Source organism: Embiotoca jacksoni, unplaced genomic scaffold (assembly GCF_022577435.1).
Source record: "Embiotoca jacksoni isolate LCO1_2020_lvr unplaced genomic scaffold, fEmbJac1.0.p SCAF_3, whole genome shotgun sequence".
NCBI classification, from domain to species: Eukaryota; Metazoa; Chordata; class Actinopteri; family Embiotocidae; genus Embiotoca; species Embiotoca jacksoni.
The window spans coordinates 17,025,355-17,079,223 of record NW_027185381.1 but is presented as its reverse complement, the minus strand read 5'-3'; the positions used below and the strand labels follow the sequence as shown (position 1 = coordinate 17,079,223).

The 53,869-nt window shown below is 40.8% G+C and overlaps 7 protein-coding genes across 14 annotated transcripts in view; 2 read left to right on the top strand and 5 right to left on the bottom strand.

Moving 5' to 3' along the window:
• shank3a (SH3 and multiple ankyrin repeat domains 3a) overlaps positions 1–17,462 on the top strand; it is a 149,663-nt gene extending 132,201 nt beyond the window's left edge. For 3 of the 8 annotated variants that reach the window (XM_069162857.1, XM_069162860.1, XM_069162862.1), the window contains 7 exons: positions 2,541–2,621; positions 2,797–2,820; positions 3,208–3,335; positions 3,579–3,684; positions 4,378–4,904; positions 5,018–7,125; positions 12,256–17,462. In XM_069162857.1, the coding sequence (XP_069018958.1) occupies positions 2,541–2,621; positions 2,797–2,820; positions 3,208–3,335; positions 3,579–3,684; positions 4,378–4,904; positions 5,018–7,125; positions 12,256–12,826 (3,545 nt within the window). In that variant the 3' untranslated portion in view covers positions 12,827–17,462. Of the gene's footprint in view, positions 1–2,540; positions 2,622–2,796; positions 2,821–3,207; positions 3,336–3,578; positions 3,685–4,377; positions 4,905–5,017; positions 7,126–7,680; positions 10,833–12,255 lie in introns of all 8 variants that reach the window. The other 5 variants (XR_011178932.1, XR_011178933.1, XR_011178931.1 and 2 more) reach the window with 5 other exon arrangements.
• Positions 17,463–17,770: 308 nt separating this feature from the next.
• On the bottom strand, positions 17,771–22,347 carry rabl2 (RAB, member of RAS oncogene family-like 2). Its single transcript, XM_069162863.1, has 8 exons — positions 21,730–22,347; positions 21,161–21,190; positions 20,363–20,442; positions 20,148–20,227; positions 19,303–19,414; positions 19,047–19,144; positions 18,794–18,877; positions 17,771–18,492 (listed from the first exon to the last, which is right to left on the bottom strand). The coding sequence occupies exons 1-8, from the start codon at positions 21,834–21,836 to the stop codon at positions 18,412–18,414; spliced, it is 672 nt and encodes a 223-aa protein (XP_069018964.1). The 5' UTR covers positions 21,837–22,347; the 3' UTR covers positions 17,771–18,411.
• Positions 22,348–23,597: 1,250 nt separating this feature from the next.
• Positions 23,598–25,924, bottom strand: cimap1b (ciliary microtubule associated protein 1B). The gene is made up of 7 exons (XM_069162708.1): positions 25,877–25,924; positions 24,758–24,872; positions 24,434–24,637; positions 24,260–24,361; positions 24,048–24,169; positions 23,822–23,962; positions 23,598–23,733 (listed from the first exon to the last, which is right to left on the bottom strand). The coding sequence occupies exons 1-7, from the start codon at positions 25,877–25,879 to the stop codon at positions 23,641–23,643; spliced, it is 780 nt and encodes a 259-aa protein (XP_069018809.1). The 5' UTR covers positions 25,880–25,924; the 3' UTR covers positions 23,598–23,640.
• A 729-nt stretch (positions 25,925–26,653) lies between these two features.
• On the bottom strand, positions 26,654–30,706 carry LOC138205969 (protein tyrosine phosphatase domain-containing protein 1). The gene is made up of 12 exons (XM_069162368.1): positions 30,519–30,706; positions 30,348–30,428; positions 29,877–29,995; positions 29,525–29,662; positions 29,166–29,437; positions 28,786–29,079; positions 28,422–28,667; positions 28,216–28,332; positions 28,006–28,107; positions 27,815–27,895; positions 27,593–27,703; positions 26,654–27,501 (listed from the first exon to the last, which is right to left on the bottom strand). Exons 1-12 carry the CDS (start codon positions 30,704–30,706, stop codon positions 27,409–27,411), a joined length of 1,842 nt encoding a protein of 613 aa, XP_069018469.1. The 3' UTR covers positions 26,654–27,408.
• A 1,330-nt stretch (positions 30,707–32,036) lies between these two features.
• Positions 32,037–37,610, bottom strand: LOC138206160 (ADP-ribosylation factor 4-like). Its single transcript, XM_069162690.1, has 6 exons — positions 37,396–37,610; positions 36,119–36,199; positions 35,887–35,996; positions 35,394–35,465; positions 33,531–33,656; positions 32,037–33,407 (listed from the first exon to the last, which is right to left on the bottom strand). Exons 1-6 carry the CDS (start codon positions 37,460–37,462, stop codon positions 33,321–33,323), a joined length of 543 nt encoding a protein of 180 aa, XP_069018791.1. The 5' UTR covers positions 37,463–37,610; the 3' UTR covers positions 32,037–33,320.
• An 834-nt stretch (positions 37,611–38,444) lies between these two features.
• On the top strand, positions 38,445–44,491 carry LOC138206262 (transmembrane protein 116). The gene is made up of 12 exons (XM_069162844.1): positions 38,445–38,527; positions 38,647–38,690; positions 39,502–39,565; positions 39,767–39,898; positions 41,154–41,258; positions 41,353–41,396; positions 41,516–41,641; positions 41,747–41,792; positions 42,011–42,082; positions 42,229–42,382; positions 42,503–42,585; positions 42,677–44,491. Exons 1-12 carry the CDS (start codon positions 38,495–38,497, stop codon positions 42,827–42,829), a joined length of 1,056 nt encoding a protein of 351 aa, XP_069018945.1. The 5' UTR covers positions 38,445–38,494; the 3' UTR covers positions 42,830–44,491.
• Positions 44,492–45,136: 645 nt separating this feature from the next.
• Positions 45,137–53,140, bottom strand: neto2b (neuropilin (NRP) and tolloid (TLL)-like 2b). Its single transcript, XM_069163471.1, has 12 exons — positions 52,887–53,140; positions 51,326–51,382; positions 51,005–51,163; positions 49,943–50,191; positions 49,718–49,765; positions 49,420–49,547; positions 48,681–48,782; positions 48,380–48,506; positions 47,877–47,990; positions 47,192–47,253; positions 47,014–47,106; positions 45,137–46,921 (listed from the first exon to the last, which is right to left on the bottom strand). Exons 1-12 carry the CDS (start codon positions 52,894–52,896, stop codon positions 46,484–46,486), a joined length of 1,587 nt encoding a protein of 528 aa, XP_069019572.1. The 5' UTR covers positions 52,897–53,140; the 3' UTR covers positions 45,137–46,483.
• Between the last annotated feature and the right edge of the window lie 729 nt (positions 53,141–53,869).

Below are 53,869 nucleotides of genomic sequence, written 5' to 3'. Positions count from 1 at the left end.
TTCCCTGCTGTAAATTCATGTAGTTTCCATGTCAACCACAGCTCACCATTACTCAGCTCCCACACAGTCCTGGCACAATGACCTCAGGACTGTGTACACTGCAGTGGTGCGTGTGTGTGTGTGTGTGTGTGTGTGTGTGTGTGTGTGTGTGTGTGTGTGTGTGTGTGTGTGTGTGTGTGTGTGTGTGTGTGTGTGTATGTGTTTTTATGCGTGGTAGAGTACCGTGTTCACCTCCTTTGTGATAATTGAGATAGAGAGACAGTGATAAATGAGTTTGACCTTGTTTCATTGGGACAGTACTGTATCAACTAAATCCTGCTACTCAGGGCTTTATGGTCTCTGTTAATCTCTCTTTTTGTCCTTCTGTCTCTCATTCATGTTGTCTTTGCATTATTCCCTAATGCGTGTTGCCTTTAAATAAACCCATTCCCTTGGTAAACCATTAGACATTATTAGTCTACTGCATGTAAAAAAAAAAAAGGGGAAAAAAAAGTTTTAAGTATACGAGTATACATAATGACTCGTATATACTTAAGTATATTTAGTATATATACGTTTTTTTTATATAGCTTCAGCCTTTTTTGACCTTTGAAAATTGATGTAAAGATGCTATTCCATTTCATGGTGGGGAATGAGTTGAAAAGGTCAATACTTCTCTCATGTCTGTCCATTTAATAAGAGGTTACAGCCAGTAGCTGGTTAGCTGTTTGCCACCGTGTTTCTAGTCTTTAGCACAAACACCGTAGACAGGGCAAACAGCTCCTGTCCAAAGGTTACAAAAATCACATATCTCTACCTCCAAAGCTTGCTAATTAACACATTATTCATACTTATTTAACCCATAAAAAAAAATAAAAAATAAAAAAAAATCAAGGAGGGCAGACAAATTGAAGTGCCGAGACACAGACAGTACGAACAGCCGAAGACTCGAAGGAGCGCGGCTTCTGTTTTAGAGCTCAGAGGGAATTAAATCCTTCGCTCGTGTTTCAAACTTCTCCGTGTCTTCTTTTGCACCCCCCCGATCTGTGTGGAACACCCTCTCCTATCGCTCGGCTCTTCTGGTGGGACTCGCTGCATATTGCGCACCTTTGCACAAAAGCACGGACACATGCTGACACACGCAGACTCGCGAGCAAACACGCGCGCACACACACACACACACATACTCTGCACCATGCGTGGCCTCACTACTGCCACCGTTACCATGGCGACTACACTGCATGTTTGAATTAAGCATTACATTACAGCAACTCTCTCTCCCTCTGAGCCTGTCTCTGTTCCTCTCTCTTTCTCCATCCTCCTCCGTCTCCTCGGCTCGCTGCTCCTGTACCAGAATGTGCAGGCTGGTGAGGAAATGAAGATGTTTGATACGGACGATACCCGGGATGGCTTATGTGCAGTAGATCTGCAGCTGCTGACGACAGCATGATAGTTCTGCTCTAGTAAGGCTCTAGGGTATCTGTGGGTTTTGGAGAGCCGTCGCTCTACAGTGGCGCATTGAGTGTTTGCTAGTCGATCTCACGTAGAGTGAGCTGATCTGGGTCCATTGTGGGGTATTGTCAGGAAACTTGGCGAGGTCGTAGCGTGTAGAGACTGCTGCTGTGTGTGGTTTTATGATCACTGTCCGACTGCATGGCATCACGTTGTTACTGCAGCTTGTACATGACTGCATTATTTTTATTTTTTTTAGTTTAGTTGATTGCAGCGTTTATTGAATGCCTTTTTTTTTTTTTTTTTTTTTTTTTTTTAAACCTGTGACTCTGGAGTTTATTTTTGAAGCTAAGATTTCATAGATATGATTTACTGCTGTGACTCGGACGGTAGCAGCCCAGTTGCCATGTGTGTATAGTAGGATTGGGAGGGTCCCCTGAGCTTCGGGGTATAAAGTCTGCAGCGCATCATTTTCCTTAGCTGTTATATTTGCTGCCATCTCTTCGTCTGGCAGCCCACATGTCATTGTGTCCTCCCCCGTGGAGTTTTCTCTGTGGGAGGATATGCATGTGTGTAAGCCGGAGGGTTCTTGAGTTTCTGTCTGATGCACATCTGCTGAATTCCAGACAGGCAGCATATTAAAAGTAAGATGGATGACTTTCTCCCTCTCCTTTCCACACACGTTTTACATATTGTGCCTATTGTGGCGTACACATTCTGTAGTTCAGTGTTTAATGGGAGGATTCAGAAAGATAGGGATGTTACTTAGAGGGATGCCCTGTACGTTTACTGCCAACGGACTCCTCAACAGAGAGGAATTCTTGCAGCACAGAGACTAAAAAAGTGAAAGTCCCGAAGACAGAAAGACACAATTGGAAGCCATCAGACCAACAGACAACAAACCATGAAGAAGCTGGGCTCCAACCGTAGCCTGAACAAGGTCCTTGCTAAGTGTGAGAGATCCAACTCAACTGAATTTGACCAAATCAAAGCAGCCAAGACAGGATGGGCTGGTCGTCTGGGGGAGGCCAGGAGAGCACTGAGCCGCAAAGCCAAAGGATTTTCAACCCCCTCAACTTCAGCCTCAACACCGTGCCTTTTCTCCACAGCTCCCCCACCACCCAAGAGAGCTCCAAGCACCACCCTGACACTGCGCTCTAAGTCCATGACTGCTGAGCTGGAGGAACTTGGTGAGTGCCAAAGAATTGGCGTACAAACCCAACACTAGCGTCTTCTTTTCTGTCGTATTTCTGCTTTCGCTTAGTCATTCAAACTTGGTGACTCCTAACTTTTAGAATAGTCACTTCTGTTGCCTTGTTCTTGTCATTTCCCCTCCTCTCCTGACGCTATCTTTTTCCCACCAAGCTTCTGCTCGGAGGAGAAGAGGAGGTGAGTCTGAGGCAAGAAATTGACAGCTCTCTGAACGTCATGAAGATGATTTATCACTAATTTAAGCAGTGTCGATTAGAACAGAAGAGAAAACGCGAATAATGCTTGAAACACATTGACTCCTTTTCTCCACTTTGTCTTTTTTCTCTCTTTGTCTCTTAAGTCTTAGCGCTCACTCAAGGAAACACAATGAAATTGTTTCGAGACAGTGTTGTGATTTAGTACAATACCCAGAGCATGACCCCCTCCCCCACACTGCAGCGTATAGCTACCTCTTAGAGATGCCTTTGCATTCTCTTCTATTACCTAAAAGTCAGAAATGATGACAGAACATTTCCATGGTCTTATGTCCCAGTATTTAGTTATGCCTCATTTCCTTTTCAACAGAGAGACTAGATGAGATGTTGGCATCCCAAGAGTCTATGTTGCGTTCTCAGCCCTCGGAGGCAGATTACAGAGCAGCCACTGTCAAACAACGGCCTACCAGCAGGAGAATAACACCAGCAGAGATCAGTGTGAGCGCACCTACACACAGCTCATTGGCAGACAGCATATGCCACTATGCTGGCGTACATACAAACACACTCAAAAACACCTGGCCTACACGACATGCAACACTGCACACATTTATGCATGCACTGCTCTGTGCTCCTTTATTCTTGGTATTCTCAATGCAAATTCAATTTTATTTTAGCGTCAAAGACGTTTACAGTGTCTTTAATGACAGAGTACATTTTTATTTTTATTTTTTTCTGTAGTCACTGTTTGAGAGACAAGGGATGACTCTACATGGAGGTCTTCACCCAGGGATTGAGAGAGGTCACATACCGCTGCCAAAGGGCATGTCCAGGACCAAGTCTTTTGGTAAAACAATCACCCATCCTGTGCATATTCATGTGAATTGAATGAACCGTGTAATCATACAGTATAGCATATAAGAGGAGGAAGCTTCAATCTCTTTTCATATACTGCATTACTACGCCCACAAATAACAGCATACAGACATCAGTGTGCAACAAATTGGAAATAGGAAACAAATAGGTTGAAGATGCATCCTCATCAAATTTAGACTTCCCATTGACGAGACATCCTTACCCAAGTCCAACCTTGACAGATTAACAAATGTTAACAGTTGACAGAGTTACCAATTCATGCTTACATAGCATTAAATGTTCCGAATGTGCAAATGTGAATGTGGATATTCTCAAAAACAGATTTAGAGAGCAGATATTCAAATCCAGAGCTTGTTTCAAAAGTAGATATACGCATGCATTATTAATACTCAACTGCATTATTAACATTTTTCCTTTTTTTTCAAGCACACTTATTAAATGAATGTTGAATTCATTGTTAAATAAATCTGAAATAATTAGAGGTAAATGTTTTATTGAAATATTGTATAGCAATTATTACCTGTGTGAGTAAACAGATTTACAGATTAATGCATTCCACCATATTTTTAATGAAGCAGCTGTGGATCTGCTAGGCTCATATGAAATGGCCCTTTTTCCTGAGTTTACTCTACATCACCAGATGATCTGTACTCTTCCTCATCAGGTGCCACGGAAGAGGATCGGCTATCTGCCCTTGCAGGCGAGCACCGATTTCCCCGCAGTTCCTCCATGACAGACAGCCTCCGAGACCACTCACAGCCCCATCCTATCCCTCCACCTCCGCAAACGGCACCTCCTCCTCCTCCCTACTACCTAGACACGGGTCCTCCCCCGGCGTTCTGCCCTCCTCCGCCCCCATCTAGGACCCAGAGTCAGGGCCATGAGCCTGGTGGACGATCCAGCTTTAAGCCCTCCTCCTTGGACCTGCCTTATGAGGCTGCCCAGCGGCAGGCCTCTCACATCGAGAGACAGAAGAAAGCCCGCTCCATGATCATCTTGCAGGACTCTTCCCATTTACCTGTAGAACCTACAGAAATTCCCCGTCCTACTGCTGCTACTCCACCTGAGCGAATCAAAAGGAAGGGTCGGGTTATTGACAACCCTTACGCTAATGTGGGTCAATTTAGCATTGGACTGTACACACCCACCAAACCCCAAAGGAAGAAAAGTCCCCTGGTGAAACAGCTACAGGTATGTTAAGGATTATTTTGTTGCTTGTTTGTTTGTTCTTTTTTTACTTTAATGTAAAAGACCCTCTAACCTGATTTTTTTTTTTTTTTTTTTTTTTTGTATGTCCACTGCAGGTGGAAGATGCACAAGAGAAAGCTAGTTTGGCCTTAGCTGCTGCCCACTCGCGAGAGAGCTCACCCTCAGGACGACACCCACATATCCATGGGCACACACACACCAGCCGTGCAGACTACTACCAGCAGCAGCTGATGGCTGAGCGAGAGCGTATGCGTGCCCAGGGAGAGATGATGTTTCAGGGTAAGGGCCCCTTCGCTGCTGCAATAGCTGGAGCAGTGAAAGATCGTGAGCGTCGCCTAGAAGAACGGAGGAAATCCACTGTCTTCCTTTCTGTTGGGACTATGGAGGGGGCATCTACCACCAGCGCCGATTCCCCCTCTCTGACTCAGTCTCACTCTGTCGATGAACGGATGCTGACCCGAGAGCTGGGACAGCTCCCTCCCCCTGCCTTGGCTCTGAGCCCCTCACCTAGTGGGACCACCTTTATCCATCCACTAACAGGAAAGCCCCTGGACCCTAATTCACCACTGGCTCTTGCGCTGGCCGCAAGGGAGAGGGCGCTCACCTCCCAGAGCCAGTCCCCAACTAGCAGCCCAGAGCCTCGGACTAAACAAGAGCGAGCAGGCCAGGGTGTAATATTCATTGACAGTCAGACCAAAGAGTCTCCACATGGGGAAGGGGCATCTACACCCCCCCCTTTTTCACCTAAAAGCGCCAAGGCAGCAGGGTATGGAGCTGGATCCTCCCCAGCATCAATTTTAGTACCCCAGCCCACCAAACCACAATGGGCTACATCAACATCACCTGTTTCATTCCGGCAAGAGATGGAGGCAAGAATAGAGGAGAGGAAGGAGGAGAAGAGATTAGAGGATAAAAAAAGTATGTTGATCAGTATTATGGATACATCACAGCAGAAGACAGCAGGACTAATCATGGTCCATGCTACCAGTAATGGCCAGGCTGTTAGCGGGGATTCAGAACTAGAACAGACACCTGCCCCGGCGTCGACGGAGCCCAGCAAATCACCAAGTCCACGGGCGAAATCCCCCAGTCCCTCTGTGTCACAGCCCCTGGCCCTGCCTCAAACTCAGCGTCCTGCCAGTCCAGCCCAAGAGAAAAGTCTGGCTCAGGGAAGCTCCGAGGAGGATGTGGATCCGTACACAGTGACCCTGCCCCCTGCCATATTATCCTCCAGTGATGAGGAAACCAGAGAGGAGCTACGTAAGATTGGAGTTGTTCCGCCACCAGACGAGTTCGCAAATGGACTGCTGGCACAGGCACAGGGGACGCCAGTGGCCCCAACTAAACCTGCCACCTCTCCCACCACCCCTTCAACACCAACACCCCAAACTCCCTCAACCCCAACAAACCCAACTGTGACCCCCACCCAGCCTCAGCCTCAGCCTCCCCAGCCCCCACCTCCACCCAGTGCAGCAGCTGTCTCAGGGAAGCCCTCTGACCCTCTGGAGCCCCCACCGGTGGGCGAGTCTGGTTCTGCAGCTGACTCAGGCGTGGAGGAGGCTGATACGCGCAGCTCCAGTGAGAGAGAACGAGACCACCACCTCGAGACCACCAGCACCGTCTCCACGGTTTCCAGCATGTCCACATTGTCCTCAGAAAGCGGCGAGCCTGCTGACACACACACCACGCACACCTCCTATGCCGACGGGCAGACTTTTGTGCTCGACAAGCCGCCAGTGCCTCCGAAGCCCCGACTCAAGTCCCAGATAGGAGGCAGTAAAGGCCCCGTCACCTTCAGGGACCCTCTGCTGAAGCAAAGCTCTGACAGCGAGCTGCTATCACAGCAACAGGCCGCTGCCCTGGCTGCTGCCGCGGCTGGAGGAGCTGGCCTCCCCCCAGGTGGTTCAGCCTCAGTGACTGGTCTGGCCCCCACCAAGCCACGCTACCTCTTCCAGCGGAGGTCCAAGCTGTGGGGAGACCCAGTGGAGCCCCGTGGGCCAGGGGTGGGGCTAGGTATTGGGAGTTTGGGCAATCTTGGTGGGTTAGGACTGGGGCTGGGTGCAGATGAGAGCGCAAAACCATCTGTTATGGGAGAGCTCAGTTCACGACTACAGCAGCTAAATAAAGACACTAGGTCACTGGGAGAGGAACCATTGGGAGCGTCACTTGACCCAGGGAGGAAGTCACCTGTGACAGGTGCCAGGTAAGAGAATATCTGGTAAAAGTGTACTGCAGAAGTATTTCAAATAACAGTAAAAGGGAAGATTTTAAGTTTCATTCATACCTTTTACTTCTATGGTGGCAGAGACCAAACTATTCAGTGAGAAGGGTCTTTCATACTTTTTATAAGTTTTATCAGTTTCTCTTGTTTATCAGCAGTAAGAAGTCTTTATTTACATCAGTATCTTCTGTGAAAAATCCCTCTTTATTTCTGTTGTGCATGACATGGCTTACATTATAAAATATGCATATGAATCTATACGTAAGCCAGTCTACCATGAAGGTAAGTGGTAATGAGATCAGAGGTCACTAGCGTTGTTGGCATTAGCTTCCATGACAATATCAGTGAGACAACAGTTAATATCTGCTATACTTATCTCATTAAGAACAAAGTCATGTGGCATAGACAAGAGGCACATTAAAGCTTATCTGTAGCATCTGAAGCTCAGTGCTGTTTTTGTCGATTATCTGTGGGTTTCCTTTATTTTTTTTTTACAACATGCCTGAAAGTTCAATGAAATCCTTTATATTTCTGCAGATGTGAGGACACCGAAGAGAGTAAACCTTAAGGTTATAGACTCTAGGGTAAAGCAAAGCTTTTTTTGAATATATATTTTCATAACAAGCCTATCAACTAAGCCCATTGAAAAAGAACAACCCTTTTATACATTTTGTTTCACATATTTTCTTTTACATATTATTTGTTACCTCGTTTGCATCATCAGATTTCGTCACGGCTACTTACAGAATCTTTCAAAGTAACATTAATTAAAAGAAGAAAGTATAATATTATAATGTGTTTTTTTTAAGAAATTATTGGTTTTAAAGATACAGTGTATTACAATTGAGGGCTCTGGTCTTGCTTCTAAACTGCTCCTTGTTTCCATAGTTACTACTGTACTCCTTAGCCACCTGTTAAATGTTAACATGCTGTTAACAGTCGACAGCAGAAGTCAATAAGTTTGTGTAATGCAATTTGTGCAAGCGTGCGTGTGCGGGCAGGTGTGTGTGTGTGTATTAGATTATCTGTTGGTGCAAACGAGGTAGCAGGGCTTGAAGGCATGTACCTCCTGAAAGCTTTTCCTCATCTCTTACACACTCTCACTTGTGGGTTCTAACCTATGACCCTGCCAGTAGTTACCCTTCCAGCATTTCCTTGAGTGTTTCCCAAAGTCCCTGTTCAAATAATAAATAATATATCCTCCTATCTACAGGTCTTTGCAGTCATCACTGATTTAAACTTGATAAGATCAGAAACTGTGGTTTCATTCTTATCACCGTCCCCCATCCAAAAGTTATCAGTGATAACCTCAAAGATGTAAGGATGTATTTGAAGAACTATTTGAACGTGACTGAACTATAATGGTGTGCCATGTTAGAATCATCCTCTCGTGATTTTGGCATTAACAGCCTTGTTAATGACGAAATTACCGGACAAAGTCCTCACCTTGTCAAAAGTTCCCAAGTGTCACCTGGAGTAAGTGTAAAGTAGATGGAGGAATCTTCTGCTTGTAGGTGCACAACGACCCGCCTCTGTCTGTTTTTTTATGACTTAGCAGGTTGGAAGTTAACATTTGATGTTTGAGGCACAAGTATTGGCTTTTTGGTTTGACATGGAATTAACAGTGATTGACCTTAAATTCAGTGTATTAAGTTATCTATCTTTGAGTCTTATAAAGAGCTCCAGAATAACTCTTCAGATAGAATTGAGTTTGCTCCTCCTCAATTTTCTTCTTCTCTCATCCTAATCTTTGTTTATATGATAAACAAGAATGCAAGAATCTGCTCTCACCATACTTCACGGCTGATTAAGAGGAGCTGAACGATATGAAGAGGCAATCTTAGATTGAGAAGCTGCCATAATAGACTTCGTCACAGTCCTCTCATCATTGTGATATCAGGAGGAGGAGATGACCAACTGCACACAACTGAAACTTGTGCATCAGTTTTTTGTGTTTCCATCCACTTGTCAATGAACTCAGTTACAATACCACCTCAGACAAAATAAATAAAACTTTTTCTACAACTGATCAGCATAGGCCTATGACTTAATGGCCTCTGATAGTAAAATTTGCACTTCGAAATATTTTGTTATTGTTGCCACAGATAAGTGTAGTTTGGAGTCTACGGAGGTTTGCTGCCACATCTTGTTGCTAATTCTGGTGATTTCGGAGGCAAGATTTATCTCCATAAGTGAAGGAATGTATTTAGAGCATCACTTCTTTTAAAAGGAAAACAAATCTGTATTTTTCTGTTTGTTTGTTTTGGGTTTTTTTGGTGCTGAAAACACCTGACAAGTGTTTTTGTGGTCCCATTCTTTCATTAGAATTGTACCATTATCAGTAATAGTAATTTGCTATCACAATAAGTAGGGTTAAAAAGCTTGCTCATCCCTACTGTTTAAGTCAGTGCATTGCATGGGTGACCACAAATGAAATACAAAATCACCATTTGACATTGGGCCAAATTCAACCATCAGTCATTTATATCTACTACAACAACATCTGTGGATGAAAAAGGTGATCATGATATCAAATATAACACATCATGTAACACCCAGTTCTGATTGGACTCATACTTTCCTGAGGTTATGCAATCAGAGTCCACTCCACCATCTCCATCCTGACAGCTCTGTCAAAGATGATCATGCACACCATTATTTCTCTCTCTTCTCTCTCTCTCTCTCTCTCTCTCTCTCTCTCTCTCTCTCTCTCTCTCTCTCCCTCTCTCTCTCTCTCTCTGCATTTGTTTCTAATCACCTACTGGAGCATTTCACAAATACCATTGGCATCCCAGCACTCTTGATTGTATTGGTCCTCCCTCACTCATCTCATCCACTATGTGCCCCATCTAAACCGCCTCTAAAACCACACTGCTGTATTTTGTCTCTCTTGTACCCGCCTCGTTCACATGCTGTATATCATAGCTTTGGGTGGTTTAGAAACTTGTGGATCTCATTTGATTTCATTTGTGCTCTTTGGTTTTCTGTTCTTCGTTGTTTATGTAAATTGCATAACTTTGTTTTGTTTTTCAGTGTTTGTGTTGAGGATGGCCATGGTCCCTGACTGTCTTGCTTATTGAACACTGTAGGTTTCTCGAAACATGCCAAAGTAGACCAGCACATGTTGCAATTTTTATTTCTTGAAAACACACATGCGTACACCAATTATATACATTGCAACACATACAGATGTAAATTACCATCTAGTACTTTCATAATACAACTACAGAAGTCAAGAGACATGTGCCTCCCTTTTTTTTGTTGTTTTGTTTATTTGTTTGTTTTTCTTTGTGCAGTGTTTGATATGTGAATAGTGTGCTCATTTCTCTCTCATGTAGCCCACTAGTCAGACCTTCCAGCGCTGAAACCTACTCTGTTGTCTTTTTCACGCAAACACATTGGCAACACAAATGCATGCATACACGTCAGTATATGTGAACATACATGTAGTCCTGCGCAGTCACATACACACACACACACACACACCTGCACACGCACATAAAGCATGTCAAAGATAGCAGAGTTGGTTGAAGCAGCCTTATAAGTCTGGTTGGCAGGCTGCGTCTCATGGAGTGATGCTAACATTCTCTCCCATTGCTCTCTCTCTGCTCACCTTGCATGCTCCGCCCTGCTGCTCTGATCTGATTGGTCTAGAACTGACTGTGCGCCCAGGAGGGCAGGACGACTGTGTAAGTGCGCATGGAGCTCATCTCATATCCGTCGGCTCCCAGTAGTCTGATCATTTGTCCAGCCTGCGTGCTGTCTTAGTTAAACCTCTGTTCCATTACACTCTTCAGTTCAACTCTCACCCATATCAGAAGTTCCAAACACATGCAGTAGATTAAAAACCACTCGCTCACGTGCATGAATAAGACCGACACCACTGCGATAACCTTTCATCACACTTAGGTCTCTCCTTTCTGCTTCTCCCTGCTTGCATCAAAATAGACCAAACTCTCATTTGAACCTTAATCTCTAATCCATCTCTCTTTGTGACCATCCTTCCTTACATTAGATCAGTAGTGTACTAATAGTTAATCTCTTAGACTAGAATTTATGCCTCTAATGTTTTTTTTGTTTTTTTTAAAGTGTCAGATGTAAAAATTTAAATAAACTAACTTTCATTGAAAGACATTTGAGTAACTGATGTTGCACATCAGATTTCCCTTTCTATAGAACGATTGCCAGTTTATGTCTGTGCAGTTCTTTTTCCTCATGCTACAGATGGTAAGATTGGGTTGGTTGGTCACTGATATTCCCTAAATGCTAGAAGTACCGCACTGAATTAAGTGTTGGCCGCACCTCCAAGGTAAATCAGCATTCATTTGATTAAATGAAGATACGTTTTGGAAAAAGACACAGTTTCGTGTGTCCCCACATGGCCTTTAACAGCAATTTAAGGACATGATAGATTTCATCTGTTATTTTTTTAATACACTTCAATTCTTTGTCATACACAGAAAAGCTGAAAACCCAATATAAAATTATCTTTTAGAGCTGCCTTTTGCGTCTAAATGTAGGTGTGTGTGTGTGTGTGTGTGTGTGTGTGTGTGTGTGTGTGTGTGTGTGTGTTTGTTTGTTCTGAAATTGCCACATATTCAAATATGAATTCAGTCCTTTCAGGTTAGTCCTATCTGCATTTTGAATGTAAAACAGAATAAATCTGTTACTCTAATTCTAATCCATTTTTAAAGCGCTTGCATTAGTGGGTCACAGTGACCATGTCAGGGAAGCATGCATTATGACTTAAAAGGAAGTAGCTTTAAATTAAATTCATTTTTGGAGAACGACTTCATTTTATGAAGAACTGAGTGCAATAAACACATATAATTTTATTCAAAGCTGTGAATAATATCTGAAATTTGTATTACTACCAACAATGAGTGCAACTTGCTGCTTGGATGTTGCTGTAATGTGAGAGTAGTTGAATCTTTTTTTTAACATTTATTAACCTCTATCCTACACTAACATTTAAAAAAAACCAAAAAAAAACAGGACAGTAGTTTATATAGATATATAACCAAAAGCTTGGTCTCTTTCTTCTTTATTTTTACTTTGTTCAGCTTCTTCTTTGGTAATATTTCTAAAACCCTCTACTTTTGTCACCACTAGACTTTTCAGCAGCCTAGGCGAGCTCCACACCATTTCTCAGAGAAGTTATGGAACTACATACACCATCCGCCCTGGCAGCCGTTACCCTGTCACCCGACGCACCCCTAGCCCCGGTTCAGGCTCACCTGATCGGGGCGACCCTCTTGGACGATTCTCAAGCTTCGGCCTACCGACCTCACCGACTACACCGCCACAAACCATCCTCAAGTCCTCTAGTCTCAGCCTACCCCAGGAGCCGAAGGAGGTCCGCTTTGTAATGAGGAGCTCCAGCGCCCGTTCCCGCTCTCGCTCCCCGTCCCCGTCACCATCTCATTCCCCTGGGTTGGGGTCGCCGCTTTTGGCCCTGCGACCTTTCCACCAAAAACCCCTCCACCTTTGGAACAAGTACGACGTTGGAGACTGGCTGGAGAGCATCAATCTGGGAGAGCACAGAGCAGGGTTTCAAGAACATGAGATCGAAGGCTCTCACCTCCCAGCTCTAACCAAGGATGACTTTGCAGAGCTGGGAGTGACTCGAGTCGGACACCGCATGAACATTGAGCGAGCACTGAAACAGCTGCTGGAGAGCTGACCTCTGCCCTGAGACACAGCAACAGATGTAGGGGGAGATGAAGGCAGAACAAATAAGATATAGAGCTGATAGAAAGAAATGATAGGGACCGCTCCTCTTTTACTCTGGCTGCTTTTAATTTTGACATCACCAATGTTTACCCGTGGTCCTTAATAACACTTTCCCGTTCTGCATAACCACCCTGCACTTGGCACTGCACTGAAGAGGAGGAGTCAATATATTCATCCCCCTCTACTCGGCCCTTAGTGTCTGCCCACCTGCTTGCCAGCGGCCAATTAGATCAGACCTCAAAATGATATCTGATCTTTCTTTGCTGGGGAGAATCGCATGAGCTCCAATTAAAACATTTGATTTGTGAAAGGTTCAGTTGTTTCCTTAGTAACACCCACACGTTCTCCGTTACTATTCCCTCCTCTCCTCTCTACCTCTACCCTCCCACCCCCCTCTATTAGGCCTCTGAAAGGCTTTTGCAGTTTGAGTAAAGGAGGAGGAGAAAGAATTTCCGTTCCAAACAGAAAGCTCAGTTGCCTTTCAGAATATTTATACAGAGATCAACAATGGTGAACACAGTGCTATGGACATAGTGCTGACACAGCTCTGAGAAGGTGTGTCTTCTGTATACCTGCTGTTGTTTTTAAATCGAAGATTTTAGAGCCCAGAGGTGGAGCTCCACAAAGTAAACCGTGGGAGAAAACCCCTCTGCCTTGGTACCCAGACTGTGCTATCTATTATATTTGGAGAATGTTTAACCAACACTCGTGGCTTTTTTCATAATCAATTTTTTGGTTTTCCAAAGGGAATATTATATATATAGGTATTATATAATATAATATATATGTATCTAAATATAGCTTTCAGAAGAAAAGACAATGTTGCAAAGAGGAAATGTAATAAATTAATCTGCGCCTGTTTTCGGTTTTTAGTATAGAAGGCAGAGAGAAATCTTTAAATCTATTCCACCGATAGTTTACTCATTTCTACCAATTATATACAAACATATATAAATATATATATATTTGAAAGAAAAAGTATATAGATACGGAAATGAATTTTTTTGTCAAAGGTATACAACTTTCCTTAAGGTCACCCTTTCTTGAACCGTAGCATGACGAGTTGCATCATGTTTTGAACAGAGAGTTTGTTGTCTGTTTTTATTTTTCTTACGGTCTTCCTTCATACTAAAGGGCATCCCGTAATGTGAGGCTGAGACCCCAGTTGACACCCATCCCTACTGCTTCAGAAACAGGTCTCTCGCTGCCGTGGATGTGTCGCTCATTTATCCACTATAGCATACTGTGGGAGCCAACTAATGACCCAGCTAACTGGTTAACAGAGGGCTCTTCATCGTATGCCTGTTTATCATTCAGGGATGGAAGTTTGGGGCACTAGCATTAAGAGCTTGTTGGCTGTTTTAATACTGTCTGTTTAAATCCTTACAATTAAGCACCACCACTGTCTGAAAAATGTTAGAGAGCCAGTAAAATGTCCATCCCTGTGGCCCCTGGAGAGGCTTCTCAGACCAGGTTGCACACGGGCTGATATCGCAAAGGAAACACTGGGATGTGTTTCATTCCCAGTGAAGAGGGGGGGGGGGGAAGCATCATCAGTAAAAGATAACACAAATCTGAGTTTCATTTTCCAGTTCCAAGCGGGGGGAACATGGATGAATTAAGCTTAAACTGCTCAAATGAAACAAATAATTGTTTTCCTTATAACCCTCTACCTGCACTATAACCAACAAAATCTTGCCACACAAGCTTAAATGAGCGAGATGTGTGTGCGCCCTTCTCTAATGCCACAGCGGGAAATGTCTGTAGTCCCTCAGGCTGCGGGGATGGGGAAGCCTCTGTAAGGTCTTAAGGAACTTGAAGTATTTTACAACCTGGCAGTGTCTTTGCACAGTCGCTGCTTCCCTCTATCTCTACCATTAACTTTGCGAGTAAAGAATTATCATGAACGGTGGCAGCCAGAGCTCTAAAAAATAAGACCCAGGTTGTAAAAAGCAAAACAATTTTCCTTTAACAATACAAATCTACAATTGTACTCATGAGTAGCTTCTGCAGGCAGTGAGAAACAGTGAGTTTTATTCACGCAACAACAACAACAACAAAAAAAAGCATTTTAAGCATAGCTTTTATCTGACAAGATACCAGGAAATGTCTATTACCACTAAAAACCTCTGTACATCAGCAGCATCCAGTCGGTATGTCAAGGAGGGTTAACTTGGCATAAAGTTGTGTGAGTCTTTTTTTTCCTTTTTTGCAAGCAGTTTTTAAAAGCAGGTGGTGAACATGACATTGTATCTGGGTTGTAGGAATAGCACTCACTGCCTCACTGTGACCTCACTGATTATTTTACTTTCGACTCCAGTGTTTTGTCCTCAGACTCATTTGGACCTTTTATTTCTTGATTTGTTTATTTATTTTTGTTCTTACCCTCGGACACTGTGGGTATATTTTGTAGCCTGTGGAACATGATACTTAAGTCTTTCACTCATTTGACTTTTAGAGTGACAGAAAAAAGACAGAAAAAAATATCCTGTCCATTCTAAACATACTTAGACTTGTAAAAATGAGCAAACTACAAATATTTGCTTTTTTTTTTTTTTTTTTTTTTTTTAAATCACAAGCAATGTAAATATGATAGATTTCATATAAATTTTTGAAAAACAAAAAGTATATAGATCTATATATGAATGTTTGGCATATATGCATAGTTAACCACCTGTGGAAAAGGTGAGCAGATTTTATTCTTTCTATGAACTCTTGAACTTTTGAACTCTGAACTATGAACTAGGGGATGATTTGCACAAAACAAGGTGACAAGGTGCTAACATAAAAGCCACCCATCGTCCAAGCGCATGCGCGCATCTGGATTTCCTGAATCTCTCTGGAGTGGTCGTTCCTCTTCACCGTGTGTGTGTGTGTGCGTGTGTGTGTGTGTGTGGGGCTGTGTGCGTATGTGCGCGGATGCTTGTTTGTTTCCATTTGTGTGTGTGTGTGTGTGTGTGTGTGTGTGTGTCTTTGTTTGAGAGCGAGACGACGAGAATGCATGTGACAGTGAGAGAGTGTGTGGTTAATTGTTAGGGTTTACATCTTTGGAGTTAGTCCACTATAGCCTTACTGTATTACCATCAGAGATTGCCGGCGGTGGCTGTGTCACACCAACACACACACACACACACACACACACACACACACACACACACACAACACATTCACAAACAGAAAAATGCACACACACATTCATCTCCAATTCATTGTTCTGCAGTCTTGTTTTCTATGGAGTGACGTCTTCAAAAAGTGGGACTGCTCTGCCCAGGAGGGAGAGACAGACAGAGAGAGATCACCAGGGCGCATTGAGGAAAACACTGTCGCGTTTTATATTGCAAGACAACGACAAACTCACCTTGTAACTGTGTAGGTTCAGCTTATGCAGTGTCAACGTTTTGTACACCCATTCCCAGATGGCATTTGTGCTTCTTTACCCTCCACTCTGTCTGGCAGCACTCCTTTTTCCTTTTTCAGACCTTCAGTTTCTGAGTTATGGATATGCTATATGAGGTGAAGAACAAACAACACAAAGGAAAAATGTGCCAAAAAGTAACTTCACTTTTAACTGTATATTTGTCTTTGCTTTAGGACTATCTTAGTTACAGCGTTCTTGAGCTGTTAGTTAATATGATAATATGGTGCCATCTCCTGGAAATCTTGAGAACAACAGACATTTGTTAGATCCTTCTGTATTTTCCTGCAAGTGGAAGTACAGTCATTGTTATTATTTCGTAAAGAAGCAGGCTGTAGAAATATATGTAAACATACATATATTTATAGCTTGTGTATATCTACTTGCATTAACATTTCTATTTAAATTTTGAGATATAGTAACACGATAGCTTGATTTGACTGTGATGAAGGGTTACTGTTCCCATAATATGAATACAAAGAGCAGATCAAATGCTTGCGAGGTGAACGTGTACAGTCTGAACTCAGACACAGGCTGGCCTGGTGAGAAGAATCAATGCTGTAGTGAATACCTGGTTGGATTGTTGTGTAAGTTTACTACAAATACAGATGCAAAATAAGCAATGTGTAACAGACGTACACATCATTAGGTCAAATAAGTTCAGCGAGGGGTTATCTTTGTCTTATTTTCTAATCAACAAAGCACAATCTACATAGTGTAGGGGGAGCAGTGTGACCTTTTTAAAAAACCCACTGGGGTCCGGGAACCCACTGGAACCAGTGCTCTTATCAAAAGGTTTTTTTTTTTTTTCTTTCATTGTTGGTTTTCTCCTTGTTTGCACTGTGAAGTTTAGAACGGTGGATGTATCACTGCAACACCTCAGCCTTGTCTCAGGTGAACTTCCCCTTCTCGGCATCCGTTGACCAGGCAGTTCATCTCCGACTTCTCTCTTCCCTCTGGACACCGAAGGTATATTAGAACTCCCCCTTACATTTTAATACATGAAAGCCCAAGTTAAAGTACAAGTGAACCAGAAGCTACCTAGTATTCCTCATGCAAACAAGAGTAAGGGCGATAGTAAAGGTTGAGGCAAGATCTGAGATGTTGCCCAGGATATCTCCACCACAGAGATATATGTTTGTTATATTATGTAATAAATTTATAATTAAAACATGAAGTGCATTGTATTTTTGCTCCTGCTTTAGTGTCTCATGAGTAAGAATGTTAGTGTGAATTATCAAATATAAATACGCGCCCATACGCAGTTATTGTGTACAACATAACTGAAGCCCTTTCTTAATACGCTGCTTCTGCTGCTTTATAATATTATGAATGTACACAAAACTGCTTTTCCACCCGTATTCGACTGGCAGCTGCGTCTTATAAATGCTGACGTCAGCTTGACTACTTGGTGCTCTTGTCCGTACTTCTGGATGACAGCAATTTGGAAAGCGACGTCATTACAATTTGTTCACACGGTACATTAAGTTTTCATTTATAGAGCGCTGGGGAAAAAAAAAAAAGAAGCTGCATTTACATCTTAAAATGAATGCAACCAAAGCGGGCAACGAATCCCCGCTGACGCTGCACACGACGCTACACACAAACATCGAGAACAGCAGCAGGTACAGTTCATCATCACACGTTCTCCACGCTCTGTGTGCATTCAGTTTTCAGTGCTTCACATTGTTTTTACGTGACACTTAGTACTTTTTCTCGCCACACTTTAAGCAAACATTCACTTTCTGCTATTATAAGAGCAGATATTGTTCGAAGTAGAAATGGCAATGCCAAAAACAGCAGCTAAAGGAACCCGGTAAACAACACAAATCCTAATTATTCCACTGGGTTTATTTCCCCACTCGTGTCACTGGACAGCTGGAGGGCAGTTATTTTAAAAACCTGACGAAATGACTTGTCTGTCGTCCTCCAGGAAAAGAGTCGCATTCCAGTAATTTAAAAATCAGACAACCAAAAAAAAAAAGTACATAAGGACAAACAAAGTACCTACACAGAGAATCAGAAATCTCTGACACTTTGACTAAAAGCAAGAAAAAAAATATCCATTAAATGACATGAGGATGATCTGTAAAAGAAAAAAAAAAAAAAAAAAAAGTCTTTCAGTCCAACTCTGGACTTTCTGCTTTTAGTGCGTCCTCATCTGCTTCTGAATTATCTTCTTTCTTCTCCAGGTCAAAGTTCTGTAAGAGGAATGCGAGGGACAAAGGGACATCAGAAAACATGTTTTCAGTCAAAAAAAAAAAAGAAAAATGCTTTTTAACGACTCATTACAGCGACGAAGAATGGATGAGCAAAACGCCGTTTAAAAAAGGAAAACAAATTATTTGTTTTGGAGTTCATGAATGGCAGGTTATAAACCAATTATAGAGTTCCTTAGAGCAAGTGGTACGCGATAAGACGCGTTTCATTCTGTGCAGCGCATGCAGTTCGTGATGAGCGCATCGGCGATCACGCCGTGTTCTGACATTCAGAGACGTGTACCTCTAATTCTTGCATCACTTCATCCATGAAGTCCCTGGGGTTCTGCTTGTAGTCCACCGCTCTCTTGATCACTTCTCTGAACATCTGATGGGACAGTAACATTCGGAACCATCAGCCCACGAGTGCACTTCAAGTGGCACGGACGGTTTATAGTCTGAATGAATTTTGATACTCAAGTCTTATAAAGGGACTGATATCGTTGCGTTATAAAATTAAGTGTAGAATGGCAGGAGAAGAAACAACACACTCGAACCTTAACAACATTAGTCCCGTCGGCCGCTGACACAAAGTAAAACGGGAGCCCCTGCTTCTTCCCAAAGTTAAAGCTTCTCTGTGTCACCTTCAAGTCAGCTGTAGATGTGGGAAAAAAAAACAAAAAACATGTTCACATCTGTAAATTGAGAGTAAAAAAAAATGATTCCTGCAAACCAAAAGAATTTATGTCACTCATTCTGCTGCAAAATGAACATTACATACAGTTTTATCTGCAGTGTCACAACCAAACTCACCATCAATTTTGTTGGCTACCACACAACAGGGGATCTCCGGTCTGTACTCTCTTAGTTCCTTATACCAGTTGGCTAAATTCTTGTATGTGATCTTCCTTTGAACGTCAAAAACCTCGAAGAAAGAAGGAAGGTTTACAAAGAGTTCAACTAGTGCCTTCCAGCAGTCGTCTAACAATCTCTCGTTGACTTCCTTGTGAGAAAATCACCATCCTGGTGGTAGTTCAGGGGATGGTAAGAACACGAACCTTTTTATTCTGTCATCAAAGTAATCCATGTGAAATCGATTTTTTTTTTTTTTTTTTTTCTTTCTCAAATCTCTGTACTTTTAGTCGTGACTCACACTCTGACGCCTCTTGAATGTTCAATAACAGAACGGGTTTCCAGATTCATGTAAAAATCCAAAACTGAAGCATTTACAATTCACGAAACTAAATTATAGTCCAAAAAGCTCTTAGGCATGACACCTTGACAACCTTCCACGTAGACAGAAATGAAAATGAACTCGCACATGTGCATGATCAAATACGTCATCAAATAAAAAAAATAATAAAACATTAACCCTTCAATCAATTCAAGATAAAAGCTACAACAATCTGTCTCTGAAATATTTTAATGCATTTAATTTATCCATTTTTTTTTTTTTTTTTATCACATTCCAAATGATCTTTTTAACTAACAGAAATCCATCGTCCTCCAGCCATCACCTTTAGACCGTGCATAAACCGGCTTCTGCACTTTTAATAATACCTCGATATTTGTATTTTACCTCCCTGCAGGTTTGTGGAAGGAGGCGAAAGGATAAACGATGACTGAAAAACTGTCGCGAAGCCCAGAGTGTGTCTCACCATCATGCATGCGTGCGATTTGTGGTAGTAAGACGGATGCATGTTCTGAAACCTCTCCTGGCCAGCGGTGTCCCAGAAATCTGTGGGTTAAAGACACAAGGCATTTATTCCTGCAGAAGCAACACGAAATCATGTCTTGGTGATTTAAGCTTCAGTTGGCTGAAATGACTTCCCCGTGTGTCACTTTAAAAGCAGCACGACTGCACGGTACGTACCGACCGCCACCGTCTTGTTTCCTACGGTGGCTGTGTGTTTGTAGAGAGTCAAAGCGTAGGTTGACAACTGTTGGGGGCGACTGCAGGAGGCGTTCAGGAGCTTAACTTTTCAGGAAAAACAATCTGCGCCTTAGTTACCAAAAATCCAGCTGTCACCTTAATACTAGGATGATGGTGCGAAACGCTGCAGCACGGCTACTGAGTGTTGCACCTTAAGTTTGAGCACATTTATCCTACCTTGTTCTGCATAGGATTAATTTAAAAATAAAAAAAAAAAACGTTACTGTTTGTGTATAAATGCTTAAATGCACCTCTATATTCCTCGTCGCCTGCTCAGGTCAGCGGACCGGCAGCTTTCAGTGGTTCCTGAATCCAGATTTGGCTCTTAGGACTGAGGTTTTCACAGTCACAGCTCCATAACGTAGAACAGCCTCCCCTCCGGATCAGGTCACCCACTATACTACCAATATTCAAATCTCAATTATAAACGTTCTCTGGCATTTCTAGATTAGGCCCAACTTAATTAGGATTTTAGTTTTTAAGCGTTATATAGTGCTCGTGCATTTTTCTTGAGGGTTGCTCCGGCTTTATCTTCCTTTAATCTTTCTTTATGTTTTGTTGCTTATTTTTGGTTTTAATGGCTCTCTTGGTAACTTTTGTTGTTTTCAAATGTGCTATATAAATAATATGACCCGACTTCCCCCCGACCTTAAATAGCATGTGCAGAAGGTATAATGTGACCTATAAAAATGACTGACACAAGAGGCCATTTCATCTTAAATTTCTGCTGGAGGATACAATTCGTCCATGAGAAACCTCTCCATCAGCCTGTGAGAGAAGGACAGACAGCATTTGTAAACCATCAGACAATGAGAGCTGGTTACATACGTAATATGTACATACGCTATACGTATATGTACGTATATATATTATATATATATATATATATATATATATATATATATATATATATATATATATATATGTGTGTATATATACGCTATATGTATATATTATATATGTATATATACGCTATACATATATGTATATATATTATATATATGTATGTATATATACGCTATACGTATATGTACGTGTATGTATATATATATTATATATATATGTATATATACGCTATACGTATATGTACATAACGTATATTTGTGTATGTACATAAATATATATATATATGTATATGTACATACGCTATACGCTCCTCACACACATATATATATATATATATAAACATACATATATATATATACATATATATATATACATATATACGCATACATATATATATGTACATATATATATATGTATATGTACATATACACGCTATACGTTCCTCACGCCTCGATACTCACTTGGATTTACCGACCGCGCTGTCTCCCAGACAGATGATCTTCACTTGCTCGTCTGCGTCGTATTTCTTCAGGTCCAGTTCAGGGATGTTGCCAGCTTCGCCAGCCATTTTCCTCCACCTCCACCTCCACCTCCCCCTTTTTTTTTTTTTACTTTGTATTTAAACAACACGTGAAAACTCTCCGCTTCGAGCTTCCTACAGAAAGACGAGTTTTCAGCTAGCTTGCCGTCAGCTCAGCTGACGCTGACATCGTTTGGTCGACTTCACGCCACTTATTTCACCGCTCCTTCGCCGCTCGCGTCAAACAGAACCGATGCCCGCCGAAGCTGAGACCAGAACCAAAAACCCGGTCATTGATCACATTTGTCTTCGCTGTTTACTTTCTCGTGTCATCTCCTCGAGCCGCTAGTAGAATTAGCATTGTTAGCATTAGTCGACCTCGGTTAAATGTCACTGACTGTCCGGTTGTGTGTTATTATTCTTCTGCAGCACAGGGGGGGGGAAAGCTCGGCCCGTTTCTTCACTCTTTTTGGTGTCCAAATAGTAAAAGTTGGTAGATGTACGACGTCCACGACGATTTTTTTTCGTTTCTATGCAACGGGGACGCTACCAGGACCTCTTCTCGTTGTATCGGACTGTCCTGACAGGTGCCTGTCTAAAATGCTCGACGATTCTTCCCAGATGTTGATTTATTTTATTTTTGTTGACACTTCAAATGATTCAGTAAAAGCAACCATATAATTCAGGTAAATATTCTGCATCAATGGCACAAATCCCAGATTTACAATCCCCATGAGAAAGATTTGCTCTACTAGATGGAATTTAGTAGCCCAACTCAAAGCACATACAAATTAAGACTAGGATTTATTTACAGTAAAACTGTTTTCTAATTAGTTGCAATGTATCAGTGAGGCGTTTCAGAGCTGCTCTCTTAAAAACCTTCTGCATGGGACAGAAGGCCAAAATTATTGATTTAGAAAATATTCATAACAGTCTGCTTTGGGTGGTACCCATCTGTTCTCAGTGTTTGGGCAAGCAGCAGTCTTATTATGGTAGTTTCATGTGGTTGGGGTGCATTGACTGGGACCCTTGAATTGGTGAGTGCCCCAACATTCTTGATAAAGCAGTTTTACTGCTGCTACCGTGCAATAACCGATGTTATATTTGCCAGCTCCACAGGCTTTTCTGAACAAACATCTAATATGACTTCATCCCACTGTGCATGGGTATATGTGAGACCTAAATGTAATTAAACCTAAATTAATGTTATAAGTGACACCTGTGTAACTTATTCCAAATTACCTACTGATCAGGTTCATTTACACATTGACGAATTATTCATAATGATCAGTTTTTACAACTCACAAGAAATAGTCAAACTGAAAAATAGAGCTGTTCTGAAATGTAATGTTACGTGAATGTGAATGTCAGACGCAAGTTACTTATTCTTTTTTTTTAATTGTGTAATTTCCATCAATTTTTTTTTTTTGATTTTATTTGATTTTATTCACTTTATTAATCCCCGAGGGGAAATTTCTTCGCTACAGCAGGGGGGCTCTCAGGGGGGAGCTGCTGCAGCAGGCTGCCACTAGCGCGGCGCCAGGTAACCTGACCTGAGGTGCATGTTTTTGGATGATGGGAGGAAGCCGGAGAACCCGGAGAGAACCCACGCAAGCACAGGGAGAACATGCAAACTCCGCACAGAAAGGCCCAGGACCGGATTTGAACCCGGAACCTTTTTTTTTTTTTTTTTTTGCTGTGATGCGACAATGCTAACCACTGCACCACCATGCCGCCCTAAATGCTGACAAAGGGACAAGTACTAACACAATTAGACTAATAATAAGACCTCAGTAATCCAGAGCAACTTACTTTTATTCTTTACACAAAGAATAAGAGATCACACATCATGTTATTCATCTGCATTGACTATGAGCGGGCAGATGTATTGTGAATGACGCAGTCCAAAGGAGAAGCTTGGGGCTTTGGGTTTTGTGAAGGTTACCTAGGAAGAAAAACAAATGTTAATGATTGAACAAGGGATTAATGTTTGGAGCCTTTGTGATCTAATAATACATAATGAGGTTTCTTACCTGCTCCGGACGGTGTGCTCCAGGTCCTGGTTTCGCTGAGCTTTCACCAGGAGCAAAGTTACGTCCTGTCATGCTGTACTGGGGAGGTTTCTGTCTGTAAATACAGGGGTCTACAACTTTGTATTTAGCGGGACCAGGAGTCTAGAGGGGAAACAATAGTATAGACAATAAGAGTAAATCTAGATTTCTAAAACTTTGATCAGTTTTAATGACTATTTAGATGTACCTTCTTCAGGTCCTCATGGAAGCTTCCATTTTTGTTGCGGCCAATGAGGGAGTAGGTTGGAGCTGTAGTTGTGACCACAGTTCTGGGCCCCAGCACAGGCGGCAGCGTGTAGGTGGCTGGACCTGAGGTATGGCAGGAAAAGTTTATACTTTGTGCCATGAAACTATGTAATTCACAGCATTATTAAATTTGACAGCCAATACATATGTTACCTGGTGTCTGTATAATAGTGTTTTCTTTGCTGCGCCCAGACAGAGAATGAGCAGGAGCAGAGTGGAAGACTGACTTTCCTGAATTCTCTGGAGCGTAGTGGCCTAAAACACCAAAGAAAGTTTTAAAGTTATGCCTTTAAAAATCAGTTCTAATGTGTTTGGGATGTTGCTGACCTGGTCCAGGGCCCTGCCTCATCTTTGGCTCTGCTGGACGGCTGTGGAGTGAAAACGCAGGGGTGCCGTCTCGGCCCATTCTGGTGATGTGCGCTGGGATTTCATGACTTGGTCCAGGGGAGCAGCCAGTTTTGATATCCACATGACGTATCCCATGGCTGAACATTGGAGCTTTGTATTTAGTTGGGTCATGGTTAATACTACCTTTATTAAGAAACAAAGACAGACGATGTTACTTAATATAATAATAATAATGATTTGTATTATTACTATCATTATTATTATGGTGCTGGCGGTGGTGAAAATTTGCCATTTTAGCTTTACCTGTAAGTCCAGGCAGTGAATACTGGGGCCCCGGGCTACCATAGAGGGCAGCTATATTCCCTATTGGCCTGTGGGGCCTCCAGGTTCCAACCCATGGTTCGGTGCTTGGCTTTACCTTGACAGAAAGGGACAATTTGCCTTTAAATCATGGTGTAAAAACAGTATAATGACAGGGGACTTACACCTGGACTTACTCTTTAAGTTTAAGAAAAAAAAGCTCTCATTCTTAAGTAGGTTGGGTCATAGATATTTTGATACCAGGCACTCAAGCATTTATTAAATCTTTTTAGCACATATCACTCTCATTGTGGCTTTACTTTTCAAAATGGAAACTTAGTTGTCATTAGAAAGGCTAACAGGTCTGGCTGCTGCTTGAAATATTTTGGGCCCAACTTGGTAAAATGTAACCAGTTTATCTGCTGTCAATACCAGAAATGCTTTACGATGAACTATTTAAACAGGGTAAGACGAAAAGAGATAGAGTGCATTTTGTTGTAATTAGAAGTAATTGTGGGCTCTGTTAAAGCCTGAAGGTAGCACCTTTAAGATTTCACCTATTTAAGCAGTAGAGGTGCAACATTTAAACACTCTGCACCATTCTGAACAGCTCCTTAGTAATAGGAGTGTGATGTCAGAACATTACCAGCCAGTCAGTGCACTAGATTTTGAATAATAATAATGGTTAATATCAGATTGCCATGGTGTTAAAAATGAACAAACTTTGCAAACACCAATTTGGCCCCAAAAAAGAAACAAATTGTTAACTTAACACTGATAGAAATAGAGATTTAAAAAATGGTTTTGTACTTGCTGTGTAAGCAAGTGCTCACCATGTTAATGAGTAAAATGAAGTTAGTGAATCATAAACAGTTGTTGTTGCAACAATCTAACGAAAATATCTTTTTTGCAAGCTAATATGCTACAATAGAGGCCTGGTGGTCATTTGTGGGTAAAGTGAAACCTTTGCGACATAAAAATCAGGAAACGTGTATTAACACCCAGAGTAGCTTGTAACAAAACCACAACATGTCTACCAAATGCATACAAACTTAATCAATCGCTCACAGCTTCAAGTTTAGTTCAGTTACTAAATTAAAATGAATAGATAAATGATTTTACCATATTAAAACGCCAGTCCTGCTGTGAGCGTCTGTATCAGGATTTATCCCTGGAAACCAGCATGTGCACTGAACCCAAACAGGGATTGTTTAGTGCCTGTCAACTTCACTATGACAACGTTGCCATGGAGATGACCCTTTGACAGGAGTGCTTGAATAAAAAAAACACAGGACATGATGTTTGACTGTCCCTTGTGCCAAGGTAGTGAGCACTTCTAGGAAATTAACCCTGTTTTGAGTGGTTGACGATCGACAAGTGGGGGTTTTCCGGCTTGTGTGGGGTGTATCTCGGTCTGGTTTAGGTTGTAGAATTTTGGGACACTGGGCCCAGAACACATCGTCATTGCTTAATCTGTGTTGAGTATGAATTTGTGTGTGAACTGTGCAGGAATGTCCAAAATGTGGCACATAAAATACATTCGAGGTTGTAAATGTTTTATTAGGTTTTAAGGCTGTAACCAGCCACAGGGCCACACTCTGGACACACTGTTTGGATTGAAATTGCTAGGACTAAGGTACAGTAGTTTACTATTCAAAGCAAACATTAAACAAGATGTATTACAAAGATGTATTCCAGTAAATATTGTATAAATGTCATTTTTAAAATTCACCTTTATTTGAAGTTTAACAGCTGTTCCAGCACACTCTGCGGGATTGACCCATGACTTAGGCCGAGGGTCCCACCTTTTTTTAAGTAACTTATTATTTGTGGCTTCAATGATACCCAATATGAGAAGATTAGTGATAGAGGGAAAAAACATTTTAATCCACTGAAACTATAAACTTTTCATAAAGGGCAATACATGTTTCAAAATAATTTCAAATGAACTTCACCCAAAACCTTGTGTTTACAAGAAATCATCACTTACTCCTTTTTTTTGGGTGGGGGGGATTGGCACATTTTCACGCTGTTAATTGCCCTCTGTGAATGGTGGTAGTGTGTGAAAGTATGAGCAAAAACACCACAAACACAATATTTTAGAGCCAGAGAGAGCAGTTAGAATTGAACCAAATTGACTCGGCTTAGACTCCAACAGAAGAGAAGCTTTCGTTGCACCGTTGGCAATTTATTTATTATTACAAAAAAAATGGCAGACAGCTGATGTTGAATCCACATCTATTGTGTTATTTTGAAAAGGGGAAGATAAGTTACAATGAGAGGTGGAGGAAGGAATCCAGAAGCCAGATCTTGCCTGCGGCTCCAAAAAAAAACAGTCTAATAGACTTTTTTCCACAGCAGAAGTTTAATCTTGTCAAAGTATGAAAAGCACAGGTGTTACTAATAGCATTATCGCTTGCTCTGTTCTATTTAAGTGTCACTTTAAGCCATGACAGTGTGACAGAGTATCAACATGTACAGTATCAGGACCCTGTTGAAGCAGCTGTCATTCATTTTATTGTTTACGCCTGTGACATGTCAAAATGTCCTCTGTGAAAAAAAATTATTCTGTCTTGTGATATTGCCCACCCTTATGTTCCAGGATGAAATGCCAATTTAAAAAGTTATTTTTGTTATGATAAGAACTCCACTCTTCAAAGTGTAGCATTGGTGGTGCAGGCCCTCCTGGAACAGACCTTCAGGACTTTCATCAAAGGGGCGAGGCTTCCCATTTCCTCCTGAGGGCGCTGTTGGGTTAAAAAAAAAAATGGACAATTATACAACTCAATGTAAAACTTTAGTATTTAATATAGCACACAACTTTTACTCTTGTCTTACCCTTGTAATTGCCCGCATCAGCCGCTGGAACACTGCATCCTCTCTGTGTGGACACAGGCCGGTCACTGTACTCACACAGCTCAGCAGACAATAGATGGTGTGTTTCTGTGCCTATAATGATATAATATGGCAAATAGCATTGTATACCTTTGCTGAAGAGATTCATAGTACAAAGGTTTACTTGGAATAGTCATTAGAAAAAGATGATGCCGGTTTCCTTACCTGCTTGAGGACACTGAGAGGCTTTTTGTTGCTTGCTCCTGTACTCAACTTCTCTATATCCTCAGCACTCAGAACAGGCTCCTGGATGAGGTTGGTAAAAACAGATGGAAATTAGAGAGAAGTGTATCATACCTCAGTCCTGGGGCATTTGAGATTACTGAAATCATGGCCTCTTGTTTGGTGCCACTGACCCTCAGCTTCTCCAGCCATGTCCACAGGAGACAACAGAGAACATGAGGATCTGACTCGGTGACCAGCAGAGCCCAGCCACAGTCACTGCTGTTTAGTTCCTCCTGAATAAAGGTGAGTTGAAGTGTTCAGTGGCTTTAAAATAAGAGGGATGTACTGTGATGTAAAACCAAGTTTATCTTTTTTTTTTTCATTTCTTTTTTTTTTTTTACCTGGAGCAGGGCCGACCTTTGCAGAATGGTTTCTCCCAGAGGCCTTTGCTCTGCCATTGCCTTGGCAACAGGACGGGCCATCGAGGTAGGACCTGGATTTGTTGGATTTCTGTGTAACTTTATGCAACAGAGGTCAGAATATTTTAGTTAAAGCATTCACAGCAAAAAAAAATTGTAATTATAAGAACACAATAAGAAAAGGTTACCTCAATATTGGAGCAGTATTTGGTAAGTGCCTTTTTAGCCGTGCACTTTGCTCTCATAACACAGCTGCTGCTTGTTCTCATGCTAGACACTCGGACATTGAGTGCCTGAGATTCCTTTATGTTAGCCTGGTGGCTTGGTGAAAGATCCAGACTGACTCGTCTCAGATCAACTCGTATTAGATCCTGAACATACCAGTGTTTCTCATTTCCAAGTGCTGTGGTGCAGAATGGACTCAGCTCCAGGTCCTTCAATACATAATGTAACATTGTGAGAAAAGCCTCTATAACAAGCCTAATTCTACAGTAGATATTCAGAAACTTTATGTAATTCTGGATCCATAATGTGAGATTTCACCTCATTTACTGTGATTTTGCAGAGGTCAGAGTCACTGTAGCTGCGTTTGTCCAACAACACCTCTCTCTTCCTCTCCGAGAACGCCAGCGGCTCGTCCCAGGAGGACACCGACCCCGAGCCCACCCACGAGCCCTTACGACCTTCCCTCAGCAAGGGCAAGTACTGTTTAGCCACCAGGGTCTCCCTCACAGTCCTGCTCAGATCCCTACGTGCTGACCTCTTCTCCAGCTCAGCGTGGACCTCCGGAGGAGATGAGAGACCTAGGGCTAAGCAGGAGAGACGCGCACACAGGAGGTACACCACCTAATCACAAGAGCAAGAGGGGGTCAGAGAGGAAGATCTTCAGAGAGGTATGATCGTGTATGATCGTGTAATGACAAAGTCCTCACCTTTGGTGTTTGTCTGAGATCGCGGGCCTCCTGGCCGTGCAGCAGCAGCGCTTGTCGGTTTAGGTAGTGCTGCAGGGTGAAAGGGGCTCCGTGCCGCAGGCGGAGGTCTGGGTACTGAACCAGCTGTGTGCCAAGCAGGCGGGCAAAGTCAAACACCTGGCTGATCTGTGACCGGGTTTGGATAGAACGAGGCCGTTTAATCCGCACGTAGTGGACGGCCTCGCTCGGGCTGATGCGCAGAGTGTAGATCAAGTAACAGGCTATTAGGACTCCTGTTGAGACGCAGGTAAACACACTGAGTATACTTAAGAGCACTATAGTGTGTGTCGATACAGGATGTACTGTATGTTTGATCGTACCTGTCCTGCCCAGGCCTGCATGGCAGTGCACAGCTACTCTTCCTTCTCTCACTGCGAAGGCCAGAACCTTCACCCCATCAATTATACCGACAAGAGACGACACACCGAAATCTGGCATCCCGAAGTTGTAAAAGTAAACTGCAAATAAATGTACATACATATGAATAAACTGATGCCTTACGCCTAATGTCCAGTCATGTAAATTATCTCAGTTTACAGGTTGTTTGTGAGAAATACAGCTGATATTTAATTTCTACCATATTGGCACAAATCACAACTGTCTTATATTTACACATTAGTGCAGGTTTAAGTTTAGTTTTGAAACGAAACGTATTTTGTGTCAGGATCTTACTGTCGTTGTCCATGAAGATCTGTGGGGAGTATGTGAAACCACTTTCGGGGTCTAGAGGAGGTCCACAGTGAGCATGCTCTCCTGGGAGCTGCATGTTGATGATCGATCTGATATTTAACCTGAGAAAAAAATAAAAAATCTGAAGACAACAGTTCACTCCTTGTGTTTGTCTCAAAAGTAAACTGCTTGTTACTCATTTAAGAAGTACGTAACGTCCACAATTTAAAGAATTCAAATAATACTCGTGTCATTAAAAAGACGTGACACGAGATGTCTTGTCCTCATTTTACTAGATTAAAATCACAGATTTGACGGATTTCAGATCTAGATTTGTCCCTCTTTGTTTGAAACTAATTATATCTGCAGGTGGTTTAATCAATAAGGGGTTCTTATTTTGTCAAACCTTTTAAGAAGGCTCATAACTCTTACAACCAAACAAGTACCAGGACAATAATAAGGACCAGTGATTACCTTTGAAATTGATCTATGATGTTGTACTTCTCAATTAGATGTTTGGATGGTCGTGCCATGGCAATTATATCATCCGTCACCCTGGGATAGGAAAAAGTTTATAATCATTAACTACCTCTTGTTGTTTTTGCTACAACAACATCAATGAGCATGCATTAAAAATTGTCTCACCAGGAGGAGAAAAGGCCTCGGATGACTTGTTGGTTTAATTTCCAGCACTCTGGTCCCTCATAGCGACAGTCTATTCCTCCACAGGCCAGCAGACAGAGGAGCTTGGGTGGGATAGCTTTTACCAGGTTCTCCCGGGTCTGGGAATAGGCGGGCCGTGGCACCGCTATGTGCGAGTCTAAAGTCGGCATCTTTCTGCACCAGTGGAAACCCCCAAGATCAGCCTTTGTTGTCACACTGTAGATGTTAAGTTTTAGGCTGAAACTGAGCCAACTGGCAAACCTCATGTCACCTTCTTACCACTTCCTGCCTTTGATAAATATAGCGTAACTCTTAAACTGACAGCTTGTTTTTTTAGCTGTTTGCTCACTTTTTGCAGTAATTCTGCATACTATGGAAAGTTTCAGTATTTAAGTTCAGTTTTTATTCTAAATGTGCTGTGAAAAAAGATCAAATAAGTCATAGGGCTTCCAAAAATATCAAAAACAGTGTTCAGAAAACAACCAACGCATAACATTTAATATGATAAATTGTAATCAAATTTCAAACTTACCCTTTTGATTATGTTGAACAGTGAATCTGATAATCCCATTTAATGTATTGTCAGACAATAAGACAGCTGAAATGTGAAGAAAAAGGCAGTTCGACAAAGCACAATGCACATGTGCTCCTCTAGCTTGATCCACCCCGAATACACAGTGATGACCCAGCTCCACTAAGCCTGATTAGCTGTCATAAATACATTGGAAGACACTCTCACACATTGTAGCAAGCCAATTATATAATGCTTATACCTTCTCTGAGAAACACTGTGGATGTCCTAATTACCAGGCACCAGCTCCAGCTCCAAACATGATTTTAGTTTGTGATGCGGGAAACTGAATTGTTAATCTCAATACTCTTTTAACATGCACCAACAGGGTTTATGTTTTACTCTGAACGAACAATATTCAGTTTTTGGTGTATTCTGTTCTCATATTAAAACAACAACAGTACCGTCTCTGCTTTCATCATTTAATAGCTACCTTAACAGATTTAAACGTGAATCAGTGAAATAATGGAGTTTAAAAAACATTGGTTAAAAACATTCACAAAATCTATCAATTTTACTGCACTAGGATTTTCATGTAGGACCAGGCGTGAGCGAAAACGTCCACATGTCATAAGCTTATTGGCAGCTGAACTGTTTTGAATCACCTCACGTCTGCAGGAGGAGCTCTGGACATAGTGTCTCCCACTACAGTTCAGCAATACCAACAGCAGAGTAATGATGAGGTGATTACATCTGTCTCTGTTCCTCTTGTCTCCTCTTACAAAGTTATTACCATATGTAGGATAGTAATCTTAATCATCTGTTGGTACCAAAACATTCCACTTCCTCTTTTCTGCCAAAGTTCCTGATAGAAGATGACAGTTTTAATGAATGATGCAACAAAATCTGAAAATCAAGAAAGCATGACCTTTTGTGAATACATTCACAAATATAGCGGACTGTCCTCAATAATGAACAGAGACAAAACATCCTTTTTGTGACGCTGGCTTTATTCAGAGCTTTTTCTGTAAAATATTGTTAGAGAATGTTTTTAGGAGTGTCAGCTCCAGCATCTGAAAGCACAAGTTGGAATGTACACTCAAATAAATTGATGGGATCGTATGTGTTTCAAGAGGGGTAGAATAATTAAGAATATAATACAGTATCTGCCAGTCAACACAAAAAAACAAAACACAAACAACAAAAAACATGCCAATTTACTGTTTTGCAATGACTCTGTCTGTGTCGACACTGAAAAGACGCTTCCTTCCTCCTTTTAGGCTAAACACATTTTCTGTTAAGAGTGGACAGAAGAATTGAAAGGTCTATTTGAGCCTTTTTTTTTTTTTTTTTAAATGAGAAAGTAAGTGAGGCCAAATTCACAAATGTTGATAGTAGTTGATAGTGAAGTCATTTTTGCAAGGAAGCAATCTATACTCGCACTTGTGTGGCTGTGCAGTGCCACAGCATTCACTGCAGCACAAAACAAAAGAGTCTCATTGTTTTAATTTTCTCTCGCAAAAGCATTAATGCAGAAAATCATCTTAGGAGGGAGCATGACCTAAGAATGTGAGAAGGAAAGAATTACTCAGATTTGTGCAAAAAGGGGCCAGAAGGCACATTGTTCCTTTTTGGATCCATTTGATTCCACACTACTAACAAAATTCACAGCAATCCTCCTCCACCTCATTGTACAAGCTGCAGGCCTTTACAGAAATGAGTTGGCATGAGCTTGAGGACATAACAGTGAAGAAAGAGCAAGGGGTCAGGTCTGTCAAATATCCACAAGGCGCCATGGAGATTAACAGCTCGTGGCAGCCTACAAATTGTCCTTCACCAAAGCTATGGGTTTATATTTTCATACTCCCCAACCTAGGCTCGAGAAAAGATATAAGGAAGTCCATAGTTGCAAATGTTGCCTAGGCAGGAGCCAAGGTGTCAAGCGGAAAAACAACCCATTAATCTGTTCATTGTTTCCTTGAAACTTCCCTAGTAGGTATTTTACTCATAATGAAACTGATCGTGTAACTACAACATGTTGCCATGCGAGAGGAAAATAGAAAGAATGTCAAGAGATAATAAAGCAATAGTATTGATAATACAAGAGGAAATATGAGATATTAAAGTTTCCCACTGTTGATTATATTGTCCACCAGCCTTGTCCTTGTTGTGAACATTGGTGCTGGAAGACCAAATGTTTCTGGATTGAATGTCTGTGCCTTCTTTCCTGTCCTTTGGTGTTCAGTGTCTCCCTTCTGTCCAACCATCCTTCATTAGTTCTTGGACAACTCATTGGATAGCCAGTCGAGCCCTTCATACAGCCCAGTGCCCTGGGTGGCGCAGGTCGACTCAATGTGCCACTGTGGGGTCGGAGATAATGAGGCATAGAGGTCAGGAGAACATGAAGGCAGCGCTTCACTGGCTCGTAGTTTTAACAATCTTACTGCAGGTATAGAAAACATGTTCCTACTCAAATTACTTACATTTTTGTTGCGGAGGGCTTGCAGGCCAAGTTTGTCGGTCAGTTCGCTGACTGATAAGGCATTAGGAAGGTCCTGTTTGTTAGCAAATACCAGCAAAACAGCATCTTTCAACTCATCTTCCAGCAACTAGAGGGGCAGAAAACAGATTTGAGATTTCATGTCAGAGCAAGATATTCATCCTGAGTCTTTACTGGGGCTTCCAAAATCAAATGATTATATGTATAGTAGACATTTTACAAACACATCTGGGAAATAACAAATCTACTATAAAGATGCACATAAATGCCTTATTCATCTTTCCTTTGTCCTCCCTCATCTTGACACATCTTAACTGTCTTCTGTCAAAAAAAAGGCAAAAATGCCTGACAAATATACTAAATATAGAAATAAAAGCCAGCTGTGAATTTTTAACACCTGGTGGTTCAAGAAGCAAAGCAGCAAAATACACGAGTTCACAAAACAGAACTTTAAAAAAAAGATTCAACTCTGATGTTCATCCCAGCTGTTCCACAGTAAGTCAAGGTTAAAAAACAACAACACATAAAACAATGGCAAGACAAAATAATATTAGAAATGGATATTGGCAAACACATGCAGAACAATACTGTGCACTGTCACACAAACCTAAGCCCTAATAAAAGAGGGATTTCACTGAGTTTACTTTTTTTCTTTACACTGACTCGCGTAAGGAAATTCTGTTAATTTAGACAGTGTTTCCTGAGACAAAGAAAAATAGATGAACACTTTGGAATTATTTGTTTTTCTGTATTAATTGTTACCTCATCTCCGTTGACATCATAGCTGTAGACAAACACAATGTGCTCTAGCTAATAACAAAGAAACTATTATATTCTTGTGTCTTTATTGAAGACGTCCATTAAATATTTTTTTTCTCCTTGTTGATAGCGACCTGTTCAGACTTCCCCCAGCTGTTGTTTTTATATGTTTTTAAACCATATGTAGGTCCCCATGTTCTTTCCAAACAATTCAACCTCGAGTTTCATCATTACACAAAATACTTTACTCATGCCTCTGCTGCACAGAGATGTTTTTCTAGAGAGCTGCAGCTTCCTCCTTTTTTGACATCATTGAGCATTTTGCGGTGTGATTTTGAAAATAGCTGATTGCCAACTTCTTTTGGGAGTAGCCACTAAAACATCCGAATTGATAAACAATCTGTTTAACCGTGGACTACTTAAAATACAAACTCTTTAAGCACAGCAATGTTATTTAAAATAAATCAATGTGTTCATAATTGCAACTTAAATGCAGATCTGACCATATTTTAAGATAATTTGAAGCACTGAAGCAGCACAAGGTAATTATAACATGAGGATTAGGGGGATTGGGTGCTCGTATTGTTGGATGGCTCAGAAGAAGTCAACACTGTCACTGAACACTTTCAACATTTGTGGTTGAACCATGTAATCACAATACAAACAGGCCCTGCTCAAAAGATCACCAAGTCTTTCTGAATATTCCTTGAGCCATAAAAAAAAAAAAAAAAAAAAAAGATTAAAGTTTGATTTTAACAACATATGGATCCCTGCAGTGAGAAGGATCGCCATCCAACATTGAGCTCGCACTACTTTCCACAAAAACATCGCACACAGAAAGTCAAGGGGAGGAAAATCTGAGGCGAACTCTTGTAACGATTAGGTTTCTGAAGACATAAGCCCATGAACCACATCTGAGGGGCCAGGAGGAAGGAACAACAATATTTTTTGTTCTGATATATCCACATCACACGGTGATGCAATTCTAAATCAGATGATCACATTATAAAACTCTGCGATTCAAGACTACACAGTGCACCCTAATAATGGATTGCTGTCTCTACAGCTAAATGTATAAAATACGTACCATCTTTGAGAGCTCCTCTGCTGACTCAGCCACTCTTTCTCTGTCATTACTGTCCACTACAAAGATGAGGCCCTAAATTTAAAAAAAAAAAAAAAGTTTAAGGGTTAGATTAGAATATATGTCAGCAATTAATGAATAAGAAAAACTGTATGCTGAATACTGATGTGTGGATTACAAAATGTTTAGAAAATTCCAATTGTTGTGTATAATCTAAGATCGAACAACTCAAAACACTGGTTTAGAGAAATAAAAAATATAATTCTAAATGTAGAAGTTGTGCAATGAAAGTGTGTGTATCTTAAAAAATACTCTGCTTGGTAGAACGGTTTCTGTTCAATACTTTGATGAATGACCCATCTGGTTCATCAAAATATTATACTGACACAGCTTTACTGAGGAGAGATATACGAGAGCTGCAGACACTACTACCAGGTTTATCTTTGCACTGGGAAGCCACAGCTGTCCCACAGCACTGAGACAGTCACATCCATACCTGTGTGTTCTGAAAGTAATGTCTCCAGAGGGGTCTGATCTTGTCCTGGCCGCCAACGTCCCAAACCGTGAAACTGATATTTTTATATTCTACTGTCTCCACGTTGAAACCTTTACAGAGATTAAAAAAAAAGAAAAAAAAAAAAAAGGGGACAGCTCTTAATGATTTGCTGCACAAAATGAAAGCATCAAAGAACTGAATATACAGCTAATAAATAAATGTTATCTCTTACCAATGGTGGGGATAGTGGTTACAATTTCACCGAGCTTCAGTTTGTACAAGATAGTTGTTTTTCCTGCGGCGTCCAACCCAACTACAGGGAAACGAAGAGAGGTTAGAATCAAGTAGAATACAAGCTGTAAATTGCGTAACAACAGTTTTCTTATAGGTCATCACATAACAAAGAATGTGCGACTGAGTACATGAGACTGTATGAAGCAAATCATCTGAACTGAAATATTTTCACCAATAAACAGAAAAAAAAAAAAAAAAACCTACAGCTACTAAAGCTGATCCTGATATTAACATCTATCCATAAAATTATCTTCCACGTGTCAACAAACAGGCCTGAAAAAACAAAGCAAGGCAACGACACTCGCCAAAGTTACTGGCTGACGTCATGAGGAGTTAATCACCAAAGAGCAAGTTAATAAGCGAAGTAGAAAACACCAAACTCTTTTCCAAATGATCTTTTAACAATTTATATATGTATATAAGCTGGTTATATTAGGGGGTGAGCGATATGGACGAAATTAAATATCAAAATACTTTTGACAAAATATGGCGATATCAATACTGCAACGATATTGTGGGGATGACTTCTGGTGCTTTCACAAAAACACAGAGATTTATAATAGGCTAAATAATCATCCGTAAATGTGGATGTAAAGACTCGGTGGGGAAAGGCAAATCACATTGAAGTGAGAAGGACTGACAAGAAAGTGACATCACTTTACTGTAATGCTGCCTTTAAAACCAGGAGAAGACACCACTATATCACATTATTACGACATCCAAAATCTAAAACGATTTCTAGTCTCATAATACGATATGATGAAATATCCATGTATCTCGCAGCCCAAAGCCACATAGGCCTTAGTTGCGACTAAATTAGTGCAGGAAGTATTTTTTTTTTTTTTGTTAAACAGGACACCTGCTCATGCCAGGCAAAGCTTGTTTCCATAAAAGCTATGTAATATAAAGATAATTTATTTAAATCCTTTGATAAAGATGCCATTGTCAAACTTCCTTTTTTTTTTTTTTTTTTTTTTTAATAAAGCTTAAAATGAACTAAAGCTACAATTCAATCAAATTGCTCCAGTTCTTTGGTGTATTTCTTAGCTCATTAAACAGTTTTAGATTTTTTTTTTTTTTTTTTTTTGAAGTTTGATACATAAAGCTCAAAAAGGAACTGGCCAAACTAACGAAAGTGTAGTTTCAGCTGAAGATTAAAAAAAAAAAACCGAGTCTCTGGCTAACATTAGCCAAACACCGCCTCCAATCACTCACCCATCAAAATCCTCATCTGCTTTTTTCCGAAAAGTCGGCCGAAGATGGACGAGATGGTGAGCCCCATATCTGTCCGAGGATGTTTGAATCTTTGTGGAAATACGAGAAATATTAAACACGGCGGGAGCGCAGTGTGGTAGTTTTACAGCGACCCAATGATTTCCACACAGCAGTACAGCCGACTGCCACGTCCGGGCCAACGTGGAACACACGGCGTCATCAGTTTGAAGAAACTTTATCAACACCACCTCGTCATAAACAAAACAGGGACTTTTAGATGTATTTTATTGTTCGTATTTAGCAACACGGTACACTACGGGCCATTATTTTTTTTTTGTGTGTGTGGCTATAATCGAAAGATAGTATTGTAGTAACGTAGAAGAAAATGCATTAGTTATTATCGTTATTTTTGTTTTTCAAAAGACTTGTTTTCGTCACGTTAAAAAATAAAATGCTAGTCCGATTTCTACCACTAGATGTCGCTGTAACACTGACATTCATTAGTATGAGTACGCGCTGAATCTCTTTATATACTGTCTGCGATTGAACAATACACTGTGAACACTGTGTTGAACCCAGTAACCTGGGTTACAGGGTTGAATACAGTAATCCAGGGGGGAATGTGGACTCCACACTCACAGACTGTGTGTGTGTGTGTGTGTGTGTGTGTGTGTGTGTGTGTGTGTGTGTGTGTGTGTGTGTGTGTGTGTGTGTGTGTGTGTGGCTGTCAGCAGGAAGCAGAGCCAGTAAAACATTCATTATTTTGTTCATTTGGAATAACCAGACGACGGTAAAACCCCAAACAGTACAGAGGAAAATCTTGGAAAATTGGATGTCAGATATGGAATATTTAAATTCATACCTGGGGTTTCCCATTTCAAAGTAGGCTATTGCTTTATAAGTAACTGGTGTACAGCACACACACAAGAACATCCTCAAAGCAGGTGGAGTCAAAACAGTATTGCGTGACAAGGTGCAGACTTTTATAAAGGTGTGGGTTGGTAAAAAAAACCACATTTTCACAAAGGCCTGCTTTGAGAGACAAGCTGTTTGGTCAGGCACATATCAAATCTGTCTTTTGGATAGAAAACGTATCACCATGGAGCCTGATGGTATACTGAATGGAGATCAGGTAGGCAAACACAGCTTTGTCCTCAATGAATTAATTTGAAGAAAAATATTTTTTTCATGAAAACTTTTAGGAGGGAAATAATAGTCAAACAACTCTCAAAACATGTATTTTTTTTCCAGATTGACTTTCTCTCGACTGTGTACATAGTGTTACTCACTCCCAGGTAATGTGCTTTTTCAATTGCATGCTTGAATTACATAAATTTTTTCTGGTTTGCCAAATGAGAAAAAAACACATTTACTTGTATTTTCCTTCCTCCAGTCCAGCAGTTATTGTCTTACATTCATAACTTGGAGTTGGAGCTCACTTCCTGCAAATATGGATAACTTAACCCTCCTGTTGTCCTCGGGTCAAAATGACCCGCAGCTGTGTTCAACCAAGTTCTATTTTATTTTCATACTTTTTGGGATCATTGGTGACAAGGAGGCTGTGAGGGTTTCTTTAAAGAATGATGACCAATGATCCTAAAAAATATAAAAATATAGAAATAAAATAGAACTTGGTTGAACACAGCTGCGGGTCATTTTGACCCGAGGACAACAGGAGGGCTAAAACGTTCTTTTGTGAACACTCAGACTGTAACTTGCTGTACCTGTTTGTCTTGTGAGAATGAAAGTAAAAGCCAAAAGAGAGAGGACAAATAGGTTAAGGAGAAAATGTGGGGTCTTTCGTTCCTCTTGTTAGTTTCTGTGGAAGAAGAGCAGAGCTATGATTTATCGCCACATTACAGCTTTTATACAGGTGTCACATGTCTGGGATAAGCTGTCTTTCAGACAAAGATGTCTATCTTGTTCTCAGACACTGACCTGTACAATAAACCTGTCCAGGTTCAGTGTTGATGTGGTGCCAAATTACAAAATACCTTGTTTATTTTAATCTTTTCACACATGGTGAAGATTTTTGACTGAAATTAGCACATACTAAATAATATTTTGCTGTTATTTAATAATGCACATATTTCTGATTTATTACAGCGTGATCGGGAGTTTTTCTGTCCTTGTGGTTTCCATAATTAGATGGAGGCATTTGCAAGAACAGGTGAGTAAACAAATCTATTATGAAATAAACGTATGATAGTTTGTTCATGTTGGTGAAGCTTTGCGTCTTGTCAGTGCCAGATCTAAGTGTTTGAGTTCAGTGGCACAAAAGGTTGCATAACATTTGTTGTCTTTTGTTTTATTATGTGTAACACTATTTTACTACAATCAGCATCCTTCATGTGTATGTATTTATTTGCAGGTACACCTCCTGGTACAGCTCGCTCTGGCGGACCTTCTGGCTGCTTTGATCCTGATGTCCACCAGTGTTATGAATATAGTCCGCAGTGACAACAGTGTAGCCATCTGCCAATACAGCCTACCACTGTCACTGGTAAGAAACAAGCTTATGCTCCTACAAATAAATCATTTACAAGATGGTTTTCTGGTGGAGGAAGAGTTTGATCTTAAATGAAAAATGAAAGTGCAGAGAAGAGAGTGGGTGAGTGTAAAAGCATCCACTTGGATTTTGGTATTTCCCAGTTTAAGTATATGAGGTTTTCAAGGTTAAAGGTTCGATTATGAATCATATAAATGCAGCATTTCACGAGTCATGTGGGAATATGTCATGTCATTCTAGCAGCAAAACCTTGTGTCCTTTAATTGCATCTATAAAACAAAGTGGTAAGCAGTTTTGCTTTGTCTTGTCAGTTATGCAAATGTCTCTACACTCCCCTCTGTTCGACAGGAGAAACTGTATATTTGATTAATTATTGTTTTAGCCGTCACATTTTAGAACTGTTAAAATTTTTGGCCAAGTTTGTTGTGAACTGGATCAACTTTAAACTTAAGTTTTCTAAATTTTCCGTCAACATTTTTACAATCATTTACAAGTACTAAGAGAAAAGTAGATATTGATTTTACATAAAACAAAAAGACAAGAAAAAATAATGTAATGTAAGTACAAAAACGGTGTTACTCATTTTTTTTCACTTCACATTGCGGATTTCTTTCAAAATGCAGATATGGAAAACAATCAGTCTTTTGAAACTTAAAAATGTAAAAATAACAGTCAGTTTACATTTATGAACTGACTGACATGGAATTGAAGTCCCCTCCAACATGAGGTTAATGTTGTCCCTTGTTTGGTAACATGGCTCCGTTGCCTCAAACAGATGGAGAATCTTTTGGCTCCAATAGGCTTTACAATGAAGTTGTTACAAAAATGTCCTTGTATATCTTAAAGGTTCATGTAAAATAGCAGTAACAGAATGTTCGAAGTGAAATAAAGCAGCTTAGCAAAACTAAGCTAAATAATAAAAATGTCCTCAGAAAGAATCATAAAAATTGTCCTTATAAAGATGAAGAACAAATGTCTGAACTCAGTCAAAACATTTCAGCTGGCCACAAACTATAAATAAACCTCTTTGAAACATTTTTATGTTAATGGAGCAGGGAATGGACTTTTTCTTGAACTCATCAACATTTTTGCAAGCGTTAAAGACATTTAACCGAGCCCTGTGACATTCAATGTAAAGTTTGAAAATATGAGTACCTAGTCATAACTGATCAGATATAACCGATTCATCATAATCACATAAACTCTTACATTTTGCATCATTCACTGCATTCTGTTTTTTCTGTTCCAGACCTTTTATTTCATTTCATTTCTGCTGGTGGTCGTTTACGCTTGGAAGTCGAAGAATGCAATCCAAGGATGGAGAGACAGACCAGTAGATGATGGGATTGCACAGGTGAGGCATCATCTGATTTTGTAGTTCATTACTTACTCAGAATCTTTCCAGATTCTGTAATATTATTTTTGTCCTTATCTGTCCTGGTTTACAGCACAGAAGACAAATGAAATCTCTACTTGTGTATGCCATTGTGTGGTGAGTTTGTCAACCACCTTTTTTTAAATGTTGTATAATAAGTAACTCGTCCGACTTTATGGATATCTTCTCTGGTGTGAACAATTAAATCATTTTTCTCTCTCTGCCCAATATTACAGGTTGTTCCCACTTGCAATATACTTTGCATATGTGCTCACACCTTTTATAAAAATGACCTTGCTGATTCCAGTCACCAACAGATCACATGGCGCATTTATCCCGAATGATAACACATACTGCACCAGGTGAGCATCAACCTCCTCCAAAGTTTCCTCTTTCAAAGAAGTTACAGTAGTGAATTAGGTCTGTTCCCTTGTGTTTCTGATTTTTGTGATTTATCTATTCTGCAGTTGTATTTTGTTCCTGCATGTCTGGAGAGATTCCTGCTCCGACCCTGTGAGTATAAATCTGTATTTCAAACACTTTCTTTTATCTAGATTTCTCATGTATTCAGTTGAATTTCTGGTGTTTTATTTCTCAGATACTGATTGGTATTGTTGCATTTTGTATTATATAAACAGGTCATTATATTTTATTATTAATAGGGTAGCAGGACAGTTTTTAACTAATGAGCAATGCACATTAGTATTAACATGATTTTCTTTTCTTCTTAGGAGATAATCCACGATACTTTCATCAGAGTTTTTCTTTTCTTTGTGGTGATACCAGTGATTGTGTCTTGCTCTGTAAGTCATTAAAAAAAAATCACATTATTGTAGCACAAATACAAACAATGTTTATATGCAGTTTTCTGCTGATATAGCTGTAATTTGACATGGATTACGTATTTACATGTAAGTAAGCGGACTGTAATAATCCATTTTTGTTTTAGGTCATTTACTATAAGGTTGGTAAATGGTATGAAAGACATGAGCAGGAGGGCCTTTTTCCTGTGGAGGGAGATGGACGTTCAAGAAGGAGATTCAGAAGGGTTATTTCTACAGCAAGGAATATGGTGATGGTCATCTTGATCTGTTGGACACCAGGTACACACACACAAACACAAGCATGCAATTTTAAAGCTAATGTGATCATCAACTTTAAATCAACAGCATTTGGGCATTCAAACAGATTAATGCCCTACTGTTTATTTCTGCCTCCTGTAGCTCTTGTCCTCATTCTGCTGTCCACCCTCATGATACGGACAAACATTGAACAAAGCAGCTTGTTTGGCTTTTACATGATGCAGGTACATTTAAGGACTGACGTCAGAGGAGAAAATACAAATTTTATCTGATGGCTGAGTTGCCGGTTACAGTATTTATTTTTGCTTATTTCAGGCTGGCAGTGTGTCCCTACAAGGTTTCCTGAACAGTATGGTTTACGCCTGGAGACGGCCCAACTTCACAGAGGCCGTTCTCGGGGAGAACACACCACTGGTAGCTTATGACCGCCTGGCCTTTTTTGATGAATCACTGAGGAGCTCGTCCTGATTGCTGACTCTGAGAGACATTGTGCTGCATCACAACACTTTGGCTTTAGGGAGACTGATGGCCTGCCTGCACACATCACTACTTCATGACCGTTTAGGCTGAAACACTACATGTTCTCATTTATGGACTGAAGATGGGAGAAATAACAAAAAAATAACACAAAAACTATTTAAACAAGTTACAACTGATGTCATATTTTTCATTGCAGTAACCGATTTTGTCGTGTTTTAAGCAAAGTCACAGTACCAAATAGTAACATACTGTATGGTAAAAATTGGGACAAAAAACACTTTTAGATAAAGTGTATTATTGTATCTTATTTATACATTTATATGAATGCTTGTTTTATCAAATATTTTAGAGATGTCATTGAAAATGACAGACTTATTGGTATGTGTGTGATTTGTTTTGTATTGTTTTATCATATTTATTTATGTTGATCAATAAGGTGTTTTTTTAACCACTTTTTATTCAATCATCCATCACTACTTTGTAGTTCAAGACAAGGATTATGTAAAACCTATCAGCTTGCCTTCTTTGCAGTCACTTTTACGTAATTTCAGAAGCTTGTACGACCTATAATGTGTTGTTTAGTCTCAGGAGTCGATGTGCTGAGGAATGCTGAGTTGCTGCAGGCAAGAAAAGGAAACCTGAGTGCCACAGTGCTTTGTCATGCCATGTGTGCAACCTCAACTGTTAAGGTATCTCATAAAAAATAGTACATGTTTGTGCAACTGAGGTCACACGCAGGACATACCTGATATAGGGTTTGTTCCCTCACTCCTAAACATAGCTTGGCGAGATCAGCACACTCTCCTGTTATGAATGTCTTATACTCCACGGTCATGTGTAAACCTGTGTCTGCATGAGTCAAACTCTCAATTGTTGACTGAGTGCATGCCAACCTGCTGCTCCTTATGTCCCTGATCACCACACCTGTTGTGCTGTAAGCTAAAGGTAAACTTGATTTTCAGCTGTTCTCCGAGTTCTCTTTCTGAAGGCCAAATACTTATCTGCACGAGACACAAGCACATAACAAAACATAAACTATTCAGATTTCTTTAGTTTTTGCACACTTTATTGTGTTGTAGATTTATTCTTAATGAATAAAACTGGCAATTTTCCTCTCAATTTACACTCAATAGCCCATACTGATAAGTAAAAGCCTTTTGTTGAAAATATATTAAAAATCAAAAACTGAAATAACTCATTCACAAAAGTATTTAGACTCTTAACTCAGTACTTTTTTAGCTGCTTTGGCAGCCATTACAGCTCTTCTTGATAAGTATCCACTATTGTTGCCCACCTGGACCTGGGCAATTTATCCTATTCTCTTTCTGACAAATCCTCTCCAGATCGGATCAGATTGGACGGGAAGCCTTGGTGAACTGACATCTTCAGGTTTCTCCACAAGTGCTGTATGGAGTTTAATGCCAATTACTTTTATAGATTTCGTTTCCCTCTGCAGATAGTACCTACTTTGTGTAGCTAGTCGTCATAGTAGTGCTGCATGAAACTACTGCGAAATCAGACACACTCGCTGGATCCTTTCGTCAGTGACCATACATAATAACTTCTGCACCTCCTCATTTGACAACTGTATGATTTTGTTGGTTGCCATTCATCAAGTAGACCAGTCACATAAACAGAAGCTAAATCACAGTGTTGATTCTGGTGACGATTCTCTTTGACTCTTTGATTTCCTGCAATCTTGCCATGCCTCTGCCTGTCTTCCGCAGTACTCTGCCAGAAGAATAGCCCCCTGCCCGATCCACTCTCATCCGCTAGCTGGTAATTCTCCACTCACCTGCAGTCTGCCGCTCCTACCTCGGAGCTACTACACTCACCTCTCTGGACTCCAGATCTTCCAGACCTCTGGCTTGACCTGTCAGCTGTCTCTCACCTGCTCAGGTTAATCCCAGGACTGACTGGAGAATTCGTGGCTTGGGAGGATTCATGGCTTGGGTTTTTGTCCTGGCACGCAGTTGAGGAGAGAATGACGAACACCTTGGATGATAAGTTGAGCGATTATCACAGTCAAATTGTCAAGTCATTTACAGAGATAAAAACTCGTGCAGCCTGTGTCACCTGCACCTATTGTGCTATATTTCGATTTACTCTGAGCCCTTTGCTATCTGATCTGACCCAGATATTCTGCCTATTCTTGAATATGAAAAATTGTCTGTGCATAACAGTATTTGATAAATCAAGTTACTTCTAATACAAGGCCAATTTATGGAAGCATTTGGGTCAATCTGCTGCCCAAATGCAAAACTGACACATTCACATTATTTATCAGCTGTTTGGTCATATTTTTATTGTATTGGTCATTTGTAGAAAGTTGCCAAAGCAAACATTATTTTAGGATTTTTTTTTTTAATTTTTTTTTTTTTTTTATTCTTGAGCACATCAGAACATACTTCAAGGTCAAACATCAGGTGCGCAACCGCGGCAAGAATGCATGGTCATGTGTTTGTCTGTGAGTATGTATAGTTGCTCCATTAATTATCTGCGCGGTGAATTTCCTGAATATGATAAATGAACAACACAGATTTGCTGACTAAACTTCAAGGCTTTATAAATGTGGTCTGTGCTCCAGCTCCAAGGTTATGTAAGTAGTTTAGCTGAACACTAAGCTGTGCTTGTGTGGGTATTTCAGAGACAGTTCTGTGTTTTCCAATTACAGTATAGGGAAAATGTTCACATGAGTATATCGTCATCGGGATACAACACGTTAAAAATTTTCTGTTATTAGATAGGTGTAGATTATGCATTAATTTACCAGGAAACCCAATCTAAAGCCCAACCTGCTCAGATCAACCTTTGTGTCAAGGTCATTATACTTACACTTTTCTTTTCATTTATATTTCTGATTTAATTATTCATTTTCCAAATATTGTTCTTGGTTATTAACCGCAACCTATAATCCAAATTGAGTCGGATTCTCTCCACTAAGTAAGTATACATCTGCTAAACCAAACTTCACTACAGTTTGTGTTTACATTCAAAAAGAAAGCGAGACAAAGTTTCCTCGTGTTGGATGAGAATAAGTGTGGTTTTGCTCGCTATAAAATCAGATTATATAATACTTTGACTTTGGAGAATGTCCAACCAGCATACCTGTGTGACTCACCTTTTAAAAATGTCAAGATTAACACACACTTCCTCTCTGTGAAGTTGAACTTACTGTTAGCGATTTATTTTCAATACATTTATTAATTGTTGAAAGAAAAAGTGAGATGTAACTTTTCCATTGCAGCTTAGAATATAATCACACTTTGTCTCGAAATCTTTTTTAGAACCTAAACACTGATTCAAACCCTACTTCAACAAAAGCTTTTTGCTTTACAGTAAAATGTATTAAATACATCAATAACACAATACACAGCATAATTATTTCTCGTCACTTTTACCACAATGATAGTACCCGTCGGCTGTTTTACTGTCCAAGCAGATCTGGCAGTTTTTGATTATCTTCCGTATAGTTCCTGAAGCACTGATCTTTAACAGAGTTTATGATTCCCCAACCAGGAGTCAAGTGAAAAAGTGACAGGTAGCAGTAAGTCTCCCGTCTTCTTCCTCTGTTCTTTAAATCTGCAGAGTTCAGCCCCAAAATTGCCACAGAACTTGCTGCACCAAACTCGCCCTTTCTTTTTAGAAGTCCATGGACAACGATCTTTGTTGAGCCATTTCATAGTTGCCTCTTCGGCTTCCTGCTCTTCGCACATACACATCATACCTTCCATCCTCCTCTTCATCTTCGTCCTCCTCCATAACTCTGTCCTGCCGAAGTGCTCTATCCCCCATACCATGATGGCTCTGCATTCGGCCCGGTATTATACTGGGCCAGCTCTTCTTCCGCAGACTGCTGTTCAAGTCTTTGAAGGGAGGTAAGGCGCTCTTGAAGTCCTCTCTGAAAGGCGGGAGCTCCATGGATCCCCTGCCCAGGCCATGTGCACCTTGACTGGCTTTGATGGAGTTGATAGAGGCCTGAGAGCCACAATGGTGTTCGTGAATGCAGCGTGAGGATCTTCTGAATGCGTGTAGGGACTGGAGTTCCTCTGATAACTCCCCGAGGTCCCCAGACATCTCCTGAAAAAGGACAATGTTTTTACATTTGGAATTTAAAAAAGAAATAAGCACGTACAGAAAATTATATAGGCTATCAAATTAATCCAGTTGACCTTGTCTCTGAGAGTGAAGAGCTCGTAGTGCGGAGGGTCAAACACCTCCTGGAAGTCAGCGCGATGAAAGAGGTTGTTCTTACGTACCAACACCTTCAAATTTTCGAACACACTTTATGAATTTGAAAATTCTACAGCAATATTCTGTGACCTGATATCAAATAATTACATTAATTACCTTTTTACGTGGCTGTTTGACTTGTACCAGAATGGAAACAATGAGGAGTAACAGCACCACTCCTGTTGACACACAGATTATTGTCCCATGGGTCTTTGTGATCTGGTGAAAAATACCTTTGTTCTTTTTCTCTGGATGACAAAGATGAAGAGAGTGACAAAGATAATTAAAATATGAGGGACGTTAGGAGGTATTGAGACTACATAAGTCATTTACTTGTTGCCACTCGTCAAGGCAGTCTATATCTTTGATTGCCAGGAACAATTTGGAGCGTTCACTAAAAGCCAAAGCAGGGATAAATAGCCACCCCAACAATTGAGGTGCTCAAGTTTCACTTATCAACCAAAATGTCTTGAAGGTCTTTTAGTTGGAAAAGTGTCAAAGATGATGAGATTGTGATTTTCCTGCCAATAGGACTGCACTGTCAAAAATGTACCAATACTTATTACTCTGTAATATCAGGGTGGAAAATAACAAAGAAGACTTGCTGAGGTCTGTACGAGTGTCCCAGTGCAAATACTTTGTCGAATTATAGTCACAGATCCTCAAGGAGGCTGAATGTGACATAGCAGAGTCAGACATGACATGCATCACAGCACTACACAACTCATTGTAATACGGCACAGCACAGACCGGCGGATCAAAGAAAGTATTCCTGCCAAGTGTCTTGGCAGAACTGGGGTACCTTTGCAGTTGCTCTCATCCCAAGGAAAGACACAGTTTTGTATGCCATTGCACACCAGAGAAGTGTTGATGCACATGTTACTGTGGCAAAAGAATGTGCTGCCTGTACAGGGTGCTAAAACAGAAACACAGGTGTATCAGTATGTGAGGTATGCAGACCAGCTGACAAAGCAACCCGCTAACAGTGAGAGGTAAATCTTAGCGAGAGCTGCGTAACTGGAATTACATCTTTAAAATGCTTGATAAACTATGGAGCTGTTCTTTTGCTTAGCGTTATTTAATATCTTAGTACATTATTTAATTTAACTAAAACCAAAAAATTTGTCTAAAATCTGCAATGATGAATGGCAACCACAGGGGAATGCTATAACAAATCTGTTTGCAATCATACATCCAAGCCACATGCTGTACTTGCACTGTCACAGCTGCAGAAAATAAACTGAAAGCACATCAGAAAAATGTTTAAATGACGGAAGATAAGAATAATCTGAACGACAAACTCACGGTCAGCGAAAGAAGTGAACAGCATCCGGAAACGGCTGAGACGGCTTGTCTCATCGGCCCACATCCTCACCACTCCCACGCCAGTGTCTAGCATGACGTCATTTGCTACTGTGCTACAAAACTTGGCCTGTAAGAAACCACACATCATTTTCTATGATAGCTGTGGATGCGCAGTCTCATTGAGGCCAAGGTTTTTAGGACGGGTGCTCTATATTTCTGATTCAAACATGATATTAAAAAAGCAGTAAAGTGCTTCATGCAAAGAGACTAATTTTACAGTCCAGTGTTACATATATATTACCTTTAGATCCTCAATGGCATTACTGCCATCATAAACAGCCACAAAGTTCTTCTTACATTCATTTGAGTTTTCCATCTGGTATTCCAAGAAACGCAGATAAATCTGGAATAATTAATGAGAGGGAATACATTGTACATTATGTTCAGTTTTCAGGTATATTTTTCTCCTGTCGTGTGAAGGCATCACTGCACTAAAGGATCAAATCTAAATCATTCTGAGTCAGCTCTACTGCATGTGTACTTATGTAGACTTTTGGATTATCGACGTATATGTTTATAATTTATATGCACATATACAGTTTGTCAAGTCATGTACAATTAGTAAATGTTTAATGATAAAAGTGTAAAGCCCATTAATCGAGGGGTTTTGTGATATGAAATTGAAGACCACATGCTTTGTCCTTATGATTAAAACTAGGAATACATCAAAACAGATGTGGAGTGGGTGAAGATAACGCAGGATGCGAAATGAGCTGCAGGCTGGAGACTCATCTTTCCAACTACTTTACTGTGTCATTTTGCACCCAATGAGTCATTTCCCCTGTTCTCAATTTAATTTTGTGGGATTTTTTAATTTTTCCTTTATTCTCACCACCTTTATTTAACTTTCATTTTTTCCTTATATAATCATCCAGTTAACAATAATATTGATAAACATGAAATTAAGCTCAAACTGCTGTTGAGAATTAAATAATTGGCAATACTGTAAATGTAAATCTAACATGTCACGTGCCACTTACCCTGTTCTTTGCCGGGGCTCGTATAGTCCAGATGCAGTCCACTGCCTGTTCTGGCTTCACTTTGTATTCCTCCTCCACCTGACTGGAACGGATCAGGCCGTCGGCCCCAGACAGCTCAAACTGACAATCTGACCCACGGACAACAAGAAACAAAGAGGCAGAGAAAGTGGAAACATACAGGAGAAAAAACATGAGATTAGGTCGTGGTGGTGAGCTGAGATCGACATGAATTTGCATCACATAATCACAAAAAGATGTACAAAGGAAGTTGTTTTCAGTGGACATGTGGTTGCACTACCTGGGATGGGGTTTAAAAGTCCTCCCACATGCAGATGAAATTCAGGATCTTTGGGGGAAATCAAAAGACAGACAGTGACGTACAGTATCAAGGGCATTCTCACTCAGTGTAGACATTTAGATGGCTAGTAGCAGCAAATACATTTGATGGAGGCATTATTTGAGCAGACTGGATGAACATTCAGTTTATACAGGGATAAATTAACCATCCCACTGTTTTATTCACCTGCAGTGAAGCTGTACTGGACCTGGAAGCCAGTTCCCTCCAGCTCTTCATCACTGAAGAAGCGGATCCACATGAAGCGTCCGCTGGAGTGGATTAGTCCGGGACTGGCTGTGCCACAGAAGCAATTGATGAGCGGCGAGAAACTGAAGGGACCATCCCGCACCTCGATGTTGTCGAAACGGCACTCAAAGGACGCCTCGATATGGAAGACCTCATCAAACAGCAGCTCTATCCTCTGGCGAGGCAGGGCTGTGGACAGACTGGCGGTGTGTCACTTCTACTGCCACGGAGGTGATTTAGGGATATAATACCACCAGAGAATTTCCAGTGCAGCGAAAAACGATATACTCCTTTCAAATATTTCTTAGTGTTGCATATCTGAGTTCATAATTACTGTAAATCAGCATGTTTTGTGGGCGACAGCAGCAATAAAAAGGGAACTAAGGCACAACCAAGTTTGATACGTCGTTTAGTGTACAAGATAATGAGGTATACATTCGATAAAGTTATCTCCTGATAGCTTGTTTGTCTTTAGTTTGGACAGATGTTGCATAAATATAATCCAAACAACATCATCAGTTTAGGATTGGAAGGAGGTAATGAGGGAGGCAATAACAACAGCAGTTTCAATTATTGATCACCTTATACACTGACCATATGAAACAATGCTTTTACTGGTGTCATTGTCCCATCCATCCATCCATCCATCCATTATAAATAGCCGCTGTATCTTGAACGGCGTCGTGGGGGCTGAGGGGGCGGGGGGGTCGGACTACGCTCCGGAGTACCCGGAGAGAACCCACGCAGACACAGGGAGAACATGCAAACTCCACACAGAAAGGCCCCAGGCCGGGAAACGGGCCCGGAGCCCTCTCGCTGTGAGGCGACAATGCTAACCACTGCACCACTGTGCCGCCCATCATTTATTACCAATATTTACACAACAGAAATCTGACCCAGTTCAATGTCATAAATCTGCAACGTTCACAAAATTTGAAACAGGAGCTCAACATTTTTTCACAGGAGTGAAATGATCAGGCTCAGGTGCATGTTGTTGGTTACCTTCCAGCACGTACAGGCACTCCTTATTTGGTGGGTACGTGTTCGGGTAGTTTGGGGAGCTGAAGGTGCCACCCTCTGTGTTTCGTACCCAGTTTCCACAGTGACGAGATTGCTGCGGTTGTTGAGAAGGTTTGACTCCATTTGATCCTGCACCTCCACCTGCATGTGATATGACAGCTTAAGAGGTACATAACATTCTGACAGTAATGATACAAATATTTGCTGTACAAAGACAAATGACACCTGAACATTATACCTAATTATATTGAGTTATTTGTAGTCCCTCAGTCAAAAAAAGAGCAGTGAAGATAACAATCTTACCTTTAATCTTTTGTGCCAGAGCAAATCCCTCCTCAACGAATAGGAGAAATATCCAGACTGTACAAAAAGCCAACAGATATCACAGTGAGGAAGGGCACAGTCGAGGAAGAAAGGAGAGAGACAGAGAGAGAGAGCTTAGCAGGATTTGTTCGTCTGTGCTTGTTGTCTCTCCCTGAATGTATATAAAGGGCCGGGGGTGTGGAATTCAAAGCTTGACAGGGACAGAGTAAGGTCATGCTGCTTCTACCATCTGTTTGCTTAAGTCTTACTCATATTCCTGCTTTCCTTTTTCTTTTCAAGGCTCATATGTAACTCAGTGGATGAGAGGTGGGACAGTTGAGAATGTGCAGTCTGCTATGATGCTGTTCAAGGACGTCAAATGGTAAATAAAAAAAGCCATGTGTCATGAAATCACACACACATTTGCACCTATTACATAAAATGTGACCTAAATAGACCATCCAGCCCAAGGGCATCAGGCTGCAAAAAAATTGCTTTGAGCTTTCACCAAAGTGGCATTTTAGGATGTTGCAGTGAATGTCCAGTGACACACTGCAAGACACAAAACAGCAGTGGATATTTGTACAGCATGTGGGCTGTATCGGCTGAGGCAGCTCCTGACCTCTAACGACCAATTTAAAACTTTTAAGACCTTTTTCCAATCATTATTAACATGATGCCAGGCTTACAAGCCTACAATATGATTTGTCGTTGATCACTTATTTTCTGTTTCTAATTTTGTTTTTGTTTACAGAGCATTCTAAATGCCATATGTCACTGTTATATTATAATGAACACAGAATATTTTTTGAAAAACTTTGGAGCAATACTGATATCTGAATGACTTCCTTCAATGAACAGATGGTAAAATGAGGCAATTAAGCTCAACTGTCATTCCACCATATCTACACCTGACTGCCAGGATACTGCATGGCTGAAGCAAGGTTTTCTGTGGGTTAAAATGCCAAAGAATCACTTCCTCAGAGCCCATATTCAGCGTGTTTGGAGGAGGCACTGAGGCGGCAGCAACAGCACCAGCAGCAGCTCCAAATCCTCCTCCTGTGCAGGCACGTAGGCACCACACTGATGCAAAAAAAAAACACAAAAAAAAAACAGGGAAAGCAGATTTCCCACTTTTGGATTCCTAAAACATCTTATTGCAACATTTGTCTTAACTTCTACAAACATTGTAAAAAAAATATATTTTTTTTAAAGAGTGCAGGGAGAGAGCTGTCACTTCAGCGCCGTGAATTGTTGCACCAGAGATACTTACAAAACAACATTCGTCTTCCTGTCTAAAAAGTGTCTCCAGGAATTCGATTTTAAAAACCCACACACACACGGTCGATTTTTGTTTTTCCTTTTGCAGATTGCAAACCCGAATAAAGGTTTGTCAACAACATAGCTGTACAAACATGTCAGAAGTCTGCCAAGAACATCTGGAAAAAGGTTATAAAAGATTAGAAAACCCCGTATATGTCACTCTCCCTCAGAAACAGAAAGAAAATGCCCAAATTCACCAAACGCCCTAAATTATGCAAATATGGATGATCTCACTCACCTGCCTGCATCGTTGTAGCTGGACTCCGTTTTCTGAGTTATGATTTCAAACTTAACCCACTGTGTGTCCCTCACATCTCCGTTTAAGCCCAGTGGTTCGGATTAGCGCATGTTGCATTTATAGAATCCAACTTTCACCTTTTCATCCTAATGTTATTGGTCAAAATCAAAGAGAGTCTTTGGGGGCACAAAACAGCTGATGAACTTCTGACTCATCATCAGTCTTCCCATAAAGGACAAAATGTCATGAGCAGAGTTTTCCAGGGCAAAGACGCTGTTTCTGCGGAGCTCAGTGTGCATCAGGCGAGACTCGTCCTCTCAAATAAACGGATGATCTGTCTGCGGCTGCTCGCGGTTTTAAGATTGAGCTCAGTTGGCGCGAGATGGGGGAAGATCTGATTGCGCATGTGCATCATCCTATATGAGTATGACTGATATGGTAATCTTCCCATAGCCTGTTTGGCACAGCCATTAATTAAATTGGGAATTCCCTTTTTAAAAATGCAAATAGGTGATACAGGGCAAGTGTCCAGAAGGCAAATGCTACTCTGACACACACACAGAAACACACGCAGGCACACAAGGGGAGGGGGGGGGGGAAATTTCCCTGTGCATTTCTATGCAGAGCAGAGAGGAGGACACATTCCCTGTAGTCTTTTCTCCCTTTTCTCCAAGGACACTCATCCCCTAAAGCCAAAAGAAAAAGAGCTTGGCTCTGGCGAGAGCTGGAGAAAGATGAAAATGGAAGCCAAGAGTTGGTGGGATGGAGCTTTTCCTTTGATGTGTTGCCATTTAACAACCAAACCTGTCACCATGTCCACTAGCAGATTTGTGCCCTTCTAGATGATTGTAATTGCTTTAAATCAGCAGCTTTGCTCTCAGAGACGGACAATGTGCTCCTGGCAGTCTCAGACACTCTTACTTTGACAGAGGCCTGGGTGCAAATTTGTAATTTCTTGCCTTTCACACTCACACTTGGATAGT

Bases quoted from the DNA above. Each gene is read 5' to 3' on its own strand.
- rabl2 (XM_069162863.1), bottom strand. From the start codon at position 21,836: ATGGCTGGCGAAGCTGGCAACATCCCTGAACTGGACCTGAAGAAATAC. The intron at 19,415-20,147 runs GTGAGACACACT...TCTTTCTTCGAG, and splicing joins AATCGCACGCATGCATGATG to GTTTTTGACGTTCAAAGGAA. The intron at 18,493-18,793 runs GTACACGTCTCT...TTCCTCTTACAG, and splicing joins AAGTGATGCAAGAATTAGAG to AACTTTGACCTGGAGAAGAA.
- cimap1b (XM_069162708.1), bottom strand. The intron at 24,362-24,433 runs GTCAGCAACATC...TTGGTGTTTTAG, and splicing joins GAGGCAGGGCCCTGGACCAG to GCCACTACGCTCCAGAGAAT. The intron at 23,734-23,821 runs GTAAGAAACCTC...TTTTCTTCCTAG, and splicing joins GAGCACACCGTCCGGAGCAG to GTAACCTTCACAAAACCCAA.
- LOC138205969 (XM_069162368.1), bottom strand. From the start codon at position 30,706: ATGCCGACTTTAGACTCGCACATAGCGGTGCCACGGCCCGCCTATTCC. The intron at 29,080-29,165 runs GTGAGGACTTTG...TCTTGTGATTAG, and splicing joins ATCTCAGACAAACACCAAAG to GTGGTGTACCTCCTGTGTGC. The intron at 27,896-28,005 runs GTCAGTGGCACC...AACCTCATCCAG, and splicing joins CATGGCTGGAGAAGCTGAGG to GAGCCTGTTCTGAGTGCTGA.
- LOC138206160 (XM_069162690.1), bottom strand. From the start codon at position 37,462: ATGGGGCTCACCATCTCGTCCATCTTCGGCCGACTTTTCGGAAAAAAG. The intron at 36,200-37,395 runs GTGAGTGATTGG...GTTTCCCTGTAG, and splicing joins GCAGATGAGGATTTTGATGG to TTGGGTTGGACGCCGCAGGA. The intron at 35,997-36,118 runs GTAAGAGATAAC...ATCTCTGTAAAG, and splicing joins AACCACTATCCCCACCATTG to GTTTCAACGTGGAGACAGTA.
- LOC138206262 (XM_069162844.1), top strand. From the start codon at position 38,495: ATGGAGCCTGATGGTATACTGAATGGAGATCAG. The intron at 38,528-38,646 runs GTAGGCAAACAC...TTTTTTTTCCAG, and splicing joins GTATACTGAATGGAGATCAG to ATTGACTTTCTCTCGACTGT. The intron at 41,397-41,515 runs GTGAGTTTGTCA...CCAATATTACAG, and splicing joins CTTGTGTATGCCATTGTGTG to GTTGTTCCCACTTGCAATAT.
- neto2b (XM_069163471.1), bottom strand. The intron at 50,192-51,004 runs GTAACCAACAAC...GTCTGTCCACAG, and splicing joins GTGCCTGTACGTGCTGGAAG to CCCTGCCTCGCCAGAGGATA. The intron at 48,783-49,419 runs GTAAGTGGCACG...TAATTATTCCAG, and splicing joins GAGCCCCGGCAAAGAACAGG to ATTTATCTGCGTTTCTTGGA.